The following is a 72089-nucleotide window of genomic DNA, read 5'->3' as shown; positions in this document are numbered from 1 at the left end:
ATTAAAGAAAAAACTCCCAGCTCGCTGAAATATGTTCATTTGCTGAAAACCAACAAAACCACGAAAAGTTCTTGTATTTGAAGATAAAATCTTTTTGCTTTGAAGAAGAAAGATCTAGCTGACTGAAATAAGTTCATCAGATGAAAACCAACAAAAATTGACAAGAACCACGAAAATTTCTGGTATTTTAAGATAAAATCTTACTCTATTAAGGAAAAAACTTCCAGCGCGCTGACATATGTTGATTTGCTGAAAACCATCAAAACCACGAAAAGTTCTTGTATTTGAAGATAAAATCCTTTTTCTTTGAAGAAGAAAGATCTGGCTGACTGAAATAAGTTCATTAGATGAAAACCAACAAAAATTGACAAGAACCACGAAAACTTCTTGTATTTTAAGATAAAATCTTACGCTATTAAAGAAAAAACTTCTGGCTCGCTGAAATATGTTCATTTGCTGAAAACCAACAAAACCACGAAAAGTTCTTGTATTTGAAGATAAAATCTTTTAGCTTATAAGAAGAAAGATCTAGCTGACTGAAATAAGTTCATGAGATGAAATCCAACAAAAATTGACAAGAACCACGAAAAGTTCTTGTATTTTAAGATAAAATCTTACTCTATTAAGGAAAAAACTTCCAGATCGCTGAAATATGTTCATTTGCTGAAAACCATCAAAACCACGAAAAGTTGTTGTATTTGAAGATAAAATCTTTTTGCTTCGAAGAAGAAAGATCCAGCTGACTGAAATAAGTTCATTTGATGAAAACCAACAAAAATTGACAAGAACCACGAAAAGTTCTTGTATTTTAAGATAAAATCTTACGCTATTAAAGAAAAAACTCCCAGCTCGCTGAAATATGTTCATTTGCTGAAAACCAACAAAACCACGAAAAGTTCTTGTATTTGAAGATAAAATCTTTTTGCTTTGAAGAAGAAAGATCCAGCTGACTGAAATAAGTTCATTAGATGAAAACCAACAAAAATTGACAAGAACCACGAAAAGTTCTTGTATTTTAAGATAAAATCTTACGCTATTAAAGAAAAAACTCCCAGCTCGCTGAAATATGTTCATTTGCTGAAAACCATCAAAATCACGAAAAGTTCTTGTATTTGAAGATAAAATCTTTTTGCTTTGAAGAAGAAAGATCTTGCTGACTGAAATAAGTTCATTAGATGAAAACGAACAAAAATTGACAAGAACCACGAAAAGTTCTTGTATTTTAAGATAAAATCTTGCACGATTAAGGAAAAAACTTCCAGCTCGCTGAAATATGTTCATTTGCTGAAAACCATCAAAACCACGTAAAGTTCTTGTATTTGAAGATAAAATCTTTTTGCTTTGAAGAAGAAAGATCTGGCTGACTGAAATAAGTTCATGAGATGAAAACCAACAAAAATTGACAAGAACCACGAAAAGTTCTTGTATTTTAAGATAAAATCTTACGCTATTAAAGAAAAAACTCCCAGCTCGCTGAAATATGTTCATTTGCTGAAAACCAACAAAACCACGAAAAGTTCTTGTATTTGAAGATAAAATCTTTTTGCTTTGAAGAAGAAAGATCTACCTGACTGAAATAAGTTCATTAGATGAAAACCAACAAAAATTGACAAGAACCACGAAAATTTCTGGTATTTTAAGATAAAATCTTACTCCATTAAGGAAAAAACTTCCAGCGCGCTGAAATATGTTCATTTGCTGAAAACCATCAAAACCACGAAAAGTTCTTGTATTTGAAGATAAAATCTTTTTGCTTTGAAGAAGAAAGATCTCGCTGACTGAAATAAGTTCATGAGATGAAAACCAACAAAAATTGACAAGAACCACGAAAAGTTCTTGTATTTTAAGATAAAATCTTACGCTATTAATGAAAAAACTCCCAGCTCGCTGAAATATGTTCATTTGCTGAAAACCAACAAAACTACGAAAAGTTCTTGCATTTGAAGATAAAATCTTTTTGCTTTGAAGAAGAAAGATCTTGCTGACTGAAATAAGTTCATTAGATGAAAACGAACAAAAATTGACAAGAACCACGAAAAGTTCTTGTATTTTAAGATAAAATCTTACACTATTAAGGAAAAAACTTCCAGCTCGCTGAAATATGTTCATTTGCTGAAAACCAACAAAACCACGAAAAGTTCTTGTATTTGAAGATAAAATCTTTTTGCTTTGAAGAAGAAAGATCTCGCTGACTGAAATAAGTTCATTAGATGAAAACCAACAAAAATTGACAAGAACCACGAAAATTTCTGGTATTTTAAGATAAAATCTTACTCTATTAAGGAAAAAACTTCCAGATCGCTGAAATATGTTCATTTGCTGAAAACCATCAAAATCACGAAAAGTTCTTGTATTTGAAGATAAAATCTTTTTGCTTTGAAGAAGAAAGATCTAGCTGACTGAAATAAGTTCATTAGATGAAAACCAACAAAAATTGACAAGAACCACGAAAATTTCTGGTATTTTAAGATAAAATCTTACTCTATTAAGGAAAAAACTTCCAGCTCGCTGAAATATGTTGATTTGCTGAAAACCATCAAAACCACGAAAAGTTCTTGTATTTGAAGATAAAATCCTTTTTCTTTGAAGAAGAAAGATCTGGCTGACTGAAATAAGTTCATGAGATGAAAACCAACAAAAATTGACAAGAACCACGAAAAGTTCTTGTATTTTAAGATAAAATCTTACGCTATTAAAGAAAAAACTTCTGGCTCGCTGAAATATGTTCATTTGCTGAAAACCAACAAAACCACGAAAAGTTCTTGTATTTGAAGATAAAATCTTTTAGCTTATAAGAAGAAAGATCTAGCTGACTGAAATAAGTTCATTAGATGAAATCCAACAAAAATTGACAAGAACCACGAAAAGTTCTTGTATTTTAAGATAAAATCTTACACTATTAAGGAAAAAACTTCCAGCTCGCTGAAATATGTTCATTTGCTGAAAACCATCAAAATCACGAAAAGTTCTTGTATTTGAAGATAAAATCTTTTTGCTTTGAAGAAGAAAGATCCAGCTGACTGAAATAAGTTCATTCGATGAAAACCAACAAAAATTGACAAGAACCACGAAAAGTCCTTGTATTTTAAGATAAAATCTTACGCTATTAAAGAAAAAACTCCCAGCTCGCTGAAATATGTTCATTTGCTGAAAACCAACAAAACCACGAAAAGTTCTTGTATTTGAAGATAAAATCTTTTAGCTTATAAGAAGAAAGATCTCGCTGACTGAAATAAGTTCATTAGATGAAAACCAACAAAAATTGACAAGAACCACGAAAATTTCTGGTATTTTAAGATAAAATCTTACTCTATTAAGGAAAAAACTTCCAGATCGCTGAAATATGTTCATTTGCTGAAAACCATCAAAATCACGAAAAGTTCTTGTATTTGAAGATAAAATCTTTTTGCTTTGAAGAAGAAAGATCTAGCTGACTGAAATAAGTTCATTAGATGAAAACGAACAAAAATTGACTAGAACCACGAAAAGTTCTTGTATTTTAAGATAAAATCTTACACTATTAAGGAAAAAACTTCCAGCTCGCTGAAATATGTTCATTTGCTGAAAACCATCAAAATCACGAAAAGTTCTTGTATTTGAAGATAAAATCTTTTTGCTTTGAAGAAGAAAGATCCAGCTGACTGAAATAAGTTCATTCGATGAAAACCAACAAAAATTGACAAGAACCACGAAAAGTCCTTGTATTTTAAGATAAAATCTTACGCTATTAAAGAAAAAACTCCCAGCTCGCTGAAATATGTTCATTTGCTGAAAACCAACAAAACCACGAAAAGTTCTTGTATTTGAAGATAAAATCCTTTTTCTTTGAAGAAGAAAGATCTAGCTGACTGAAATAAGTTCATTAGATGAAAACCAACAAAAATTGACAAGAACCACGAAAATTTCTGGTATTTTAAGATAAAATCTTACTCTATTAAGGAAAAAACTTCCAGCTCGCTGAAATATGTTGATTTGCTGAAAACCATCAAAACCACGAAAAGTTCTTGTATTTGAAGATAAAATCCTTTTTCTTTGAAGAAGAAAGATCTGGCTGACTGAAATAAGTTCATGAGATGAAAACCAACAAAAATTGACAAGAACCACGAAAACTTCTTGTATTTTAAGATAAAATCTTACGCTATTAAAGAAAAAACTTCTGGCTCGCTGAAATATGTTCATTTGCTGAAAACCAACAAAACCACGAAAAGTTCTTGTATTTGAAGATAAAATCTTTTAGCTTATAAGAAGAAAGATCTAGCTGACTGAAATAAGTTCATTAGATGAAATCCAACAAAAATTGACAAGAACCACGAAAAGTTCTTGTATTTTAAGATAAAATCTTACTCTATTAAGGAAAAAACTTCCAGATCGCTGAAATATGTTCATTTGCTGAAAACCATCAAAACCACGAAAAGTTGTTGTATTTGAAGATAAAATCTTTTTGCTTTGAAGAAGAAAGATCCAGCTGACTGAAATAAGTTCATTTGATGAAAACCAACAAAAATTGACAAGAACCACGAAAAGTTCTTGTATTTTAAGATAAAATCTTACGCTATTAAAGAAAAAACTCCCAGCTCGCTGAAATATGTTCATTTGCTGAAAACCAACAAAACCACGAAAAGTTCTTGTATTTGAAGATAAAATCTTTTTGCTTTGAAGAAGAAAGATCTAGCTGACTGAAATAAGTTCATTAGATGAAAACCAACAAAAATTGACAAGAACCACGAAAATTTCTGGTATTTTAAGATAAAATCTTACTCTATTAAGGAAAAAACTTCCAGTGCGCTGAAATATGTTCATTTGCTGAAAACCATCAAAACCACGAAAAGTTCTTGTATTTGAAGATAAAATCTTTTTTCTTTCAAGAAGAAAGATCCAGCTGACTGAAATAAGTTCATCAGATGAAAACCAACAAAAATTGAGAAGAACCACGAAAAGTTCTTGTATTTTAAGATAAAATCTTACGCTATTAAAGAAAAAACTCCCAGCTCGCTGAAATATGTTCATTTGCTGAAAACCAACAAAACTACGAAAAGTTCATGTATTTGAAGATAAAATCTTTTTGCTTTGAAGAAGAAAGATCTAGCTGACTGAAATAAGTTCATTAGATGAAAACCAACAAAAATTGACAAGAACCACGAACATTTCTGGTATTTTAAGATAAAATCTTACTCTATTAAGGAAAAAACTTCCAGCTCGCTGAAATATGTTGATTTGCTGAAAACCATGAAAACCACGAAAAGTTCTTGTATTTGAAGATAAAATCCTTTTTCTTTGAAGAAGAAAGATCTGGCTGACTGAAATAAGTTCATTAGATGAAAACCAACAAAAATTGACAAGAACCACGAAAACTTCTTGTATTTTAAGATAATATCTTACGCTATTAAAGAAAAAACTTCTGGCTCGCTGAAATATGTTCATTTGCTGAAAACCATCAAAACCACGAAAAGTTCTTGTATTTGAAGATAAAATCTTTTTGCTTTGAAGAAGAAAGATCTAGCTGACTGAAATAAGTTCATTCGATGAAAACCAACAAAAATTGACAAGAACCACGAAAAGTTCTTGTATTTTAAGATAAAATCTTACGCTATTAAAGAAAAAACTCCCAGCTCGCTGAAATATGTTCATTTGCTGAAAACCAACAAAACCACGAAAAGTTCTTGTATTTGAAGATAAAATCTTTTTGCTTTGAAGAAGAAAGATCTAGCTGACTGAAATAAGTTCATCAGATGAAAACCAACAAAAATTGACAAGAACCACGAAAATTTCTGGTATTTTAAGATAAAATCTTACTCTATTAAGGAAAAAACTTCCAGCGCGCTGAAATATGTTCATTTGCTGAAAACCATCAAAACCACGAAAAGTTGTTGTATTTGAAGATAAAATCTTTTTGCTTTGAAGAAGAAAGATCCAGCCGACTGAAATAAGTTCATTTGATGAAAACCAACAAAAATTGACAAGAACCACGAAAAGTTCTTGTATTTTAAGATAAAATCTTACGCTATTAAAGAAAAAACTCCCAGCTCGCTGAAATATGTTCATTTGCTGAAAACCAACAAAACCACGAAAAGTTCTTTTATTTGAAGATAAAATCTTTTTGCTTTGAAGAAGAAAGATCTAGCTGACTGAAATAAGTTCATTAGATGAAAACCAACAAAAATTGACAAGAACCACGAAAATTTCTGGTATTTTAAGATAAAATCTTACTCTATTAAGGAAAAAACTTCCAGCTCGCTGAAATATGTTGATTTGCTGAAAACCATCAAAACCACGAAAAGTTCTTGTATTTGAAGATAAAATCCTTTTTCTTTGAAGAAGAAAGATCTGGCTGACTGAAATAAGTTCATTAGATGAAAACCAACAAAAATTGACAAGAACCACGAAAACTTCTTGTATTTTAAGATAATATCTTACGCTATTAAAGAAAAAACTTCTGGCTCGCTGAAATCTGTTCATTTGCTGAAAACCATCAAAACCACGAAAAGTTCTTGTATTTGAAGATAAAATCTTTTTGCTTTGAAGAAGAAAGATCCAGCTGACTGAAATAAGTTCATTTGATGAAAACCAACAAAAATTGACAAGAACCACGAAAAGTTCTTGTATTTTAAGATAAAATCTTACGCTATTAAGGAAAAAACTTCTGGCTCGCTGAAATATGTTCATTTGCTGAAAACCAACAAAACCACGAAAAGTTCTTGTATTTGAAGATAAAATCTTTTTGCTTTGAAGAAGAAAGATCTCGCTGACTGAAATAAGTTCATTAGATGAAAACCAACAAAAATTGACAAGAACCACGAAAAGTTCTTGTATTTTAAGATAAAATCTTACGCCATTAAAGAAAAAACTCCCAGCTCGCTGAAATATGTTCATTTGCTGAAAACCAACAAAACCACGAAAAGTTCTTGTATTTGAAGATAAAATCTTTTTGCTTTGAAGAAGAAAGATGTAGCTGACTGAAATAAGTTCATTAGATAAAAACCAACAAAAATTGACAAGAACCACGAAAATTTCTGGTATTTTAAGATAAAATCTTACTCTATTCAGGAAAAAACTTCCAGCTCGCTGAAATATGTTCATTTGGTGAAAACCATCAAAACCACGAAAAGTTCTTGTATTTGAAGATAAAATCTTTTTGCTTTGAAGAAAGATCTTGCTGACTGAAATATGTTCATTAGATGAAAACCAACAAAAATTGACAAGAACGACGAAAAGTTCTTGTATTTTAAGATAAAATCTTACGCTATTAAGAAAAAACTTCCAGCTCGCTGAGATATGTTCATTTGCTGAAAACCATCAAAACCACGAAAAGTTCTTGTATTTGAAGATAACATCTTTTTGCTTTGAAGAAGAAAGATCTAGCTGACTGAAATAAGTTCATTGGATGAAAACCAACAAAAATTGACAAGAACCACGAAAAGTTCTTGTATTTTAAGATAAAATGTTACACTATTAAAGAAAAAACTCCCAGCTCGCTGAAATATGTTCATTTGCTGAAAACCATCAAAACCACGAAAAGTTCTTGTATTTCAAGATAAAATCTTTTTGCTTTGAAGAAGAAAGATCTCGCTGACTGAAATAAGTTTATCAGATGAAAACCAACAAAAATTGACAAGAACCACGAAAAGTTCTTGTATTTTAAGATAAAATCTTACTCTATTAAGGAAAAAACTTCCAGATCGCTGAAATATGTTCATTTGCTGAAAACCATCAAAACCACGAAAAGTTCTTGTATTTGAAGATAAAATCTTTTTGCTTTGAAGAAGAAAGATCTCGCTGACTGAAATAAGTTCATCAGATGAAAACCAACAAAAATTGAAAAGAACTTCGAAAAGTTCTTGTATTTTAAGATAAAATCTTATTCTATTTAGGAAAAATCTTCCAGCTCGCTGAAATATGTTCATTTGGTGAAAACCATCAAAACCTCGAAAAGTGTTTGTATTTGAAGATAAAATCTTTTTGCTTTGAAGAAGTAAGATCTAGTTGACTGAAATAAGTTCATGAGATGAAAACGAACAAAAATTGACAAGAACCACGAAAAGTTCTTGTATTTTAAGATAAAATCTTACACTATTAAGGAAAAAACTTCCAGCTCGCTGAAATATGTTCATTTGCTGAAAACCAGCAAAACCACGAAAAGTTCTTGTATTTGAAGATAAAATCTTTTTGCTTTGAAGAAGAAAGATCTCGCTGACTGAAATAAGTTCATTGGATGAAAACCAGCAAAAATTGACAAGAACCACGAAAAGTTCTGGTATTTTAAGATAAAATCTTACTCTATGAAGGAAAAAACTTCCAGCTCGCTGAAATATGTTCATTTGCTGAAAACCATCAAAACCACGAAAAGTTCTTGTATTTGAAGATAAAATCTTTTTGCTTTGAAGAAGAAAGATCTAGCTGACTGAAATAAGTTCTTTCGATGAAAACCAACAAAAATTGACAAGAACCACGAAAAGTTCTTGTATTTTAAGATAAAATCTTACGCTATTAAGAAAAAACTTCCAGCTCGCTGAAATATGTTCATTTGCTGAAAACCATCAAAACCACGAAAAGTTCTTGTATTTGAAGATAACATCTTTTTCCTTTGAAGAAGAAAGATCTAGCTGACTGAAATAAGTTCATTAGATGAAAAACAACAAAAATTGACAAGAACCACGAAAAGTTCTTGTATTTTAAGATAAAATCTTACACTATTAAAGAAAAAACTCCCAGCTCGCTGAAATATGTTCATTTGCTGAAAACCATCAAAACCACGAAAAGTTCTTGTATTTGAAGATAAAATCTTTTTGCTTTGAAGAAGAAAGATCCAGCTGACTGAAATAAGTTCATGAGATTAAAACCAACAAAAATTGACAAGAACCACGAAAACTTCTTGTATTTTAAGTTAAAATCTTACGCTATTAAAGAAAAAACTTCTGGCACGCTGAAATCTGTTCATTTGCTGAAAACCAACAAAACCACGAAAAGTTCTTGTATTTGAAGATAAAATCTTTTTGCTTTGAAGAAGAAAGATCTCGCTGACTGAAATAAGTTCATCAGATGAAAACCAACAAAAATTGACAAGAACCACGAAAACTTCTTGTATTTTAAGATAAAATCTTACGCTATTAAAGAATAAACTCCCAGCTCACTGAAATATGTTCATTTGCTGAAAACCAACAAAACCACGAAAAGTTCTTGTATTTGAAGATAGAATCTTTTTGCTTTGAAGAAGAAAGATCTGGCTGACTGAAATAAGTTCATCAGATGAAAACCAACAAAAATTGACAAGAACCACGAAAAGTTCTTGTATTTTAAGATAAAATCTTACGCTATTAAAGAAAAAACTTCCAGCTCGCTGAAATCTGTTCATTTGCTGAAAACCAACAAAACCACGAAAAGTTCTTGCATTTGAAGATAAAATCTTTTTGCTTTGAAGAAGAAAGATCTCGCTGACTGAAATAAGTTCATTAGATGAAAACCAACAAAAATTGACAAGAACCACCAAAACTTCTTGTATTTTAAGATTATATCTTACGCTATTAAAGAAAAAACTTCTGGATCGCTGTAATATGTTCATTTGCTGAAAACCAACAAAACCACGAAAAGTTCTTGTATTTGAAGATAAAATCTTTTTGCTTTGAAGAAGAAAGATCTCGCTGACTGAAATCAGTTTATCAGATGAAAACCAACAAAAATTGACAAGAACCACGAAAAGTTCTTGTATTTTAAGATAAAATCTTACTCTATTAAGGAAAAAACTTCCAGCTCGCTGAAATATGTTCATTTGGTGAAAACCATCAAAACCACGAAAAGTTCTTGTATTTGAAGATAAAATCTTTTTGCTTTGAAGAAGAAAGATCTTGCTGACTGAAATAAGTTCATGAGATGAAAACGAACAAAAATTGACAAGAACCACGAAAAGTTCTTGTATTTTAAGATAAAATCTTACACTATTAAGGAAAAAACTTCCAGCTCGCTGAAATATGTTCATTTGCTGAAAACCATCAAAACCACGAAAAGTTCTTGTATTTGAAGATAAAATCTTTTTGCTTTGAAGAAGAAAGATCTAGCTGACTGAAATAAGTTCATTAGATGAAAACCAGCAAAAATTGACAAGAACCACGAAAAGATCTGGTATTTTAAGATAAAATCTTACTCTATGAAGGAAAAAACTTCCAGCTCGCTGAAATATGTTCACTTGATGAAAACCATCAAAACCACGAAAAGTTCTTGTATTTGAAGATAAAATCTTTTTGCTTTGAAGAAGAAAGATCTCGCTGACTGAAATAAGTTCATTCGATGAAAACCAACAAAAATTGACAAGAACCACGAAAACTTCTTGTATTTTAAGATAATATCTTACGCTATTAAAGAAAAAACTTCTGGATCGCTGTAATATGTTCATTTGCTGAAAACCAACAAAACCACGAAAAGTTCTTGTATTTGAAGATAACATCTTTTTCCTTTGAAGAAGAAAGATCTAGCTGACTGAAATAAGTTCATTAGATGAAAAACAACAAAAATTGACAAGAACCACGAAAAGTTCTTGTATTTTAAGATAAAATCTTACACTATTAAAGAAAAAACTCCCAGCTCGCTGAAATATGTTCATTTGCTGAAAACCATCAAAACCACGAAAAGTTCTTGTATTTGAAGATAAAATCTTTTTGCTTTGAAGAAGAAAGATCCAGCTGACTGAAATAAGTTCATGAGATTAAAACCAACAAAAATTGACAAGAACCACGAAAACTTCTTGTATTTTAAGTTAAAATCTTACGCTATTAAAGAAAAAACTTCTGGCACGCTGAAATCTGTTCATTTGCTGAAAACCAACAAAACCACGAAAAGTTCTTGTATTTGAAGATAAAATCTTTTTGCTTTGAAGAAGAAAGATCTCGCTGACTGAAATAAGTTCATCAGATGAAAACCAACAAAAATTGACAAGAACCACGAAAACTTCTTGTATTTTAAGATAAAATCTTACGCTATTAAAGAATAAACTCCCAGCTCACTGAAATATGTTCATTTGCTGAAAACCAACAAAACCACGAAAAGTTCTTGTATTTGAAGATAGAATCTTTTTGCTTTGAAGAAGAAAGATCTGGCTGACTGAAATCAGTTCATCAGATGAAAACCAACAAAAATTGACAAGAACCACGAAAAGTTCTTGTATTTTAAGATAAAATCTTACGCTATTAAAGAAAAAACTTCCAGCTCGCTGAAATCTGTTCATTTGCTGAAAACCAACAAAACCACGAAAAGTTCTTGCATTTGAAGATAAAATCTTTTTGCTTTGAAGAAGAAAGATCTCGCTGACTGAAATAAGTTCATTAGATGAAAACCAACAAAAATTGACAAGAACCACCAAAACTTCTTGTATTTTAAGATTATATCTTACGCTATTAAAGAAAAAACTTCTGGATCGCTGTAATATGTTCATTTGCTGAAAACCAACAAAACCACGAAAAGTTCTTGTATTTGAAGATAAAATCTTTTTGCTTTGAAGAAGAAAGATCTCGCTGACTGAAATCAGTTTATCAGATGAAAACCAACAAAAATTGACAAGAACCACGAAAAGTTCTTGTATTTTAAGATAAAATCTTACTCTATTAAGGAAAAAACTTCCAGCTCGCTGAAATATGTTCATTTGGTGAAAACCATCAAAACCACGAAAAGTTCTTGTATTTGAAGATAAAATCTTTTTGCTTTGAAGAAGAAAGATCTAGCTGACTGAAATAAGTTCATTAGATGAAAACCAGCAAAAATTGACAAGAACCACGAAAAGATCTGGTATTTTAAGATAAAATCTTACTCTATGAAGGAAAAAACTTCCAGCTCGCTGAAATATGTTCACTTGCTGAAAACCATCAAAACCACGAAAAGTTCTTGTATTTGAAGATAAAATCTTTTTGCTTTGAAGAAGAAAGATCTCGCTGACTGAAATAAGTTCATTCGATGAAAACCAACAAAAATTGACAAGAACCACGAAAACTTCTTGTATTTTAAGATAATATCTTACGCTATTAAAGAAAAAACTTCTGGATCGCTGTAATATGTTCATTTGCTGAAAACCAACAAAACCACGAAAAGTTCTTGTATTTGAAGATAAAATCTTTTTGCTTTGAAGAAGAAAGATCTCGCTGACTGAAATAAGTTTATCAGATGAAAACCAACAAAAATTGACAAGAACCACGAAAAGTTCTTGTATTTTAAGATAAAATCTTACTCTATTAAGGAAAAAACTTCCAGCTCGCTGAAATATGTTCATTTGGTGAAAACCATCAAAACCACGAAAAGTTCTTGTATTTGAAGATAAAATCTTTTTGCTTTGAAGAAGAAAGATCTTGCTGACTGAAATAAGTTCATGAGATGAAAACGAACAAAAATTGACAAGAACCACGAAAAGTTCTTGTATTTTAAGATAAAATCTTACACTATTAAGGAAAAAACTTCCAGCTCGCTGAAATATGTTCATTTGCTGAAAACCATCAAAACCACGAAAAGTTCTTGTATTTGAAGATAAAATCTTTTTGCTTTGAAGAAGAAAGATCTAGCTGACTGAAATAAGTTCATTAGATGAAAACCAGCAAAAATTGACAAGAACCACGAAAAGATCTGGTATTTTAAGATAAAATCTTACTCTATGAAGGAAAAAACTTCCAGCTCGCTGAAATATGTTCACTTGCTGAAAACCATCAAAACCACGAAAAGTTCTTGTATTTGAAGATAAAATCTTTTTGCTTTGAAGAAGAAAGATCTAGCTGACTGAAATAAGTTCTTTCGATGAAAACCAACAAAAATTGACAAGAACCACGAAAAGTTCTTGTATTTTTAGATAAAATCTTACGCTATTAAGAAAAAACTTCCAGCTCGCTGAAATATGTTCATTTGCTGAAAACCATCAAAACCACGAAAAGTTCTTGTATTTGAAGATAAAATCTTTTTGCTTTGAAGAAGAAAGATCTCGCTGACTGAAATAAGTTCATTAGATGAAAACCAACAAAAATTGACAAGAACCACGAAAAGTTCTTGTATTTTAAGATAAAATCTTGCACTATTAAAGAAAAAACTCACAGCTCGCTGAAATATGTTCATTTGCTGAAAACCATCAAAACCACGAAAAGTTCTTGTATTTGAAGATAAAATCTTTTTGCTTTGAAGAAGAAAGATCCAGCTGACTGAAATAAGTTCATTTGATGAAAACCAACAAAAATTGACAAGAACCACGAAAACTTCTTGTATTTTAAGATAAAATCTTACGCTATCAAAGAAAAAACTTCTGGCTCGCTGAAATATGTTAATTTGCTGAAAACCAACAAAACCACGAAAAGTTCTTGTATTTGAAGATAAAATCTTTTTGCTTTGAAGAAGAAAGATCTAGCTGACTGAAATAAGTTCATTAGATGAAAACCAACAAAAATTGACAAGAACCACGAAAAGTTCTTGTATTTTAAGATAAAATCTTACACTATTAAAGAAAAAACTCCCAGCTCGCTGAAATATGTTCATTTGCTGAAAACCATCAAAACCACGAAAAGTTCTTGTATTTGAAGATAAAATCTTTTTGCTTTGAAGAAGAAAGATCCAGCTCACTGAAATAAGTTCATTAGATTAAAACCAACAAAAATTGACAAGAACGACGAAAACTTCTTGTATTTTAAGATAAAATCTTACGCTATTAAAGAATAAACTCCCAGCTCACTGAAATATGTTCATTTGCTGAAAACCAACAAGACCACGAAAAGTTCTTGTATTTGAAGATAGAATCTTTTTGCTTTGAAGAAGAAAGATCTGGCTGACTGAAATAAGTTCATTGGATGAAAACCAACAAAAATTGACAAGAACCACGAAAACTTCTTGTATTGAAAGATAATATCTTACGCTATTAAAGAAAAAACTTCCGGCTCGCTGAAATATGTTCATTTGCTGAAAACCAACAAAACCACGAAAAGTTCTTGTATTTGAAGATAAAATCTTTTTGCTTTGAAGAAGAAAGATCTAGCTGACTGAAATAAGTTCATTAGATGAAAACCAACAAAAATTGACAAGAACCACGAAAAGTTCTTGTATTTTAAGATAAAATCTTACACTATTAAAGAAAAAACTCCCAGCTCGCTGAAATATGTTCATTTGCTGAAAACCATCAAAACCACGAAAAGTTCTTGTATTTGAAGATAAAATCTTTTTGCTTTGAAGAAGAAAGATCCAGCTGACTGAAATAAGTTGATTAGATTAAAACCAACAAAAATTGACAAGAACCACGAAAACTTCTTGTATTTTAAGATAAAATCTTACGCTATCAAAGAAAAAACTTCTGGCTCGCTGAAATATGTTAATTTGCTGAAAACCAACAAAACCTCGAAAAGTTCTTGTATTTGAAGATAAAATCTTTTTGCTTTGAAGAAGAAAGATCCAGCTGACTGAAATAAGTTCATTAGATGAAAACCAACAAAAATTGACAAGAACCACGAAAAGTTCTTGTATTTTAAGATAAAATCTTACACTATTAAAGAAAAAACTCCCAGCTCGCTGAAATATGTTCATTTGCTGAAAACCATCAAAACCACGAAAAGTTCTTGTATTTGAAGATAAAATCTTTTTGCTTTGAAGAAGAAAGATCCAGCTGACTGAAATAAGTTCATTAGATGAAAACCAACAAAAATTGACAAGAACCACGAAAAGTTCTTGTATTTTAAGATAAAATCTTACGCTATTAAAGAAAAAACTTCCAGCTCGCTTTAATCTGTTCATTTGCTGAAAACCAACAAAACCACGAAAAGTTCTTGTATTTGAAGATAAAATCTTTTTGCTTTGAAGAAGAAAGATCTCGCTGACTGAAATAAGTTCATTAGATGAAAACCAACAAAAATTGACAAAAACCACGAAAAGTTCTTGTATTTTAAGATAAAATCTTACACTATTAAAGAAAAAAACTCCCAGCTCGCTGAAATATGTTCATTTGCTGAAAACCAACAAAACTACGAAAAGTTCTTGTATTTGAAGATAAAATCTTTTTGCTTTGAAGAAGAAAGATCTTGCTGACTGAAATAAGTTCATTAGATGAAAACCAACAAAAATTGACAAGAACCACGAAAACTTCTTGTATTTTAAGATAAAATCTTGCGCTATTAAAGAATAAACTCCCAGCTCACTGAAATATGTTCATTTGCTGAAAACCAACAAAACCTCGAAAAGTTCTTGTATTTGAAGATAAAATCTTTTAGCTTATAAGAAGAAAGATCTCGCTGACTGAAATAAGTTCATTAGATGAAATCCAACAAAAATTGACAAGAACCACGAAAAGTTCTTGTATTTGAAGATAAAATCTTACTCTATTAAGGAAAAAACTTCCAGATCGCTGAAATATGTTCATTTGCTGAAAACCATCAAAACCACGAAAAGTTCTTGTATTTGAAGATAAAATCTTTTTGCTTTGAAGAAGAAAGATCCAGCTGACTGAAATAAGTTCATTTGATGAAAACCAACAAAAATTGACAAGAACCACGAAAAGTTCTTGTATTTTAAGATAAAATCTTACGCTATTAAGGAAAAAACTTCTGGCTCGCTGAAATATGTTCATTTGCTGAAAACCAACAAAACCACGAAAAGTTCTTGTATTTGAAGATAAAATCTTTTTGCTTTGAAGAAGAAAGATCTAGCTGACTGAAATAAGTTCATTAGATGAAAACCAACAAAAATTGACAAGAACCACGAAAAGTTCTTGTATTTTAAGATAAAATCTTACACTATTAAAGAAAAAACTCCCAGCTCGCTGAAATATATTCATTTGGTGATAACCATCAAAACCACGAAAAGTTCTTGTATTTGAAGATAAAATCTTTTTGCTTTGAAGAAGAAAGATCTAGCTGACTGAAATAAGTTCATCAGATGAAAACCAACAAAAATTGACAAGAACCACGAAAAGTTCTTGTATTTTAAGATAAAATCTTACTCTATTTCGGAAAAATCTTCCAGCTCGCTGAAATATGTTAATTTGGTGAAAACCATCAAAACCACGAAAAGTTCTTGTATTTGAAGATAAAATCTTTTTGCTTTGAAGAAGAAAGATCTTGCTGACTGAAATAAGTTCATGAGATGAAAACGAACAAAAATTGACAAGAACCACGAAAAGTTCTGGTATTTTAAGATAAAATCTTACTCTATGAAGGAAAAAACTTCCAGCTCGCTGAAATATGTTCATTTGCTGAAAACCATCAAAACCACGAAAAGTTCTTGTATTTGAAGATAAAATCTTTTTGCTTTGAAGAAGAAAGATCTAGCTGACTGAAATAAGTTCTTTCGATGAAAACCAACAAAAATTGACAAGAACCACGAAAAGTTCTTGTATTTTAAGATAAAATCTTACGCTATTAAGAAAAAACTTCCAGCTCGCTGAAATATGTTCATTTGCTGAAAACCATCAAAACCACGAAAAGTTCTTGTATTTGAAGATAACATTTTTTTCCTTTGAAGAAGAAAGATCTAGCTGACTGAAATAAGTTCATGAGATGAAAAACAACAAAAATTGACAAGAACCACGAAAAGTTCTTGTATTTTAAGATAAAATCTTACACTATTAAAGAAAAAACTCCCAGCTCGCTGAAATATGTTCATTTGCTGAAAACCATCAAAACCACGAAAAGTTCTCGTATTTGAAGATAAAATCTTTTTGCTTTGAAGAAGAAAGATCCAGCTGACTGAAATAAGTTCATGAGATTAAAACCAACAAAAATTGACAAGAACCACGAAGACTTCTTGTATTTTAAGTTAAAATCTTACGCTATTAAAGAAAAAACTTCTGGCTCGCTGAAATATGTTCATTTGCTGAAAACCATCAAAACCACGAAAAGTTCTTGTATTTGAAGATAAAATCTTTTTGCTTTGAAGAAGAAAGATCCAGCTCACTGAAATAAGTTCATTAGATTAAAACCAACAAAAATTGACAAGAACCACGAAAACTTCTTGTATTTTAAGATAAAATCTTACGCTATTAAAGAATAAACTCCCAGCTCACTGAAATATGTTCATTTGCTGAAAACCAACAAAACCACGAAAAGTTCTTGTATTTGAAGATAGAATCTTTTTGCTTTGAAGAAGAAAGATCTGGCTGACTGAAATAAGTTCATTGGATGAAAACCAACAAAAATTGACAAGAACCACGAAAACTTCTTGTATTTAAAGATAATATCTTACGCTATTAAAGAAAAAACTTCTGGCTCGCTGAAATATGTTCATTTGCTGAAAACCAACAAAACCACGAAAAGTTCTTGTATTTGAAGATAAAATCTTTTTGCTTTGAAGAAGAAAGATCTAGCTGACTGAAATAAGTTCATTAGATGAAAACCAACAAAAATTGACAAGAACCACGAAAAGTTCTTGTATTTTAAGATAAAATCTTACACTATTAAAGAAAAAACTCCCAGCTCGCTGAAATATGTTCATTTGCTGAAAACCATCAAAACCACGAAAAGTTCTTGTATTTGAAGATAAAATCTTTTTGCTTTGAAGAAGAAAGATCCAGCTGACTGAAATAAGTTGATTAGATTAAAACCAACAAAAATTGACAAGAACCACGAAAACTTCTTGTATTTTAAGATAAAATCTTACGCTATCAAAGATAAAACTTCTGGCTCGCTGAAATATGTTAATTTGCTGAAAACCAACAAAACCACGAAAAGTTCTTGTATTTGAAGATAAAATCTTTTTGCTTTGAAGAAGAAAGATCTAGCTGACTGAAATAAGTTCATTAGATGAAAACCAACAAAAATTGACAAGAACCACGAAAAGTTCTTGTATTTTAAGATAAAATCTTACACTATTAAAGAAAAAACTCCCAGCTCGCTGAAATATGTTCATTTGCTGAAAACCATCAAAACCACGAAAAGTTCTTGTATTTGAAGATAAAATCTTTTTGCTTTGAAGAAGAAAGATCCAGCTGACTGAAATAAGTTGATTAGATTAAAACCAACAAAAATTGACAAGAACCACGAAAACTTCTTGTATTTTAAGATAAAATCTTACGCTATCAAAGATAAAACTTCTGGCTCGCTGAAATATGTTAATTTGCTGAAAACCAACAAAACCACGAAAAGTTCTTGTATTTGAAGATAAAATCTTTTTGCTTTGAAGAAGAAAGATCTAGCTGACTGAAATAAGTTCATTAGATGAAAACCAACAAAAATTGACAAGAACCACGAAAAGTTCTTGTATTTTAAGATAAAATCTTACACTATTAAAGAAAAAACTCCCAGCTCGCTGAAATATGTTCATTTGCTGAAAACCATCAAAACCACGAAATGTTCTTGTATTTGAAGATAAAATCTTTTTGCTTTGAAGAAGAAAGATCCAGCTCACTGAAATAAGTTCATTAGATTAAAACCAACAAAAATTGACAAGAACCACGAAAACTTCTTGTATTTTAAGATAAAATCTTACGCTATTAAAGAAAAAACTTCTGGCTCGCTGAAATATGTTCATTTGCTGAAAACCATCAAAACCACGAAAAGTTCTTGTATTTGAAGATAAAATCTTTTTGCTTTGAAGAAGAAAGATCTGGCTGACTGAAATAAGTTCATTAGATGAAAACCAACAAAAATTGACAAGAACCACGAAAAGTTCTTGTATTTTAAGATAAAATCTTACGCTTTAAGGAAAAAACTTCCAGCTCGCTGAAATATGTTCATTTGCTGAAAACCATCAAAACCACGAAAAGTTGTTGTATTTGAAGATAAAATCTTTTTGCTTTGAAGAAGAAAGATCCAGCTGACTGAAATAAGTTCATTAGATGAAAACCAACAAAAATTGACAAGAACCACGAAAAGTTCTTGTATTTTAAGATAAAATCTTACGCTATTAAAGAAAAAACTTCCAGCTCGCTTTAATCTGTTCATTTGCTGAAAACCAACAAAACCACGAAAAGTTCTTGTATTTGAAGATAAAATCTTTTTGCTTTGAAGAAGAAAGATCTCGCTGACTGAAATAAGTTCATTAGATGAAAACCAACAAAAATTGACAAAAACCACGAAAAGTTCTTGTATTTTAAGATAAAATCTTACACTATTAAAGAAAAAACTCCCAGCTCGCTGAAATATGTTCATTTGCTGAAAACCAACAAAACTACGAAAAGTTCTTGTTTTTGAAGATAACATCTTTTTGCTTTGAAGAAGAAAGATCTTGCTGACTGAAATAAGTTCATTAGATGAAAACCAACAAAAATTGACAAGAACCACGAAAACTTCTTGTATTTTAAGATAAAATCTTGCGCTATTAAAGAATAAACTCCCAGCTCACTGAAATATGTTCATTTGCTGAAAACCAACAAAACCTCGAAAAGTTCTTGTATTTGAAGATAAAATCTTTTAGCTTATAAGAAGAAAGATCTCGCTGACTGAAATAAGTTCATTAGATGAAATCCAACAAAAATTGACAAGAACCACGAAAAGTTCTTGTATTTGAAGATAAAATCTTACTCTATTAAGGAAAAAACTTCCAGATCGCTGAAATATGTTCATTTGCTGAAAACCATCAAAACCACGAAAAGTTCTTGTATTTGAAGATAAAATCTTTTTGCTTTGAAGAAGAAAGATCCAGCTGACTGAAATAAGTTCATTTGATGAAAACCAACAAAAATTGACAAGAACCACGAAAACTTCTTGTATTTTAAGATAAAATCTTGCGCTATTAAAGAATAAACTCCCAGCTCACTGAAATATGTTCATTTGCTGAAAACCAACAAAACCTCGAAAAGTTCTTGTATTTGAAGATAAAATCTTTTAGCTTATAAGAAGAAAGATCTCGCTGACTGAAATAAGTTCATTAGATGAAAACCAACAAAAATTGACAAGAACCACGAAAAGTTCTTGTATTTTAAGATAAAATCTTACACTATTAAAGAAAAAACTCCCAGCTCGCTGAAATATGTTCATTTGGTGATAACCATCAAAACCACGAAAAGTTCTTGTATTTGAAGATAAAATCTTTTTGCTTTGAAGAAGAAAGATCTAGCTGACTGAAATAAGTTCATCAGATGAAAACCAACAAACATTGACAAGAACCACGAAAAGTTCTTGTATTTTAAGATAAAATCTTACTCTATTTAGGGAAAATCTTCCAGCTCGCTGAAATATGTTCATTTGGTGAAAACCATCAAAACCACGAAAAGTTCTTGTATTTGAAGATAAAATCTTTTTGCTTTGAAGAAGAAAGATCTTGCTGACTGAAATAAGTTCATGAGATGAAAACGAACAAAAATTGACAAGAACCACGAAAAGTTCTGGTATTTTAAGATAAAATCTTACTCTATGAAGGAAAAAACTTCCAGCTCGCTGAAATATGTTCATTTGCTGAAAACCATCAAAACCACGAAAAGTTCTTGTATTTGAAGATAAAATCTTTTTGCTTTGAAGAAGAAAGATCTAGCTGACTGAAATAAGTTCTTTCGATGAAAACCAACAAAAATTGACAAGAACCACGAAAAGTTCTTGTATTTTAAGATAAAATCTTACGCTATTAAGAAAAAACTTCCAGCTCGCTGAAATATGTTCATTTGCTGAAAACCATCAAAACCACGAAAAGTTCTTGTATTTGAAGATAACATTTTTTTCCTTTGAAGAAGAAAGATCTAGCTGGCTGAAATAAGTTCATTAGATGAAAAACAACAAAAATTGACAAGAACCACGAAAAGTTCTTGTATTTTAAGATAAAATCTTACACTATTAAAGAAAAAACTCCCAGCTCGCTGAAATATGTTCATTTGCTGAAAACCATCAAAACCACGAAAAGTTCTCGTATTTGAAGATAAAATCTTTTTGCTTTGAAGAAGAAAGATCCAGCTGACTGAAATAAGTTCATGAGATTAAAACCAACAAAAATTGACAAGAACCACGAAAACTTCTTGTATTTTAAGTTAAAATCTTACGCTATTAAAGAAAAAACTTCTGGCTCGCTGAAATCTGTTCATTTGCTGAAAACCAACAAAACCACGAAAAGTTCTTGTATTTGAAGATAAAATCTTTTTGCTTTGAAGAAGAAAGATCTCGCTGACTGAAATAAGTTCATTAGATGAAAACCAACAAAAATTGACAAGAACCATGAAACTTCTTGTACTTTAAGATAAAATCTTACGCTATTAAAGAATAAACTCCCAGCTCACTGAAATATGTTCATTTGCTGAAAACCAACAAAACCACGAAAAGTTCTTGTATTTGAAGATAGAATCTTTTTGCTTTGAAGAAGAAAGATCTGGCTGACTGAAATAAGTTCATTTGATGAAAACCAACAAAAATTGACAAGAACCACGAAAAGTTCTTGTATTTTAAGATAAAATCTTACGCTATTGAAGAAAAAACTTCTGGATCGCTGTAATATGTTCATTTGCTGAAAACCAACAAAACCACGAAAAGTTCTTGTATTTGAAGATAAAATCTTTTTGCTTTGAATAAGAAAGATCTCGCTGACTGAAATAAGTTTATTAGATGAAAACCAACAAAAATTGACAAGAACCACGAAAAGTTCTTGTATTTTAAGATAAAATCTTACTCTATTAAGGAAAAAACTTCCAGCTCGCTGAAATATGTTCATTTGCTGAAAACCATCAAAACCACGAAAAGTTCTTGTATTTGAAGATAAAATCTTTTTGCTTTGAAGAAGAAAGATCTAGCTGACTGAAATAAGTTCATTAGATGAAAACCAGCAAAAATTGACAAGAACCACGAAAAGATCTGGTATTTTAAGATAAAATCTTACTCTATGAAGGAAAAAACTTCCAGCTCGCTGAAATATGTTCACTTGCTGAAAACCATCAAAACCACGAAAAGTTCTTGTATTTGAAGATAAAATCTTTTTGCTTTGAAGAAGAAAGATCTCGCTGACTGAAATAAGTTCATTAGATGAAAACCAACAAAAATTGACAAGAACCACGAAAACTTCTTGTATTTTAAGATAATATCTTACGCTATTAAAGAAAAAACTTCTGGATCGCTGTAATATGTTCATTTGCTGAAAACCAACAAAACCACGAAAAGTTCTTGTATTTGAAGATAAAATCTTTTTGCTTTGAAGAAGAAAGATCTCGCTGACTGAAATAAGTTCATCAGATGAAAACCAACAAAAATTGACAAGAACCACGAAAAGTTCTTGTATTTTAAGATAAAATCTTACTCTATTAAGGAAAAAACTTCCAGCTCGCTGAAATATGTTCATTTGCTGAAAACCATCAAAACCACGAAAAGTTCTTGTATTTGAAGATAAAATCTTTTTGCTTTGAAGAAGAAAGATCTTGCTGACTGAAATAAGTTCATGAGATGAAAACGAACAAAAATTGACAAGAACCACGAAAAGTTCTTGTATTTTAAGATAAAATCTTACACTATTGAGGAAAAAACTTCCAGCTCGCTGAAATATGTTCATTTGCTGAAAACCATCAAAACCACGAAAAGTTCTTGTATTTGAAGATAAAATCTTTTTGCTTTGAAGAAGAAAGATCTAGCTGACTGAAATAAGTTCTTTCGATGAAAACCAACAAAAATTGACAAGAACCACGAAAAGTTCTTGTATTTTTAGATAAAATCTTACGCTATTAAGAAAAAACTTCCAGCTCGCTGAAATATGTTCATTTGCTGAAAACCATCAAAACCACGAAAAGTTCTTGTATTTGAAGATAAAATCTTTTTGCTTTGAAGAAGAAAGATCTCGCTGACTGAAATAAGTTCATTAGATGAAAACCAACAAAAATTGACAAGAACCACGAAAAGTTCTTGTATTTTAAGATAAAATCTTGCACTATTAAAGAAAAAACTCACAGCTCGCTGAAATATGTTCATTTGCTGAAAACCAACAAAAGCACGAAAAGTTCTTGTATTTGAAGATAAAATCTTTTTGCTTTGAAGAAGAAAGATCTAGCTGACTGAAATAAGTTCATTAGATGAAAACCAACAAAAATTGACAAGAACCACGAAAAGTTCTTGTATTTTAAGATAAAATCTTACACTATTAAAGAAAAAACTCCCAGCTCGCTGAAATATGTTCATTTGCTGAAAACCATCAAAACCACGAAAAGTTCTTGTATTTGAAGATAAAATCTTTTTGCTTTGAAGAAGAAAGATCCAGCTGACTGAAATAAGTTCATTTGATGAAAACCAACAAAAATTGACAAGAACCACGAAAACTTCTTGTATTTTAAGATAAAATCTTACGCTATCAAAGAAAAAACTTCTGGCTCGCTGAAATATGTTAATTTGCTGAAAACCAACAAAACCACGAAAAGTTCTTGTATTTGAAGATAAAATCTTTTTGCTTTGAAGAAGAAAGATCCAGCTGACTGAAATAAGTTCATTAGATGAAAACCAACAAAAATTGACAAGAACCACGAAAAGTTCTTGTATTTTAAGATAAAATCTTACACTATTAAAGAAAAAACTCCCAGCTCGCTGAAATATGTTCATTTGCTGAAAACCATCAAAACCACGAAAAGTTCTTGTATTTGAAGATAAAATCTTTTTGCTTTGAAGAAGAAAGATCCAGCTCACTGAAATAAGTTCATTAGATTAAAACCAACAAAAATTGACAAGAACCACGAAAACTTCTTGTATTTTAAGATAAAATCTTACGCTATTAAAGAATAAACTCCCAGCTCACTGAAATATGTTCATTTGCTGAAAACCAACAAAACCACGAAAAGTTCTTGTATTTGAAGATAGAATCTTTTTGCTTTGAAGAAGAAAGATCTGGCTGACTGAAATAAGTTCATTGGATGAAAACCAACAAAAATTGACAAGAACCACGAAAACTTCTTGTATTTAAAGATAATATCTTACGCTATTAAAGAAAAAACTTCTGGCTCGCTGAAATATGTTCATTTGCTGAAAACCATCAAAACCACGAAAAGTTCTTGTATTTGAAGATAAAATCTTTTTGCTTTGAAGAAGAAAGATCTAGCTGACTGAAATAAGTTCATTAGATGAAAACCAACAAAAATTGACAAGAACCACGAAAAGTTCTTGTATTTTAAGATAAAATCTTACACTATTAAAGAAAAAACTCCCAGCTCGCTGAAATATGTTCATTTGCTGAAAACCATCAAAACCACGAAAAGTTCTTGTATTTGAAGATAAAATCTTTTTGCTTTGAAGAAGAAAGATCCAGCTGACTGAAATAAGTTGATTAGATTAAAACCAACAAAAATTGACAAGAACCACGAAAACTTCTTGTATTTTAAGATAAAATCTTACACTATTAAAGAAAAAACTCCCAGCTCGCTGAAATATGTTCATTTGCTGAAAACCATCAAAACCACGAAAAGTTCTTGTATTTGAAGATAAAATCTTTTTGCTTTGAAGAAGAAAGATCCAGCTGACTGAAATAAGTTCATTTGATGAAAACCAACAAAAATTGACAAGAACCACGAAAACTTCTTGTATTTTAAGATAAAATCTTACGCTATCAAAGAAAAAACTTCTGGCTCGCTGAAATATGTTAATTTGCTGAAAACCAACAAAACCACGAAAAGTTCTTGTATTTGAAGATAAAATCTTTTTGCTTTGAAGAAGAAAGATCCAGCTGACTGAAATAAGTTCATTAGATGAAAACCAACAAAAATTGACAAGAACCACGAAAAGTTCTTGTATTTTAAGATAAAATCTTACACTATTAAAGAAAAAACTCCCAGCTCGCTGAAATATGTTCATTTGCTGAAAACCATCAAAACCACGAAAAGTTCTTGTATTTGAAGATAAAATCTTTTTGCTTTGAAGAAGAAAGATCCAGCTCACTGAAATAAGTTCATTAGATTAAAACCAACAAAAATTGACAAGAACCACGAAAACTTCTTGTATTTTAAGATAAAATCTTACGCTATTAAAGAATAAACTCCCAGCTCACTGAAATATGTTCATTTGCTGAAAACCAACAAAACCACGAAAAGTTCTTGTATTTGAAGATAGAATCTTTTTGCTTTGAAGAAGAAAGATCTGGCTGACTGAAATAAGTTCATTGGATGAAAACCAACAAAAATTGACAAGAACCACGAAAACTTCTTGTATTTAAAGATAATATCTTACGCTATTAAAGAAAAAACTTCTGGCTCGCTGAAATATGTTCATTTGCTGAAAACCATCAAAACCACGAAAAGTTCTTGTATTTGAAGATAAAATCTTTTTGCTTTGAAGAAGAAAGATCTAGCTGACTGAAATAAGTTCATTAGATGAAAACCAACAAAAATTGACAAGAACCACGAAAAGTTCTTGTATTTTAAGATAAAATCTTACACTATTAAAGAAAAAACTCCCAGCTCGCTGAAATATGTTCATTTGCTGAAAACCATCAAAACCACGAAAAGTTCTTGTATTTGAAGATAAAATCTTTTTGCTTTGAAGAAGAAAGATCCAGCTGACTGAAATAAGTTGATTAGATTAAAACCAACAAAAATTGACAAGAACCACGAAAACTTCTTGTATTTTAAGATAAAATCTTACGCTATCAAAGAAAAAACTTCTGGCTCGCTGAAATATGTTAATTTGCTGAAAACCAACAAAACCACGAAAAGTTCTTGTATTTGAAGATAAAATCTTTTTGCTTTGAAGAAGAAAGATCTAGCTGACTGAAATAAGTTCATTAGATGAAAACCAACAAAAATTGACAAGAACCACGAAAAGTTCTTGTATTTTAAGATAAAATCTTACACTATTAAAGAAAAAACTCCCAGCTCGCTGAAATATGTTCATTTGCTGAAAACCATCAAAACCACGAAAAGTTCTTGTATTTGAAGATAAAATCTTTTTGCTTTGAAGAAGAAAGATCCAGCTCACTGAAATAAGTTCATTAGATTAAAACCAACAAAAATTGACAAGAACCACGAAAACTTCTTGTATTTTAAGATAAAATCTTACGCTATTAAAGAAAAAACTTCTGGCTCGCTGAAATATGTTCATTTGCTGAAAACCATCAAAACCACGAAAAGTTCTTGTATTTGAAGATAAAATCTTTTTGCTTTGAAGAAGAAAGATCTGGCTGACTGAAATAAGTTCATTAGATGAAAACCAACAAAAATTGACAAGAACCACGAAAAGTTCTTGTATTTTAAGATAAAATCTTACGCTATTAAGGAAAAAACTTCCAGCTCGCTGAAATATGTTCATTTGCTGAAAACCATCAAAACCACGAAAAGTTGTTGTATTTGAAGATAAAATCTTTTTGCTTTGAAGAAGAAAGATCCAGCTGACTGAAATAAGTTCATGAGATGAAAACCAACAAAAATTGACAAGAACCACGAAAAGTTCTTGTATTTTAAGATAAAATCTTACGCTATTAAAGAAAAAACTTCCAGCTCGCTGAAATCTGTTCATTTGCTGAAAACCAACAAAACCACGAAAAGTTCTTGTATTTGAAGATAAAATCTTTTTGATTTGAAGAAAGATCTCGCTGACTGAAATAAGTTCATTAGATGAAAACCAACAAAAATTGAGAAAAACCACGAAAAGTTCTTGTATTTTAAGATAAAATCTTACACTATTAAAGAAAAAACTCCCAGCTCGCTGAAATATGTTCATTTGCTGAAAACCAACAAAACTACGAAAAGTTCTTGTATTTGAAGATAAAATCTTTTTGCTTTGAAGAAGAAAGATCTTGCTGACTGAAATAAGTTCATTAGATGAAAACCAACAAAAATTGACAAGAACCACGAAAACTTCTTGTATTTTAAGATAAAATCTTGCGCTATTAAAGAATAAACTCCCAGCTCACTGAAATATGTTCATTTGCTGAAAACCAACAAAACCTCGAAAAGTTCTTGTATTTTAAGATAAAATCTTACGCTATTAAGGAAAAAACTTCTGGCTCGCTGAAATATGTTCATTTGCTGAAAACCAACAAAACCACGAAAAGTTCTTGTATTTGAAGATAAAATCTTTTTGCTTTGAAGAAGAAAGATCGAGCTGACTGAAATAAGTTCATTAGATGAAAACCAACAAAAATTGACAAGAACCACGAAAAGTTCTTGTATTTTAAGATAAAATCTTACACTATTAAAGAAAAAACTCCCAGCTCGCTGAAATATGTTCATTTGGTGATAACCATCAAAACCACGAAAAGTTCTTGTATTTGAAGATAAAATCTTTTTGCTTTGAAGAAGAAAGATCTAGCTGACTGAAATAAGTTCATCAGATGAAAACCAACAAAAATTGACAAGAACCACGAAAAGTTCTTGTATTTTAAGATAAAATCTTACTCTATTTAGGAAAAATCTTCCAGCTCGCTGAAATATGTTCATTTGGTGAAATCCATCAAAACCACGAAAAGTTCTTGTATTTGAAGATAAAATCTTTTTGCTTTGAAGAAGAAAGATCTTGCTGACTGAAATAAGTTCATGAGATGAAAACGAACAAAAATTGACAAGAACCACGAAAAGTTCTGGTATTTTAAGATAAAATCTTACTCTATGAAGGAAAAAACTTCCAGCTCGCTGAAATATGTTCATTTGCTGAAAACCATCAAAACCACGAAAAGTTCTTGTATTTGAAGATAAAATCTTTTTGCTTTGAAGAAGAAAGATCTAGCTGACTGAAATAAGTTCTTTCGATGAAAACCAACAAAAATTGACAAGAACCACGAAAAGTTCTTGTATTTTAAGATAAAATCTTACGCTATTAAGAAAAAACTTCCAGCTCGCTGAAATATGTTCATTTGCTGAAAACCATCAAAACCACGAAAAGTTCTTGTATTTGAAGATAACATTTTTTTCCTTTGAAGAAGAAAGATCGAGCTGACTGAAATAAGTTCATTCGATGAAAAACAACAAAAATTGACAAGAACCACGAAAAGTTCTTGTATTTTAAGATAAAATCTTACACTATTAAAGAAAAAACTCCCAGCTCGCTGAAATATGTTCATTTGCTGAAAACCATCAAAACCACGAAAAGTTCTCGTATTTGAAGATAAAATCTTTTTGCTTTGAAGAAGAAAGATCCAGCTGACTGAAATAAGTTCATGAGATTAAAACCAACAAAAATTGACAAGAACCACGAAAACTTCTTGTATTTTAAGTTAAAATCTTACGCTATTAAAGAAAAAACTTCTGGCTCGCTGAAATCTGTTCATTTGCTGAAAACCAACAAAACCACGAAAAGTTCTTGTATTTGAAGATAAAATCTTTTTGCTTTGAAGAAGAAAGATCTCGCTGACTGAAATAAGTTCATTAGATGAAAACCAACAAAAATTGACAAGAACCATGAAACTTCTTGTATTTTAAGATAAAATCTTACGCTATTAAAGAATAAACTCCCAGCTCACTGAAATATGTTCATTTGCTGAAAACCAACAAAACCACGAAAAGTTCTTGTATTTGAAGATAGAATCTTTTTGCTTTGAAGAAGAAAGATCTGGCTGACTGAAATAAGTTCATTAGATGAAAACCAACAAAAATTGACAAGAACCACGAAAAGTTCTTGTATTTTAAGATAAAATCTTACGCTATTAAGGAAAAAACTTCCAGCTCGCTGAAATATGTTCATTTGCTGAAAACCATCAAAACCACGAAAAGTTGTTGTATTTGAAGATAAAATATTTTTGCTTTGACGAAGAAAGATCTAGCTGACTGAAATAAGTTCATTAGATGAAAACCAACAAAAATTGACAAGAACCACGAAAAGTTCTTGTGTTTTAAGATAAAATCTTACGATATTAAAGAAAAAACTTCCAGCTCGCTGAAATCTGTTCATTTGCTGAAAACCAACAAAACCACGAAAAGTTCTTGTATTTGAAGATAAAATCTTTTTGCTTTGAAGAAGAAAGATCTCGCTGACTGAAATAAGTTCATTAGATGAAAACCAACAAAAATTGACAAGAACCACGAAAAGTTCTGGTATTTTAAGATAAAATCTGACTCTATTAAGGAAAAAACTTCCAGCTCGCTGAAATATGTTCATTTGCTGAAAACCATCAAAACCACGAAAAGTTCTTGTATTTGAAGATAAAATCCTTTTGCTTTGAAGAAGAAAGATCTGGCTGACTGAAATAAGTTCATTCGATGAAAACCAACAAAAATTGACAAGAACCACGAAAACTTCTTGTATTTTAAGATAATATCTTACGCTATTAAAGAAAAAACATCTGGATCGCTGTAATATGTTCATTTGCTGAAAACCAACAAAACCACGAAAAGTTCTTGTATTTGAAGATAAAATCTTTTTGCTTTGAATAAGAAAGATCTCGCTGACTGAAATAAGTTTATTAGATGAAAACCAACAAAAATTGACAAGAACCACGAAAAGTTCTTGTATTTTAAGATAAAATCTTACTCTATTAAGGAAAAAACTTCCAGCTCGCTGAAATATGTTCATTTGGTGAAAACCATCAAAACCACGAAAAGTTCTTGTATTTGAAGATAAAATCTTTTTGCTTTGAAGAAGAAAGATCTTGCTGACTGAAATAAGTTCATGAGATGAAAACGAACAAAAATTGACAAGAACCACGAAAAGTTCTTGTATTTTAAGATAAAATCTTACACTATTAAGGAAAAAACTTCCAGCTCGCTGAAATATGTTCATTTGCTGAAAACCATCAAAACCACGAAAAGTTCTTGTATTTGAAGATAAAATCTTTTTGCTTTGAAGAAGAAAGATCTCGCTGACTGAAATAAGTTCATTCGATGAAAACCAGCAAAAATTGACAAGAACCACGAAAAGTTCTGGTATTTTAAGATAAAATCTTACTCTATGAAGGAAAAAACTTCCAGCTAGCTGAAATATGTTCATTTGCTGAAAACCATTAAAACCACGAAAAGTTCTTGTATTTGAAGATAAGATCCTTTTGCTTTGAAGAAGAAAGATCTGGCTGACTGAAATAAGTTCATTAGATGAAAACCAACAAAAATTGACAAGAACCACGAAAACTTCTTGTATTTTAAGATAATATCTTACGCTATTAAAGAAAAATCTTCCAGCTCGCTGAAATATGTTCATTTGGTGAAAACCATCAAAACCACGAAAAGTTCTTGTATTTGAAGATAAAATCTTTTTGCTTTGAAGAAGAAAGATCTTGCTGACTGAAATAAGTTCATGAGATGAAAACGAACAAAAATTGACAAGAACCACGAAAAGTTCTTCTATTTTAAGATAAAATCTTACACTATTAAGGAAAAAACTTCCAGCTCGCTGAAATATGTTCATTTGCTGAAAACCATCAAAACCACGAAAAGTTCTTGTATTTGAAGATAAAATCTTTTTGCTTTGAAGAAGAAAGATCTAGCTGACTGAAATAAGTTCATTTGATGAAAACCAACAAAAATTGACAAGAACCACGAAAAGTTCTTGTATTTTAAGATAAAATCTTACTCTATTAAGGAAAAAACTTCCAGCTCGCTGAAATATGTTCATTTGGTGAAAACCATCAAAACCACGAAAAGTTCTTGTATTTGAAGATAAAATCTTTTTGCTTTGAAGAAGAAAGATCTTGCTGACTGAAATAAGTTCATGAGATGAAAACGAACAAAAATTGACAAGAACCACGAAAAGTTCTTGTATTTTAAGATAAAATCTTACACTATTAAGGAAAAAACTTCCAGCTCGCTGAAATATGTTCATTTGCTGAAAACCATCAAAACCACGAAAAGTTCTTGTATTTGAAGATAAAATCTTTTTGCTTTGAAGAAGAAAGATCTCGCTGACTGAAATAAGTTCATTCGATGAAAACCAGCAAAAATTGACAAGAACCACGAAAAGTTCTGGTATTTTAAGATAAAATCTTACTCTATGAAGGAAAAAACTTCCAGCTAGCTGAAATATGTTCATTTGCTGAAAACCATTAAAACCACGAAAAGTTCTTGTATTTGAAGATAAGATCCTTTTGCTTTGAAGAAGAAAGATCTGGCTGACTGAAATAAGTTGATTAGATGAAAACCAACAAAAATTGACAAGAACCACGAAAACTTCTTGTATTTTAAGATAATATCTTACGCTATTAAAGAAAAATCTTCCAGCTCGCTGAAATATGTTCATTTGGTGAAAACCATCAAAACCACGAAAAGTTCTTGTATTTGAAGATAAAATCTTTTTGCTTTGAAGAAGAAAGATCTTGCTGACTGAAATAAGTTCATGAGATGAAAACGAACAAAAATTGACAAGAACCACGAAAAGTTCTTCTATTTTAAGATAAAATCTTACACTATTAAGGAAAAAACTTCCAGCTCGCTGAAATATGTTCATTTGCTGAAAACCATCAAAACCACGAAAAGTTCTTGTATTTGAAGATAAAATCTTTTTGCTTTGAAGAAGAAAGATCTAGCTGACTGAAATAAGTTCATTTGATGAAAACCAACAAAAATTGACAAGAACCACGAAAAGTTCTGGTATTTTAAGATAAAATCTTACTCTATGAAGGAAAAAACTTCCAGCTCGCTGAAATATGTTCATTTGCTGAAAACCATCAAAACCACGAAAAGTTCTTGTATTTGAAGATAAAATCTTTTTGCTTTGAAGAAGAAAGATCTAGCTGACTGAAATAAGTTCTTTCGATGAAAACCAACAAAAATTGACAAGAACCACGAAAAGTTCTTGTATTTTAAGATAAAATCTTACGCTATTAAGAAAAAATTTCCAGCTCGTTGAAATATGTTCATTTGCTGAAAACCATCAAAACCACGAAAAGTTCTTGTATTTGAAGATAAAATCTTTTTGCTTTGAAGAAGAAAGATCTCGCTGACTGAAATAAGTTCATTAGATGAAAACCAACAACAATTGACAAGAACCACGAAAAGTTCTTGTATTTTAAGATAAAATCTTACACTATTAAAGAAAAAACTCACAGCTCGCTGAAATATGTTCATTTGCTGAAAACCAACAAAAGCACGAAAAGTTCTTCTATTTGAAGATAAAATCTTTTTGCTTTGAAGAAGAAAGATCTTGCTGACTGAAATAAGTTCATTAGATGAAAACCAACAAAAATTGACAAGAACCACGAAAACTTCTTGTATTTTAAGATAAAATCTTACGCTATTAAAGAATAAACTCCCAGCTCACTGAAATATGTTCATTTGCTGAAAACCAACAAAACCACGAAAAGTTCTTGTATTTGAAGATAGAATCTTTTTGCTTTGAAGAAGAAAGATCTGGCTGACTGAAATAAGTTCATCAGATGAAAACCAACAAAAATTGACAAGAACCACGAAAACTTCTTTTATTTTCAGATAATATCTTACGCTATTAAAGAAAAAACTTCTGGCTCGCTGAAATATGTTCATTTGCTGAAAACCAACAAAACCACGAAAAGTTCTTGTATTTGAAGATAAAATCTTTTTGCTTTGAAGAAGAAAGATCGAGCTGACTGAAATAAGTTCATTAGATGAAAACCAACAAAAATTGACAACAACCACGAAAAGTTCTTGTATTTTAAGATAAAATCTTACACTATTAAAGAAAAAACTCCCAGCTCGTTGAAATATGTTCATTTGCTGAAAACCATCAAAACCACGAAAAGTTCTTGTATTTGAAGATAAAATCTTTTTGCTTTGAAGAAGAAAGATCTCGCTGACTGAAATAAGTTCATTAGATGAAAACCAACAACAATTGACAAGAACCACGAAAAGTTCTTGTATTTTAAGATAAAATCTGACACTATTAAAGAAAAAACTCACAGCTCGCTGAAATATGTTCATTTGCTGAAAACCAACAAAACCACGAAAAGTTCTTGTATTTGAAGATAAAATCTTTTTGCTTTGAAGAAGAAAGATCCAGCTGACTGAAATAAGTTCATGAGATTAAAACCAACAAAAATTGACAAGAACCACGAAAACTTCTTGTATTTTAAGTTAAAATCTTACGCTATTAAAGAAAAAACTTCTGGCTCGCTGAAATCTGTTCATTTGCTGAAAACCAACAAAACCACGAAAAGTTCTTGTATTTGAAGATAAAATCTTTTTGCTTTGAAGAAGAAAGATCTCGCTGACTGAAATAAGTTCATTAGATGAAAACCAACAAAAATTGACAAGAACCATGAAACTTCTTGTATTTTAAGATAAAATCTTACGCTATTAAAGAATAAACTCCCAGCTCACTGAAATATGTTCATTTGCTGAAAACCAACAAAACCACGAAAAGTTCTTGTATTTGAAGATAGAATCTTTTTGCTTTGAAGAAGAAAGATCTGGCTGACTGAAATAAGTTCATTAGATGAAAACCAACAAAAATTGACAAGAACCACGAAAAGTTCTTGTATTTTAAGATAAAATCTTACGCTATTAAGGAAAAAACTTCCAGCTCGCTGAAATATGTTCATTTGCTGAAAACCATCAAAACCACGAAAAGTTGTTGTATTTGAAGATAAAATATTTTTGCTTTGACGAAGAAAGATCTAGCTGACTGAAATAAGTTCATTAGATGAAAACCAACAAAAATTGACAAGAACCACGAAAAGTTCTTGTGTTTTAAGATAAAATCTTACGATATTAAAGAAAAAACTTCCAGCTCGCTGAAATCTGTTCATTTGCTGAAAACCAACAAAACCACGAAAAGTTCTTGTATTTGAAGATAAAATCTTTTTGCTTTGAAGAAGAAAGATCTCGCTGACTGAAATAAGTTCATTAGATGAAAACCAACAAAAATTGACAAGAACCACGAAAAGTTCTGGTATTTTAAGATAAAATCTGACTCTATTAAGGAAAAAACTTCCAGCTCGCTGAAATATGTTCATTTGCTGAAAACCATCAAAACCACGAAAAGTTCTTGTATTTGAAGATAAAATCCTTTTGCTTTGAAGAAGAAAGATCTGGCTGACTGAAATAAGTTCATTCGATGAAAACCAACAAAAATTGACAAGAACCACGAAAACTTCTTGTATTTTAAGATAATATCTTACGCTATTAAAGAAAAAACATCTGGATCGCTGTAATATGTTCATTTGCTGAAAACCAACAAAACCACGAAAAGTTCTTGTATTTGAAGATAAAATCTTTTTGCTTTGAATAAGAAAGATCTCGCTGACTGAAATAAGTTTATTAGATGAAAACCAACAAAAATTGACAAGAACCACGAAAAGTTCTTGTATTTTAAGATAAAATCTTACTCTATTAAGGAAAAAACTTCCAGCTCGCTGAAATATGTTCATTTGGTGAAAACCATCAAAACCACGAAAAGTTCTTGTATTTGAAGATAAAATCTTTTTGCTTTGAAGAAGAAAGATCTTGCTGACTGAAATAAGTTCATGAGATGAAAACGAACAAAAATTGACAAGAACCACGAAAAGTTCTTGTATTTTAAGATAAAATCTTACACTATTAAGGAAAAAACTTCCAGCTCGCTGAAATATGTTCATTTGCTGAAAACCATCAAAACCACGAAAAGTTCTTGTATTTGAAGATAAAATCTTTTTGCTTTGAAGAAGAAAGATCTCGCTGACTGAAATAAGTTCATTCGATGAAAACCAGCAAAAATTGACAAGAACCACGAAAAGTTCTGGTATTTTAAGATAAAATCTTACTCTATGAAGGAAAAAACTTCCAGCTAGCTGAAATATGTTCATTTGCTGAAAACCATTAAAACCACGAAAAGTTCTTGTATTTGAAGATAAGATCCTTTTGCTTTGAAGAAGAAAGATCTGGCTGACTGAAATAAGTTCATTAGATGAAAACCAACAAAAATTGACAAGAACCACGAAAACTTCTTGTATTTTAAGATAATATCTTACGCTATTAAAGAAAAATCTTCCAGCTCGCTGAAATATGTTCATTTGGTGAAAACCATCAAAACCACGAAAAGTTCTTGTATTTGAAGATAAAATCTTTTTGCTTTGAAGAAGAAAGATCTTGCTGACTGAAATAAGTTCATGAGATGAAAACGAACAAAAATTGACAAGAACCACGAAAAGTTCTTCTATTTTAAGATAAAATCTTACACTATTAAGGAAAAAACTTCCAGCTCGCTGAAATATGTTCATTTGCTGAAAACCATCAAAACCACGAAAAGTTCTTGTATTTGAAGATAAAATCTTTTTGCTTTGAAGAAGAAAGATCTAGCTGACTGAAATAAGTTCATTTGATGAAAACCAACAAAAATTGACAAGAACCACGAAAAGTTCTTGTATTTTAAGATAAAATCTTACTCTATTAAGGAAAAAACTTCCAGCTCGCTGAAATATGTTCATTTGGTGAAAACCATCAAAACCACGAAAAGTTCTTGTATTTGAAGATAAAATCTTTTTGCTTTGAAGAAGAAAGATCTTGCTGACTGAAATAAGTTCATGAGATGAAAACGAACAAAAATTGACAAGAACCACGAAAAGTTCTTGTATTTTAAGATAAAATCTTACACTATTAAGGAAAAAACTTCCAGCTCGCTGAAATATGTTCATTTGCTGAAAACCATCAAAACCACGAAAAGTTCTTGTATTTGAAGATAAAATCTTTTTGCTTTGAAGAAGAAAGATCTCGCTGACTGAAATAAGTTCATTCGATGAAAACCAGCAAAAATTGACAAGAACCACGAAAAGTTCTGGTATTTTAAGATAAAATCTTACTCTATGAAGGAAAAAACTTCCAGCTAGCTGAAATATGTTCATTTGCTGAAAACCATTAAAACCACGAAAAGTTCTTGTATTTGAAGATAAGATCCTTTTGCTTTGAAGAAGAAAGATCTGGCTGACTGAAATAAGTTGATTAGATGAAAACCAACAAAAATTGACAAGAACCACGAAAACTTCTTGTATTTTAAGATAATATCTTACGCTATTAAAGAAAAATCTTCCAGCTCGCTGAAATATGTTCATTTGGTGAAAACCATCAAAACCACGAAAAGTTCTTGTATTTGAAGATAAAATCTTTTTGCTTTGAAGAAGAAAGATCTTGCTGACTGAAATAAGTTCATGAGATGAAAACGAACAAAAATTGACAAGAACCACGAAAAGTTCTTCTATTTTAAGATAAAATCTTACACTATTAAGGAAAAAACTTCCAGCTCGCTGAAATATGTTCATTTGCTGAAAACCATCAAAACCACGAAAAGTTCTTGTATTTGAAGATAAAATCTTTTTGCTTTGAAGAAGAAAGATCTAGCTGACTGAAATAAGTTCATTTGATGAAAACCAACAAAAATTGACAAGAACCACGAAAAGTTCTGGTATTTTAAGATAAAATCTTACTCTATGAAGGAAAAAACTTCCAGCTCGCTGAAATATGTTCATTTGCTGAAAACCATCAAAACCACGAAAAGTTCTTGTATTTGAAGATAAAATCTTTTTGCTTTGAAGAAGAAAGATCTAGCTGACTGAAATAAGTTCTTTCGATGAAAACCAACAAAAATTGACAAGAACCACGAAAAGTTCTTGTATTTTAAGATAAAATCTTACGCTATTAAGAAAAAATTTCCAGCTCGTTGAAATATGTTCATTTGCTGAAAACCATCAAAACCACGAAAAGTTCTTGTATTTGAAGATAAAATCTTTTTGCTTTGAAGAAGAAAGATCTCGCTGACTGAAATAAGTTCATTAGATGAAAACCAACAACAATTGACAAGAACCACGAAAAGTTCTTGTATTTTAAGATAAAATCTTACACTATTAAAGAAAAAACTCACAGCTCGCTGAAATATGTTCATTTGCTGAAAACCAACAAAAGCACGAAAAGTTCTTCTATTTGAAGATAAAATCTTTTTGCTTTGAAGAAGAAAGATCTTGCTGACTGAAATAAGTTCATTAGATGAAAACCAACAAAAATTGACAAGAACCACGAAAACTTCTTGTATTTTAAGATAAAATCTTACGCTATTAAAGAATAAACTCCCAGCTCACTGAAATATGTTCATTTGCTGAAAACCAACAAAACCACGAAAAGTTCTTGTATTTGAAGATAGAATCTTTTTGCTTTGAAGAAGAAAGATCTGGCTGACTGAAATAAGTTCATCAGATGAAAACCAACAAAAATTGACAAGAACCACGAAAACTTCTTTTATTTTCAGATAATATCTTACGCTATTAAAGAAAAAACTTCTGGCTCGCTGAAATATGTTCATTTGCTGAAAACCAACAAAACCACGAAAAGTTCTTGTATTTGAAGATAAAATCTTTTTGCTTTGAAGAAGAAAGATCGAGCTGACTGAAATAAGTTCATTAGATGAAAACCAACAAAAATTGACAACAACCACGAAAAGTTCTTGTATTTTAAGATAAAATCTTACACTATTAAAGAAAAAACTCCCAGCTCGTTGAAATATGTTCATTTGCTGAAAACCATCAAAACCACGAAAAGTTCTTGTATTTGAAGATAAAATCTTTTTGCTTTGAAGAAGAAAGATCTCGCTGACTGAAATAAGTTCATTAGATGAAAACCAACAACAATTGACAAGAACCACGAAAAGTTCTTGTATTTTAAGATAAAATCTGACACTATTAAAGAAAAAACTCACAGCTCGCTGAAATATGTTCATTTGCTGAAAACCAACAAAAGCACGAAAAGTTCTTCTATTTGAAGATAAAATCTTTTTGCTTTGAAGAAGAAAGATCTTGCTGACTGAAATAAGTTCATTCGATGAAAACCAACAAAAATTGACAAGAACCACGAAAACTTCTTGTATTTTAAGATAAAATCTTACGCTATTAAAGAATAAACTCCCAGCTCACTGAAATATGTTCATTTGCTGAAAACCAACAAAACCACGAAAAGTTCTTGTATTTGAAGATAGAATCTTTTTGCTTTGAAGAAGAAAGATCTGGCTGACTGAAATAAGTTCATCAGATGAAAACCAACAAAAATTGACAAGAACCACGAAAACTTCTTTTATTTTCAGATAATATCTTACGCTATTAAAGAAAAAACTTCTGGCTCGCTGAAATATGTTCATTTGCTGAAAACCAACAAAACCACGAAAAGTTCTTGTATTTGAAGATAAAATCTTTTTGCTTTGAAGAAGAAAGATCGAGCTGACTGAAATAAGTTCATTAGATGAAAACCAACAAAAATTGACAACAACCACGAAAAGTTCTTGTATTTTAAGATAAAATCTTACACTATTAAAGAAAAAACTCCCAGCTCGCTGAAATATGTTCATTTGCTGAAAACAATCAAAACCACGAAAAGTTCTTGTATTTGAAGATAAAATCTTTTTGCTTTGAAGAAGAAAGATCCAGCTGACTGAAATAAGTTCATTAGATTAAAACCAACAAAAATTGACAAGAACCACGAAAACTTCTTGTATTTTAAGATAAAATCTTACGCTATTAAAGAAAAAACTTCTGGCTCGCTGAAATATGTTCATTTGCTGAAAACCATCAAAACCACGAAAAGTTGTTGTATTTGAAGATAAAATCTTTTTGCTTTGAAGAAGAAAGATCTAGCTGACTGAAATAAGTTCATTAGATGAAAACCAACAAAAATTGACAAGAACCACGAAAAGTTCTTGTATTTTAAGATAAAATCTTACGCTATTAAAGAATAAACTTCCAGCTCGCTGAAATCTGTTCATTTGCTGAAAACCAACAAAACCACGAAAAGTTCTTGTATTTGAAGATAAAATCTTACACTATTAAAGAAAAAACTCACAGCTCGCTGAAATATGTTCATTTGCTGAAAACCAACAAAAGCACGAAAAGTTCTTGTATTTGAAGATAAAATCTTTTTGCTTTGAAGAAGAAAGATCTTGCTGACTGAAATAAGTTCATTCGATGAAAACTAACAAAAATTGACAAGAACCACGAAAACTTCTTGTATTTTAAGATAAAATCTTACGCTATTAAAGAATAAACTCCCAGCTCACTGAAATATGTTCATTTGCTGAAAACCAACAAAACCACGAAAAGTTCTTGTATTTGAAGATAAAATCTTACTCTATTAAGGAAAAAACTTCCAGATCGCTGAAATATGTTCATTTGCTGAAAACCATCAAAACCACGAAAAGTTCTTGTATTTGAAGATAAAATCTTTTTGCTTTGAAGAAGAAAGATCCAGCTGACTGAAATAAGTTCATCTGATGAAAACCAACAAAAATTGACAAGAACCACGAAAAGTTCTTGTATTTTAAGATAAAATCTTACGCTATTAAGGAAAAAACTTCTGGCTCACTGAAATATGTTCATTTGGTGAAAACCATCAAAACCACGAAAAGTTCTTGTATTTGAAGATAAAATCTTTTTGCTTTGAAGAAGAAAGATCTTGCTGACTGAAATAAGTTCATGAGATGAAAACGAACAAAAATTGACAAGAACCACGAAAAGTTCTTCTATTTTAAGATAAAATCTTACACTATTAAGGAAAAAACTTCCAGCTCGCTGAAATATGTTCATTTGCTGAAAACCATCAAAACCACGAAAAGTTCTTGTATTTGAAGATAAAATCTTTTTGCTTTGAAGAAGAAAGATCTAGCTGACTGAAATAAGTTCATTTGATGAAAACCAACAAAAATTGACAAGAACCACGAAAAGTTCTTGTATTTTAAGATAAAATCTTACTCTATTAAGGAAAAAACTTCCAGCTCGCTGTAATATGTTCATTTGGTGAAAACCATCAAAACCACGAAAAGTTCTTGTATTTGAAGATAAAATCTTTTTGCTTTGAAGAAGAAAGATCTTGCTGACTGAAATAAGTTCATGAGATGAAAACGAACAAAAATTGACAAGAACCACGAAAAGTTCTTGTATTTTAAGATAAAATCTTACACTATTAAGGAAAAAACTTCCAGCTCGCTGAAATATGTTCATTTGCTGAAAACCATCAAAACCACGAAAAGTTCTTGTATTTGAAGATAAAATCTTTTTGCTTTGAAGAAGAAAGATCTCGCTGACTGAAATAAGTTCATTCGATGAAAACCAGCAAAAATTGACAAGAACCACGAAAAGTTCTGGTATTTTAAGATAAAATCTTACTCTATGAAGGAAAAAACTTCCAGCTAGCTGAAATATGTTCATTTGCTGAAAACCATTAAAACCACGAAAAGTTCTTGTATTTGAAGATAAGATCCTTTTGCTTTGAAGAAGAAAGATCTGGCTGACTGAAATAAGTTGATTAGATGAAAACCAACAAAAATTGACAAGAACCACGAAAACTTCTTGTATTTTAAGATAATATCTTACGCTATTAAAGAAAAATCTTCCAGCTCGCTGAAATATGTTCATTTGGTGAAAACCATCAAAACCACGAAAAGTTCTTGTATTTGAAGATAAAATCTTTTTGCTTTGAAGAAGAAAGATCTTGCTGACTGAAATAAGTTCATGAGATGAAAACGAACAAAAATTGACAAGAACCACGAAAAGTTCTTCTATTTTAAGATAAAATCTTACACTATTAAGGAAAAAACTTCCAGCTCGCTGAAATATGTTCATTTGCTGAAAACCATCAAAACCACGAAAAGTTCTTGTATTTGAAGATAAAATCTTTTTGCTTTGAAGAAGAAAGATCTAGCTGACTGAAATAAGTTCATTTGATGAAAACCAACAAAAATTGACAAGAACCACGAAAAGTTCTGGTATTTTAAGATAAAATCTTACTCTATGAAGGAAAAAACTTCCAGCTCGCTGAAATATGTTCATTTGCTGAAAACCATCAAAACCACGAAAAGTTCTTGTATTTGAAGATAAAATCTTTTTGCTTTGAAGAAGAAAGATCTAGCTGACTGAAATAAGTTCTTTCGATGAAAACCAACAAAAATTGACAAGAACCACGAAAAGTTCTTGTATTTTAAGATAAAATCTTACGCTATTAAGAAAAAACTTCCAGCTCGTTGAAATATGTTCATTTGCTGAAAACCATCAAAACCACGAAAAGTTCTTGTATTTGAAGATAAAATCTTTTTGCTTTGAAGAAGAAAGATCTCGCTGACTGAAATAAGTTCATTAGATGAAAACCAACAACAATTGACAAGAACCACGAAAAGTTCTTGTATTTTAAGATAAAATCTTACACTATTAAAGAAAAAACTCACAGCTCGCTGAAATATGTTCATTTGCTGAAAACCAACAAAAGCACGAAAAGTTCTTCTATTTGAAGATAAAATCTTTTTGCTTTGAAGAAGAAAGATCTTGCTGACTGAAATAAGTTCATTAGATGAAAACCAACAAAAATTGACAAGAACCACGAAAACTTCTTGTATTTTAAGATAAAATCTTACGCTATTAAAGAATAAACTCCCAGCTCACTGAAATATGTTCATTTGCTGAAAACCAACAAAACCACGAAAAGTTCTTGTATTTGAAGATAGAATCTTTTTGCTTTGAAGAAGAAAGATCTGGCTGACTGAAATAAGTTCATCAGATGAAAACCAACAAAAATTGACAAGAACCACGAAAACTTCTTTTATTTTCAGATAATATCTTACGCTATTAAAGAAAAAACTTCTGGCTCGCTGAAATATGTTCATTTGCTGAAAACCAACAAAACCACGAAAAGTTCTTGTATTTGAAGATAAAATCTTTTTGCTTTGAAGAAGAAAGATCGAGCTGACTGAAATAAGTTCATTAGATGAAAACCAACAAAAATTGACAACAACCACGAAAAGTTCTTGTATTTTAAGATAAAATCTTACACTATTAAAGAAAAAACTCCCAGCTCGTTGAAATATGTTCATTTGCTGAAAACCATCAAAACCACGAAAAGTTCTTGTATTTGAAGATAAAATCTTTTTGCTTTGAAGAAGAAAGATCTCGCTGACTGAAATAAGTTCATTAGATGAAAACCAACAACAATTGACAAGAACCACGAAAAGTTCTTGTATTTTAAGATAAAATCTGACACTATTAAAGAAAAAACTCACAGCTCGCTGAAATATGTTCATTTGCTGAAAACCAACAAAAGCACGAAAAGTTCTTCTATTTGAAGATAAAATCTTTTTGCTTTGAAGAAGAAAGATCTTGCTGACTGAAATAAGTTCATTCGATGAAAACCAACAAAAATTGACAAGAACCACGAAAACTTCTTGTATTTTAAGATAAAATCTTACGCTATTAAAGAATAAACTCCCAGCTCACTGAAATATGTTCATTTGCTGAAAACCAACAAAACCACGAAAAGTTCTTGTATTTGAAGATAGAATCTTTTTGCTTTGAAGAAGAAAGATCTGGCTGACTGAAATAAGTTCATCAGATGAAAACCAACAAAAATTGACAAGAACCACGAAAACTTCTTTTATTTTCAGATAATATCTTACGCTGTTAAAGAAAAAACTTCTGGCTCGCTGAAATATGTTCATTTGCTGAAAACCAACAAAACCACGAAAAGTTCTTGTATTTGAAGATAAAATCTTTTTGCTTTGAAGAAGAAAGATCGAGCTGACTGAAATAAGTTCATTAGATGAAAACCAACAAAAATTGACAACAACCACGAAAAGTTCTTGTATTTTAAGATAAAATCTTACACTATTAAAGAAAAAACTCCCAGCTCGCTGAAATATGTTCATTTGCTGAAAACAATCAAAACCACGAAAAGTTCTTGTATTTGAAGATAAAATCTTTTTGCTTTGAAGAAGAAAGATCCAGCTGACTGAAATAAGTTCATTAGATTAAAACCAACAAAAATTGACAAGAACCACGAAAACTTCTTGTATTTTAAGATAAAATCTTACGCTATTAAAGAAAAAACTTCTGGCTCGCTGAAATATGTTCATTTGCTGAAAACCATCAAAACCACGAAAAGTTGTTGTATTTGAAGATAAAATCTTTTTGCTTTGAAGAAGAAAGATCTAGCTGACTGAAATAAGTTCATTAGATGAAAACCAACAAAAATTGACAAGAACCACGAAAAGTTCTTGTATTTTAAGATAAAATCTTACGCTATTAAGGAAAAAACTTCTGGCTCACTGAAATATGTTCATTTGCTGAAAACCAACAAAACCACGAAAAGTTCTTCAATTTGAAGATAAAATCTTTTTGCTTTGAAGAAGAAAGATCTATTTAACTGAAATAAGTTGATTAGATGAAAACCAACAAAAATTGACAAGAACCACGAAAAGTTCTTGTATTTTAAGATAAAATCTTACACTATTAAAGAAAAAACTCACAGCTCGCTGAAATATGTTCATTTGCTGAAAACCAACAAAAGCACGAAAAGTTCTTGTATTTGAAGATAAAATCTTTTTGCTTTGAAGAAGAAAGATCTTGCTGACTGAAATAAGTTCATTAGATGAAAACTAACAAAAATTGACAAGAACCACGAAAACTTCTTGTATTTTAAGATAAAATCTTACGCTATTAAAGAATAAACTCCCAGCTCACTGAAATATGTTCATTTGCTGAAAACCAACAAAACCACGAAAAGTTCTTGTATTTGAAGATAAAATCTTACTCTATTAAGGAAAAAACTTCCAGATCGCTGAAATATGTTCATTTGCTGAAAACCATCAAAACCACGAAAAGTTCTTGTATTTGAAGATAAAATCTTTTTGCTTTGAAGAAGAAAGATCCAGCTGACTGAAATAAGTTCATCTGATGAAAACCAACAAAAATTGACAAGAACCACGAAAAGTTCTTGTATTTTAAGATAAAATCTTACGCTATTAAGGAAAAAACTTCTGGCTCACTGAAATATGTTCATTTGCTGAAAACCAACAAAACCACGAAAAGTTCTTCAATTTGAAGATAAAATCTTTTTGCTTTGAAGAAGAAAGATCTATTTAACTGAAATAAGTTGATTAGATGAAAACCAACAAAAATTGACAAGAACCACGAAAAGTTCTTGTATTTTAAGATAAAATCTTACACTATTAAAGAAAAAACTCCCAGCTCACTGAAATATGTTCATTTGCTGAAAACCAACAAAACCACGAAACGTTCTTGCATTTGAAGATAAAATCTTTTTGCTTTGAAGAAGAAAGATCTTACTGACTGAAATAAGTTCATTAGATGAAAACCAACAAAAATTGACAAGAACCACGAAAACTTCTTGTATTTTAAGATAAAATCTTACGCTATTAAAAAATAAACTCCCAGCTCACTGAAATATGTTCATTTGCTGAAAACCAACAAAACCACGAAAAGTTCTTGTATTTGAAGATCGAATCTTTTTGCTTTGAAGAAGAAAGATCTGGCTGACTGAAATAAGTTCATTAGATGAAAACCAACAAAAATTGACAAGAACCACGAAAAGTTCTTGTATTTTAAGATAAAATCTTACTCCATTAAGGAAAAAACTTCCAGCTCGCTGAAATATGTTCATTTGCTGAAAACAATCAAAACCACGAAAAGTTCTTGTATTTGAAGATAAAATCTTTTTGCTTTGAAGGAGAAAGATCTGGCTGACTGAAATAAGTTCATTAGATGAAAACCAACAAAAATTGACAAGAACCACGAAAAGTTCTTGTATTTTAAGATAAAATCTGACGCTATTAAGGAAAAAACTTCCAGCGCGCTGAAATATGTTGATTTGCTGAAAACCATCAAAACCACGAAAAGTTCTTGTATTTGAAGATAAAATCCTTTTTCTTTGAAGAAGAAAGATCTCGCTGACTGAAATAAGTTCATTAGATGAAAACCAACAAAAATTGACAAGAACCACGAAAAGTTCTTGTATTTTAAGATAAAATCTTACGCTATTAAAGAAAAAACTTCTGGCTCGCTGAAATATGTTCATTTGCTGAAAACCAACAAAACCACGAAAAGTTCTTGTATTTGAAGATAAAATCTTTTTGCTTTGAAGAAGAAAGATCTCGCTGACTGAAATAAGTTCATTAGATGAAAACCAACAAAAATTGACAAGAACCACGAAAAGTTCTTGTATTTTAAGATAAAATCTTACACTATTAAAGAAAAAACTCCCAGCTCGCTGAAATATGTTCATTTGCTGAAAACCAACAAAACCACGAAAAGTTCTTGTATTTGAAGATAAAATCTTACACTATTAAAGAAAAAACTCACAGCTCGCTGAAATATGTTCATTTGCTGAAAACCAACAAAAGCACGAAAAGTTCTTGTATTTGAAGATAAAATCTTTTTGCTTTGAAGAAGAAAGATCTTGCTGACTGAAATAAGTTCATTAGATGAAAACTAACAAAAATTGACAAGAACCACGAAAACTTCTTGTATTTTAAGATAAAATCTTACGCTATTAAAGAATAAACTCCCAGCTCACTGAAATATGTTCATTTGCTGAAAACCAACAAAACCACGAAAAGTTCTTGTATTTGAAGATAAAATCTTACTCTATTAAGGAAAAAACTTCCAGATCGCTGAAATATGTTCATTTGCTGAAAACCATCAAAACCACGAAAAGTTCTTGTATTTGAAGATAAAATCTTTTTGCTTTGAAGAAGAAAGATCCAGCTGACTGAAATAAGTTCATCTGATGAAAACCAACAAAAATTGACAAGAACCACGAAAAGTTCTTGTATTTTAAGATAAAATCTTACGCTATTAAGGAAAAAACTTCTGGCTCACTGAAATATGTTCATTTGCTGAAAACCAACAAAACCACGAAAAGTTCTTCAATTTGAAGATAAAATCTTTTTGCTTTGAAGAAGAAAGATCTATTTAACTGAAATAAGTTGATTAGATGAAAACCAACAAAAATTGACAAGAACCACGAAAAGTTCTTGTATTTTAAGATAAAATCTTACACTATTAAAGAAAAAACTCCCAGCTCACTGAAATATGTTCATTTGCTGAAAACCAACAAAACCACGAAACGTTCTTGCATTTGAAGATAAAATCTTTTTGCTTTGAAGAAGAAAGATCTTACTGACTGAAATAAGTTCATTAGATGAAAACCAACAAAAATTGACAAGAACCACGAAAACTTCTTGTATTTTAAGATAAAATCTTACGCTATTAAAAAATAAACTCCCAGCTCACTGAAATATGTTCATTTGCTGAAAACCAACAAAACCACGAAAAGTTCTTGTATTTGAAGATCGAATCTTTTTGCTTTGAAGAAGAAAGATCTGGCTGACTGAAATAAGTTCATTAGATGAAAACCAACAAAAATTGACAAGAACCACGAAAAGTTCTTGTATTTTAAGATAAAATCTTACTCCATTAAGGAAAAAACTTCCAGCTCGCTGAAATATGTTCATTTGCTGAAAACAATCAAAACCACGAAAAGTTCTTGTATTTGAAGATAAAATCTTTTTGCTTTGAAGGAGAAAGATCTGGCTGACTGAAATAAGTTCATTAGATGAAAACCAACAAAAATTGACAAGAACCACGAAAAGTTCTTGTATTTTAAGATAAAATCTGACGCTATTAAGGAAAAAACTTCCAGCGCGCTGAAATATGTTGATTTGCTGAAAACCATCAAAACCACGAAAAGTTCTTGTATTTGAAGATAAAATCCTTTTTCTTTGAAGAAGAAAGATCTCGCTGACTGAAATAAGTTCATTAGATGAAAACCAACAAAAATTGACAAGAACCACGAAAAGTTCTTGTATTTTAAGATAAAATCTTACGCTATTAAAGAAAAAACTTCTGGCTCGCTGAAATATGTTCATTTGCTGAAAACCAACAAAACCACGAAAAGTTCTTGTATTTGAAGATAAAATCTTTTTGCTTTGAAGAAGAAAGATCTCGCTGACTGAAATAAGTTCATTAGATGAAAACCAACAAAAATTGACAAGAACCACGAAAAGTTCTTGTATTTTAAGATAAAATCTTACACTATTAAAGAAAAAACTCCCAGCTCGCTGAAATATGTTCATTTGCTGAAAACCAACAAAACCACGAAAAGTTCTTGTATTTGAAGATAAAATCTTTTTGCTTTGAAGAAGAAAGATCTTACTGACTGAAATAAGTTCATTAGATGAAAACCAACAAAAATTGACAAGAACCACGAAAACTTGTTGTATTTTAAGATAAAATCTTACGCTATTAAAGAAAAAACTCCCAGCTCACTGAAATATGTTCATTTGCTGAAAACCAACAAAACCACGAAAAGTTCTTGTATTTGAAGATAGAATCTTTTTGCTTTGAAGAAGAAAGATCTAGCTGACTGAAATAAGTTCATTAGATGAAATCCAACAAAAATTGACAAGAACCACGAAAAGTTCTTGTATTTTAAGATAAAATCTTACTCTATTAAGTAAAAAACTTCCAGCTCGCTGAAATATGTTCATTTGCTGAAAACAATCAAAACCACGAAAAGTTCTTGTATTTGAAGATAAAATCTTTTTGCTTTGAAGAAGAAAGATCAAGCTGACTGAAATAAGTTCATTAGATGAAATCCAACAAAAATTGACAAGAACCACGTAAAGTTCTTGTATTTGAAGATAAAATCTTACTCTATTAAGGAAAAAACTTCCAGATCGCTGAAATATGTACATTTGCTGAAAACCATCAAAACCACGAAAAGTTCTTGTATTTGAAGATAAAATCTTTTTGCTTTGAAGAAGAAAGATCCAGCTGACTGAAATAAGTTCATCAGATGAAAACCAACAAAAATTGACAAGAACCACGAAAAGTTCTTGTATTTTAAGATAAAATCTTACACTATTAAAGAAAAAACTCCCAGCTCGCTGAAATATGTTCATTTGCTGAAAACCAACAAAACCACGAAAAGTTCTTGTATTTGAAGATAAAATCTTTTTGCTTTGAAGAAGAAAGATCAAGCTGACTGAAATAAGTTCATTGGATGAAATCCAACAAAAATTGACAAGAACCACGTAAAGTTCTTGTATTTGAAGATAAAATCTTACTCTATTAAGGAAAAAACTTCCAGATCGCTGAAATATGTACATTTGCTGAAAACCATCAAAACCACGAAAAGTTCTTGTATTTGAAGATAAAATCTTTTTGCTTTGAAGAAGAAAGATCCAGCTGACTGAAATAAGTTCATCAGATGAAAACCAACAAAAATTGACAAGAACCACGAAAAGTTCTTGTATTTTAAGATAAAATCTTACGCTATTAAAGAAAAAACTTCTGGCTTGCTGAAATATGTTCATTTGCTGAAAACCAACAAAACCACGAAAAGTTCTTGTATTTGAAGATAAAATCTTTTTGCTTTGAAGAAGAAAGATCTCGCTGACTGAAATAAGTTCATTAGATGAAAACCAACAAAAATTGACAAGAACCACGAAAAGTTCTTGTATTTTCAGATAAAATCTTACTCTATTAAGGAAAAAACTTCCAGCTCGCTGAAATATGTTCATTTGCTGAAAACCATCAAAACCACGAAAAGTTCTTGTATTTGAAGATAAAATCATTTTGCTTTGAAGAAGAAAGATCTAGCTGACAGAAATAAGTTCATTAGAAGAAAACCAACAAAAATTGACAAGAACCACGAAAGGTTCTTGTATTTTAAGATAAAATCTTACGCTATTAAGGAAAAAACTTCCAGCTCGCTGAAATTTGTTCATTTGCTGAAAACCATCAAAACCACGAAAAATTCTTGTATTTTAAGATAAAATCTTTTTGCTTTGAAGAAGAAAGATCTTACTGACTGAAATAAGTTCATTAGATGAAAACCAACAAAAATTGACAAGAACCACGAAAACTTGTTGTATTTTAAGATAAAATCTTACGCTATTAAAGAAAAAACTCCCAGCTCACTGAAATATGTTCATTTGCTGAAAACCAACAAAACCACGAAAAGTTCTTGTATTTGAAGATAGAATCTTTTTGCTTTGAAGAAGAAAGATCTAGCTGACTGAAATAAGTTCATTAGATGAAATCCAACAAAAATTGACAAGAACCACGAAAAGTTCTTGTATTTTAAGATAAAATCTTACTCTATTAAGTAAAAAACTTCCAGCTCGCTGAAATATGTTCATTTGCTGAAAACAATCAAAACCACGAAAAGTTCTTGTATTTGAAGATAAAATCTTTTTGCTTTGAAGAAGAAAGATCAAGCTGACTGAAATAAGTTCATTAGATGAAATCCAACAAAAATTGACAAGAACCACGTAAAGTTCTTGTATTTGAAGATAAAATCTTACTCTATTAAGGAAAAAACTTCCAGATCGCTGAAATATGTACATTTGCTGAAAACCATCAAAACCACGAAAAGTTCTTGTATTTGAAGATAAAATCTTTTTGCTTTGAAGAAGAAAGATCCAGCTGACTGAAATAAGTTCATCAGATGAAAACCAACAAAAATTGACAAGAACCACGAAAAGTTCTTGTATTTTAAGATAAAATCTTACACTATTAAAGAAAAAACTCCCAGCTCGCTGAAATATGTTCATTTGCTGAAAACCAACAAAACCACGAAAAGTTCTTGTATTTGAAGATAAAATCTTTTTGCTTTGAAGAAGAAAGATCAAGCTGACTGAAATAAGTTCATTGGATGAAATCCAACAAAAATTGACAAGAACCACGTAAAGTTCTTGTATTTGAAGATAAAATCTTACTCTATTAAGGAAAAAACTTCCAGATCGCTGAAATATGTACATTTGCTGAAAACCATCAAAACCACGAAAAGTTCTTGTATTTGAAGATAAAATCTTTTTGCTTTGAAGAAGAAAGATCCAGCTGACTGAAATAAGTTCATCAGATGAAAACCAACAAAAATTGACAAGAACCACGAAAAGTTCTTGTATTTTAAGATAAAATCTTACGCTATTAAAGAATAAACTCCCAGCTCACTGAAATATGTTCATTTGCTGAAAACCAACAAAACCACGAAAAGTTCTTGTATTTGAAGATAGAATCTTTTTGCTTTGAAGAAGAAAGATCTGGCTGACTGAAATAAGTTCATCAGATGAAAACCAACAAAAATTGACAAGAACCACGAAAACTTCTTTTATTTTCAGATAATATCTTACGCTATTAAAGAAAAAACTTCTGGCTCGCTGAAATATGTTCATTTGCTGAAAACCAACAAAACCACGAAAAGTTCTTGTATTTGAAGATAAAATCTTTTTGCTTTGAAGAAGAAAGATCGAGCTGACTGAAATAAGTTCATTAGATGAAAACCAACAAAAATTGACAACAACCACGAAAAGTTCTTGTATTTTAAGATAAAATCTTACACTATTAAAGAAAAAACTCCCAGCTCGTTGAAATATGTTCATTTGCTGAAAACCATCAAAACCACGAAAAGTTCTTGTATTTGAAGATAAAATCTTTTTGCTTTGAAGAAGAAAGATCTCGCTGACTGAAATAAGTTCATTAGATGAAAACCAACAACAATTGACAAGAACCACGAAAAGTTCTTGTATTTTAAGATAAAATCTGACACTATTAAAGAAAAAACTCACAGCTCGCTGAAATATGTTCATTTGCTGAAAACCAACAAAAGCACGAAAAGTTCTTCTATTTGAAGATAAAATCTTTTTGCTTTGAAGAAGAAAGATCTTGCTGACTGAAATAAGTTCATTCGATGAAAACCAACAAAAATTGACAAGAACCACGAAAACTTCTTGTATTTTAAGATAAAATCTTACGCTATTAAAGAATAAACTCCCAGCTCACTGAAATATGTTCATTTGCTGAAAACCAACAAAACCACGAAAAGTTCTTGTATTTGAAGATAGAATCTTTTTGCTTTGAAGAAGAAAGATCTGGCTGACTGAAATAAGTTCATCAGATGAAAACCAACAAAAATTGACAAGAACCACGAAAACTTCTTTTATTTTCAGATAATATCTTACGCTGTTAAAGAAAAAACTTCTGGCTCGCTGAAATATGTTCATTTGCTGAAAACCAACAAAACCACGAAAAGTTCTTGTATTTGAAGATAAAATCTTTTTGCTTTGAAGAAGAAAGATCGAGCTGACTGAAATAAGTTCATTAGATGAAAACCAACAAAAATTGACAACAACCACGAAAAGTTCTTGTATTTTAAGATAAAATCTTACACTATTAAAGAAAAAACTCCCAGCTCGCTGAAATATGTTCATTTGCTGAAAACAATCAAAACCACGAAAAGTTCTTGTATTTGAAGATAAAATCTTTTTGCTTTGAAGAAGAAAGATCCAGCTGACTGAAATAAGTTCATTAGATTAAAACCAACAAAAATTGACAAGAACCACGAAAACTTCTTGTATTTTAAGATAAAATCTTACGCTATTAAAGAAAAAACTTCTGGCTCGCTGAAATATGTTCATTTGCTGAAAACCATCAAAACCACGAAAAGTTGTTGTATTTGAAGATAAAATCTTTTTGCTTTGAAGAAGAAAGATCTAGCTGACTGAAATAAGTTCATTAGATGAAAACCAACAAAAATTGACAAGAACCACGAAAAGTTCTTGTATTTTAAGATAAAATCTTACGCTATTAAAGAATAAACTTCCAGCTCGCTGAAATCTGTTCATTTGCTGAAAACCAACAAAACCACGAAAAGTTCTTGTATTTGAAGATAAAATCTTACACTATTAAAGAAAAAACTCACAGCTCGCTGAAATATGTTCATTTGCTGAAAACCAACAAAAGCACGAAAAGTTCTTGTATTTGAAGATAAAATCTTTTTGCTTTGAAGAAGAAAGATCTTGCTGACTGAAATAAGTTCATTAGATGAAAACTAACAAAAATTGACAAGAACCACGAAAACTTCTTGTATTTTAAGATAAAATCTTACGCTATTAAAGAATAAACTCCCAGCTCACTGAAATATGTTCATTTGCTGAAAACCAACAAAACCACGAAAAGTTCTTGTATTTGAAGATAAAATCTTACTCTATTAAGGAAAAAACTTCCAGATCGCTGAAATATGTTCATTTGCTGAAAACCATCAAAACCACGAAAAGTTCTTGTATTTGAAGATAAAATCTTTTTGCTTTGAAGAAGAAAGATCCAGCTGACTGAAATAAGTTCATCTGATGAAAACCAACAAAAATTGACAAGAACCACGAAAAGTTCTTGTATTTTAAGATAAAATCTTACGCTATTAAGGAAAAAACTTCTGGCTCACTGAAATATGTTCATTTGCTGAAAACCAACAAAACCACGAAAAGTTCTTCAATTTGAAGATAAAATCTTTTTGCTTTGAAGAAGAAAGATCTATTTAACTGAAATAAGTTGATTAGATGAAAACCAACAAAAATTGACAAGAACCACGAAAAGTTCTTGTATTTTAAGATAAAATCTTACACTATTAAAGAAAAAATTCCCAGCTCACTGAAATATGTTCATTTGCTGAAAACCAACAAAACCACGAAACGTTCTTGCATTTGAAGATAAAATCTTTTTGCTTTGAAGAAGAAAGATCTTACTGACTGAAATAAGTTCATTAGATGAAAACCAACAAAAATTGACAAGAACCACGAAAACTTCTTGTATTTTAAGATAAAATCTTACGCTATTAAAAAATAAACTCCCAGCTCACTGAAATATGTTCATTTGCTGAAAACCAACAAAACCACGAAAAGTTCTTGTATTTGAAGATCGAATCTTTTTGCTTTGAAGAAGAAAGATCTGGCTGACTGAAATAAGTTCATTAGATGAAAACCAACAAAAATTGACAAGAACCACGAAAAGTTCTTGTATTTTAAGATAAAATCTTACTCCATTAAGGAAAAAACTTCCAGCTCGCTGAAATATGTTCATTTGCTGAAAACAATCAAAACCACGAAAAGTTCTTGTATTTGAAGATAAAATCTTTTTGCTTTGAAGGAGAAAGATCTGGCTGACTGAAATAAGTTCATTAGATGAAAACCAACAAAAATTGACAAGAACCACGAAAAGTTCTTGTATTTTAAGATAAAATCTGACGCTATTAAGGAAAAAACTTCCAGCGCGCTGAAATATGTTGATTTGCTGAAAACCATCAAAACCACGAAAAGTTCTTGTATTTGAAGATAAAATCCTTTTTCTTTGAAGAAGAAAGATCTCGCTGACTGAAATAAGTTCATTAGATGAAAACCAACAAAAATTGACAAGAACCACGAAAAGTTCTTGTATTTTAAGATAAAATCTTACGCTATTAAAGAAAAAACTTCTGGCTCGCTGAAATATGTTCGTTTGCTGAAAACCAACAAAACCACGAAAAGTTCTTGTATTTGAAGATAAAATCTTTTTGCTTTGAAGAAGAAAGATCTCGCTGACTGAAATAAGTTCATTAGATGAAAACCAACAAAAATTGACAAGAACCACGAAAAGTTCTTGTATTTTAAGATAAAATCTTACACTATTAAAGAAAAAACTCCCAGCTCGCTGAAATATGTTCATTTGCTGAAAACCAACAAAACCACGAAAAGTTCTTGTATTTGAAGATAAAATCTTTTTGCTTTGAAGAAGAAAGATCTTACTGACTGAAATAAGTTCATTAGATGAAAACCAACAAAAATTGACAAGAACCACGAAAACTTGTTGTATTTTAAGATAAAATCTTACGCTATTAAAGAAAAAACTCCCAGCTCACTGAAATATGTTCATTTGCTGAAAACCAACAAAACCACGAAAAGTTCTTGTATTTGAAGATAGAATCTTTTTGCTTTGAAGAAGAAAGATCTAGCTGACTGAAATAAGTTCATTAGATGAAATCCAACAAAAATTGACAAGAACCACGAAAAGTTCTTGTATTTTAAGATAAAATCTTACTCTATTAAGTAAAAAACTTCCAGCTCGCTGAAATATGTTCATTTGCTGAAAACAATCAAAACCACGAAAAGTTCTTGTATTTGAAGATAAAATCTTTTTGCTTTGAAGAAGAAAGATCAAGCTGACTGAAATAAGTTCATTAGATGAAATCCAACAAAAATTGACAAGAACCACGTAAAGTTCTTGTATTTGAAGATAAAATCTTACTCTATTAAGGAAAAAACTTCCAGATCGCTGAAATATGTACATTTGCTGAAAACCATCAAAACCACGAAAAGTTCTTGTATTTGAAGATAAAATCTTTTTGCTTTGAAGAAGAAAGATCCAGCTGACTGAAATAAGTTCATCAGATGAAAACCAACAAAAATTGACAAGAACCACGAAAAGTTCTTGTATTTTAAGATAAAATCTTACACTATTAAAGAAAAAACTCCCAGCTCGCTGAAATATGTTCATTTGCTGAAAACCAACAAAACCACGAAAAGTTCTTGTATTTGAAGATAAAATCTTTTTGCTTTGAAGAAGAAAGATCAAGCTGACTGAAATAAGTTCATTGGATGAAATCCAACAAAAATTGACAAGAACCACGTAAAGTTCTTGTATTTGAAGATAAAATCTTACTCTATTAAGGAAAAAACTTCCAGATCGCTGAAATATGAACATTTGCTGAAAACCATCAAAACCACGAAAAGTTCTTGTATTTGAAGATAAAATCTTTTTGCTTTGAAGAAGAAAGATCCAGCTGACTGAAATAAGTTCATCAGATGAAAACCAACAAAAATTGACAAGAACCACGAAAAGTTCTTGTATTTTAAGATAAAATCTTACGCTATTAAAGAAAAAACTTCTGGCTTGCTGAAATATGTTCATTTGCTGAAAACCAACAAAACCACGAAAAGTTCTTGTATTTGAAGATAAAATCTTTTTGCTTTGAAGAAGAAAGATCTCGCTGACTGAAATAAGTTCATTAGATGAAAACCAACAAAAATTGACAAGAACCACGAAAAGTTCTTGTATTTTCAGATAAAATCTTACTCTATTAAGGAAAAAACTTCCAGCTCGCTGAAATATGTTCATTTGCTGAAAACCATCAAAACCACGAAAAGTTCTTGTATTTGAAGATAAAATCATTTTGCTTTGAAGAAGAAAGATCTAGCTGACAGAAATAAGTTCATTAGAAGAAAACCAACAAAAATTGACAAGAACCACGAAAGGTTCTTGTATTTTAAGATAAAATCTTACGCTATTAAGGAAAAAACTTCCAGCTCGCTGAAATTTGTTCATTTGCTGAAAACCATCAAAACCACGAAAAATTCTTGTATTTTAAGATAAAATCTTTTTGCTTTGAAGAAGAAAGATCTTACTGACTGAAATAAGTTCATTAGATGAAAACCAACAAAAATTGACAAGAACCACGAAAACTTGTTGTATTTTAAGATAAAATCTTACGCTATTAAAGAAAAAACTCCCAGCTCACTGAAATATGTTCATTTGCTGAAAACCAACAAAACCACGAAAAGTTCTTGTATTTGAAGATAGAATCTTTTTGCTTTGAAGAAGAAAGATCTAGCTGACTGAAATAAGTTCATTAGATGAAATCCAACAAAAATTGACAAGAACCACGAAAAGTTCTTGTATTTTAAGATAAAATCTTACTCTATTAAGTAAAAAACTTCCAGCTCGCTGAAATATGTTCATTTGCTGAAAACAATCAAAACCACGAAAAGTTCTTGTATTTGAAGATAAAATCTTTTTGCTTTGAAGAAGAAAGATCAAGCTGACTGAAATAAGTTCATTAGATGAAATCCAACAAAAATTGACAAGAACCACGTAAAGTTCTTGTATTTGAAGATAAAATCTTACTCTATTAAGGAAAAAACTTCCAGATCGCTGAAATATGTACATTTGCTGAAAACCATCAAAACCACGAAAAGTTCTTGTATTTGAAGATAAAATCTTTTTGCTTTGAAGAAGAAAGATCCAGCTGACTGAAATAAGTTCATCAGATGAAAACCAACAAAAATTGACAAGAACCACGAAAAGTTCTTGTATTTTAAGATAAAATCTTACACTATTAAAGAAAAAACTCCCAGCTCGCTGAAATATGTTCATTTGCTGAAAACCAACAAAACCACGAAAAGTTCTTGTATTTGAAGATAAAATCTTTTTGCTTTGAAGAAGAAAGATCAAGCTGACTGAAATAAGTTCATTGGATGAAATCCAACAAAAATTGACAAGAACCACGTAAAGTTCTTGTATTTGAAGATAAAATCTTACTCTATTAAGGAAAAAACTTCCAGATCGCTGAAATATGTACATTTGCTGAAAACCATCAAAACCACGAAAAGTTCTTGTATTTGAAGATAAAATCTTTTTGCTTTGAAGAAGAAAGATCCAGCTGACTGAAATAAGTTCATCAGATGAAAACCAACAAAAATTGACAAGAACCACGAAAAGTTCTTGTATTTTAAGATAAAATCTTACGCTATTAAAGAAAAAACTTCTGGCTTGCTGAAATATGTTCATTTGCTGAAAACCAACAAAACCACGAAAAGTTCTTGTATTTGAAGATAAAATCTTTTTGCTTTGAAGAAGAAAGATCTCGCTGACTGAAATAAGTTCATTAGATGAAAACCAACAAAAATTGACAAGAACCACGAAAAGTTCTTGTATTTTCAGATAAAATCTTACTCTATTAAGGAAAAAACTTCCAGCTCGCTGAAATATGTTCATTTGCTGAAAACCATCAAAACCACGAAAAGTTCTTGTATTTGAAGATAAAATCATTTTGCTTTGAAGAAGAAAGATCTAGCTGACAGAAATAAGTTCATTAGAAGAAAACCAACAAAAATTGACAAGAACCACGAAAAGTTCTTGTATTTTAAGATAAAATCTTACGCTATTAAGGAAAAAACTTCCAGCTCGCTGAAATATGTTCATTTGCTGAAAACCATCAAAACCACGAAAAGTTGTTGTATTTGAAGATAAAATCTTTTTGCTTTGAAGAAGAAAGATCGAGCTGACTGAAATAAGTTCATTAGATGAAAACCAAAAAAATTGACAAGAACCACGAAAGGTTCTTGTATTTTAAGATAAAATCTTACGCTATTAAGGAAAAAACTTCCAGCTCGCTGAAATTTGTTCATTTGCTGAAAACCATCAAAACCACGAAAAATTCTTGTATTTTAAGATAAAATCTTTTTGCTTTGAAGAAGAAAGATCTTACTGACTGAAATAAGTTCATTAGATGAAAACCAACAAAAATTGACAAGAACCACGAAAACTTGTTGTATTTTAAGATAAAATCTTACGCTATTAAAGAAAAAACTCCCAGCTCACTGAAATATGTTCATTTGCTGAAAACCAACAAAACCACGAAAAGTTCTTGTATTTGAAGATAGAATCTTTTTGCTTTGAAGAAGAAAGATCTAGCTGACTGAAATAAGTTCATTAGATGAAATCCAACAAAAATTGACAAGAACCACGAAAAGTTCTTGTATTTTAAGATAAAATCTTACTCTATTAAGTAAAAAACTTCCAGCTCGCTGAAATATGTTCATTTGCTGAAAACAATCAAAACCACGAAAAGTTCTTGTATTTGAAGATAAAATCTTTTTGCTTTGAAGAAGAAAGATCTAGCTGACTGAAATAAGTTCATTAGATGAAAACCAACAAAAATTGACAAGAACCACGAAAACTTCTTGTATTTTAAGATAAAATCTTACGCTATTGAGGAAAAAACTTCCAGCTCGCTGAAATATGTTCATTTGCTGAAAACCATCAAAACCACGAAAAGTTCTTGTATTTGAAGATAAAATCTTTTTGCTTTGAAGAAGAAAGATCTCGCTGACTGAAATAAGTTCATTAGATGAAAACCAACAAAAATTGACAAGAACCACGAAAAGTTCTTGTATTTTAAGATAAAATCTTACTCTATTAAGGAAAAAACTTCCAGCTCGCTGAAATATGTTCATTTGCTGAAAACCATCAAAACCACGAAAAGTTCTTGTATTGGAAGATAAAATCTTTTTGCTTTGAAGAAGAAAGATCTAGCTGACTGAAATAAGTTCATCAGATGAAAACCAACAAAAATTGACAAGAACCACGAAAAGTTCTTATTTTTTAAGAGAAAATCTTACTCCAGTTAGGAAAAATCTTCCAGCTCGCTGAAATATGTTCATTTGGTGAAAACCATCAAAACCACGAAAAGTTCTTGTATTTGAAGATAAAATCTTTTTGCTTTGAAGAAGAAAGATCTTGCTGACTGAAATAAGTTCATTGGATGAAAACCAACAAAAATTGACAAGAACCACGAAAAGTTCTTGTATTTTAAGATAAAATCTTCCGCTATTAAAGAAAAAACTTCTGGCTCGCTGAAATATGTTCATTTGCTGAAAACCAACAAAACCAAGAAAAGTTCTTGTATTTGAAGATAAAATCTTTTTGCTTTGAAGAAAGATCTCGCTGACTGAAATAAGTTCATTAGATGAAAACCAACAAAAATTGACAAGAACCACGAAAAGTTCTTGTATTTTAAGATAAAATCTTACGCTATTGAAGAAAAAACTCCCAGCTCGCTGAAATATGTTCATTTGCTGAAAACCAACAAAACCACGAAAAGTTCTTGTATTTGAAGATAAAATCTTTTTGCTTTGAAGAAGAAAGATCCAGCTGACTGAAATAAGTTCATTTGATGAAAACCAACAAAAATTGACAAGAACCACGAAAAGTTCTTGTATTTTAAGATAAAATCTTACGCTATTGAAGAAAAAACTTCTGGCTCGCTGAAATATGTTCATTTGCTGAAAACCAACAAAACCACGAAAAGTTCTTGTATTTGAAGATAAAATCTTTTTGCTTTGAAGAAGAAAGATCTCGCTGACTGAAATAAGTTCATTAGATGAAAACCAACAAAAATTGACAAGAACCACGAAAAGTTCTTGTATTTTAAGATAAAATCTTACTCTATTAAGGAAAAAACTTCCAGCTCGCTGAAATATGTTCATTTGCTGAAAACCATCAAAACCACGAAAAGTTCTTGTATTGGAAGATAAAATCTTTTTGCTTTGAAGAAGAAAGATCTAGCTGACTGAAATAAGTTCATTAGATGAAAACCAACAAAAATTGACAAGAACCACGAAAAGTTCTTATTTTTTAAGAGAAAATCTTACTCCAGTTAGGAAAAATCTTCCAGCTCGCTGAAATATGTTCATTTGGTGAAAACCATCAAAACCACGAAAAGTTCTTGTATTTGAAGATAAAATCTTTTTGCTTTGAAGAAGAAAGATCTTGCTGACTGAAATAAGTTCATTAGATGAAAACCAACAAAAATTGACAAGAACCACGAAAAGTTCTTGTATTTTAAGATAAAATCTTCCGCTACTAAAGAAAAAACTTCTGGCTCGCTGAAATATGTTCATTTGCTGAAAACCAACAAAACCAAGAAAAGTTCTTGTATTTGAAGATAAAATCTTTTTGCTTTGAAGAAGAAAGATCTCGCTGACTGAAATAAGTTCATTAGATGAAAACCAACAAAAATTGACAAGAACCACGAAAAGTTCTTGTATTTTAAGATAAAATCTTACGCTATTGAAGAAAAAACTCCCAGCTCGCTGAAATATGTTCATTTGCTGAAAACCAACAAAACCACGAAAAGTTCTTGTATTTGAAGATAAAATCTTTTTGCTATGAAGAAGAAAGATCCAGCTGACTGAAATAAGTTCATTTGATGAAAACCAACAAAAATTGACAAGAACCACGAAAAGTTCTTGTATTTTAAGATAAAATCTTCCGCTGTTAAAGAAAAAACTTCTGGCTCGCTGAAATATGTTCATTTGCTGAAAACCAACAAAACCAAGAAAAGTTCTTGTATTTGAAGATAAAATCTTTTTGCTTTGAAGAAGAAAGATCTCGCTGACTGAAATAAGTTCATTAGATGAAAACCAACAAAAATTGACAAGAACCACGAAAAGTTCTTGTATTTTAAGATAAAATCTTACGCTATTGAAGAAAAAACTCCCAGCTCGCTGAAATATGTTCATTTGCTGAAAACCAACAAAACCACGAAAAGTTCTTGTATTTGAAGATAAAATCTTTTTGCTTTGAAGAAGAAAGATCTCGCTGACTGAAATAAGTTCATTAGATGAAAACCAACAAAAATTGACAAGAACCACGAAAAGTTCTTGTATTTTAAGATAAAATCTTACGCTATTAAAGAAAAAACTCCCAGCTCGCTGAAATATGTTCATTTGCTGAAAACCAACAAAACCACGAAAAGTTCTTGTATTTGAAGATAAAATATTTTTGCTTTGAAGAAGAAAGGTCTAGCTGACTGAAATAAGTTCATTAGATGAAAACCAACAAAAATTGACAAGAACCACGAAAAGTTCTTGTATTTTAAGATAAAATCTTACGCTATTGAAGAAAAAACTCCCAGCTCGCTGAAATATGTTCATTTGCTGAAAACCAACAAAACCACGAAAAGTTCTTGTATTTGAAGATAAAATCTTTTTGCTTTGAAGAAGAAAGATCTCGCTGACTGAAATAAGTTCATTAGATGAAAACCAACAAAAATTGACAAGAACCACGAAAAGTTCTTGTATTTTAAGATAAAATCTTACGCTATTAAAGAAAAAACTCCCAGCTCGCTGAAATATGTTCATTTGCTGAAAACCAACAAAACCACGAAAAGTTCTTGTATTTGAAGATAAAATATTTTTGCTTTGAAGAAGAAAGGTCTAGCTGACTGAAATAAGTTCATTAGATGAAAACCAACAAAAATTGACAAGAACCACGAAAATTTCTGGTATTTTAAGATAAAATCTTACTCTATTAAGGAAAAAACTTCCAGCTCGCTGAAATATGTTGATTTGCTGAAAACCATCAAAACCACGAAAAGTTCTTGTATTTGAAGATAAAATCCTTTTTCTTTGAAGAAGAAAGATCTGGCTGACTGAAATAAGTTCATGAGATCAAAACCAACAAAAATTGACAAGAACCACGAAAACTTCTTGTATTTTAAGATAATATCTTACGCTATTAAATAAAAAACTTCTGGCTCGCTGAAATATGTTCATCAGATGAAAACCAACAAAACCACGAAAAGTTCTTGTCTTTGAAGATAAAATCTTTTAGCTGAAAAGAAGAAAGATCTAGCTGACTGAAATAAGTTCATTAGATGAAATCCAACAAAAATTGACAAGAACCACGAAAAGTTCTTGTATTTTAAGATAAAATCTTACTCTATTAAGGAAAAAACTTCCAGCTCGCTGAAATATGTTCATTTGCTGAAAACCATCAAAACCACGAAAAGTTCTTGTATTTGAAGATAAAATCTTTTTGCTTTGAAGAAGAAAGATCTCGCTGACTGAAATAAGTTCATTAGATGAAAACCAACAAAAATTGACAAGAACCACGAAAAGTTCTTGTATTTTAAGATAAAATCTTACTCTATTAAGGAAAAAACTTCCAGCTCGCTGAAATATGTTCATTTGCTGAAAACCATCAAAACCACGAAAAGTTCTTGTATTTGAAGATAAAATCTTTTTGCTTTGAAGAAGAAAGAACTAGCTGACTGAAATAAGTTCATTAGATGAAAACCAACAAAAATTGACAAGAACCACGAAAAGTTCTTGTATTTTAAGAGAAAATCTTACTCCAGTTAGGAAAAATCTTCCAGCTCGCTGAAATATGTTCATTTGGTGAAAACCATCAAAACCACGAAAAGTTCTTGTATTTGAAGATAAAATCTTTTTGCTTTGAAGAAGAAAGATCTCGCTGACTGAAATAAGTTCATGAGATGAAAACCAACAAAAATTGACAAGAACCACGAAAAGTTCTTGTATTTTAAGATAAAATCTTACGCTATTAAAGAAAAAACTCCCAGCTCGCTGAAATATGTTCATTTGCTGAAAACCAACAAAACCACGAAAAGTTCTTGTATTTGAAGATAAAATCTTTTTGCTTTGAAGAAGAAAGATCCAGCTGACTGAAATAAGTTCATTAGATGAAAACCAACAAAAATTGACAAGAACCACGAAAAGTTCTTGTATTTTAAGACAAAATCTTACTCTATTAAGGAAAAAACTTCCAGCTCGCTGAAATATGTTGATTTGCTGAAAACCATCAAAACCACGAAAAGTTCTTGTATTTGAAGATAAAATCTTTTTGCTTTGAAGAAGAAAGATCTTGCTGACTGAAATAAGTTCATTAGATGAAAACCAACAAAAATTGACAAGAACCACGAAAATTTCTGGTATTTTAAGATAAAATCTTACTCTATTAAGGAAAAAACTTCCAGCTCGCTGAAATATGTTGATTTGCTGAAAACCATCAAAACCACGAAAAGTTCTTGTATTTTAAGATAAAATCTTACTCTATTAAGGAAAAAACCTGCAGATCGCTGAAATATGTTCATTTGCTGAAAACCATCAAAACCACGAAAAGTTCTTGTATTTGAAGATAAAATCTTTTTGCTTTGAAGAAGAAAGATCTCGCTGACTGAAATAAGTTCATTAGATGAAAACCAACAAAAATTGACAAGAACCACGAAAAGTTCTTGTATTTTAAGATAAAATCTTACTCTATTAAGGAAAAAACTTCCAGCTCGCTGAAATATGTTCATTTGCTGAAAACCATCAAAACCACGAAAAGTTCTTGTATTTGAAGATAAAATCTTTTTGCTTTGAAGAAGAAAGAACTAGCTGACTGAAATAAGTTCATTAGATGAAAACCAACAAAAATTGACAAGAACCACGAAAAGTTCTTGTATTTTAAGAGAAAATCTTACTCCAGTTAGGAAAAATCTTCCAGCTCGCTGAAATATGTTCATTTGGTGAAAACCATCAAAACCACGAAAAGTTCTTGTATTTGAAGATAAAATCTTTTTGCTTTGAAGAAGAAAGATCTCGCTGACTGAAATAAGTTCATGAGATGAAAACCAACAAAAATTGACAAGAACCACGAAAAGTTCTTGTATTTTAAGATAAAATCTTACGCTATTAAAGAAAAAACTCCCAGCTCGCTGAAATATGTTCATTTGCTGAAAACCAACAAAACCACGAAAAGTTCTTGTATTTGAAGATAAAATCTTTTTGCTTTGAAGAAGAAAGATCCAGCTGACTGAAATAAGTTCATTAGATGAAAACCAACAAAAATTGACAAGAACCACGAAAAGTTCTTGTATTTTAAGACAAAATCTTACTCTATTAAGGAAAAAACTTCCAGCTCGCTGAAATATGTTGATTTGCTGAAAACCATCAAAACCACGAAAAGTTCTTGTATTTGAAGATAAAATCTTTTTGCTTTGAAGAAGAAAGATCTTGCTGACTGAAATAAGTTCATTAGATGAAAACCAACAAAAATTGACAAGAACCACGAAAATTTCTGGTATTTTAAGATAAAATCTTACTCTATTAAGGAAAAAACTTCCAGCTCGCTGAAATATGTTGATTTGCTGAAAACCATCAAAACCACGAAAAGTTCTTGTATTTTAAGATAAAATCTTACTCTATTAAGGAAAAAACCTGCAGATCGCTGAAATATGTTCATTTGCTGAAAACCATCAAAACCACGAAAAGTTCTTGTATTTGAAGATAAAATCTTTTTGCTTTGAAGAAGAAAGATCTTGCTGACTGAAATAAGTTCATTAGATGAAAACCAACAAAAATTGACAAGAACCACGAAAATTTCTGGTATTTTAAGATAAAATCTTACTCTATTAAGGAAAAAACTTCCAGCTCGCTGAAATATGTTGATTTGCTGAAAACCATCAAAACCACGAAAAGTTCTTGTATTTGAAGATAAAATCCTTTTTCTTTGAAGAAGAAATATCTGGCTGACTGAAATAAGTTCATTAGATGAAAACCAACAAAAATTGACAAGAACCACGAAAAGTTCTTGTATTTTAAGATAAAATCGTACGCTATTAAAGAAAAAACTTCTGGCTTGCTGAAATATGTTCATTTGCTGAACACCAACAAAACCACGAAAAGTTCTTGTATTTGAAGATAAAATCTTTTTGCTTTGAAGAAGAAAGATCTCGCTGACTGAAATAAGTTCATTAGATGAAAACCAACAAAAATTGACAAGAACCACGAAAAGTTCTTGTATTTTAAGAGAAAATCTTACTCCAGTTAGGAAAAATCTTCCAGCTCGCTGAAATATGTTCATTTGGTGAAAACCATCAAAACCACGAAAAGTTCTTGTATTTGAAGATAAAATCTTTTTGCTTTGAAGAAGAAAGATCTCGCTGACTGAAATAAGTTCATGAGATGAAAACCAACAAAAATTGACAAGAACCACGAAAAGTTCTTGTATTTTAAGATAAAATCTTACGCTATTAAAGAAAAAACTCCCAGCTCGCTGAAATATGTTCATTTGCTGAAAACCAACAAAACCACGAAAAGTTCTTGTATTTGAAGATAAAATCTTTTTGCTTTGAAGAAGAAAGATCCAGCTGACTGAAATAAGTTCATTAGATGAAAACCAACAAAAATTGACAAGAACCACGAAAAGTTCTTGTATTTTAAGACAAAATCTTACTCTATTAAGGAAAAAACTTCCAGCTCGCTGAAATATGTTGATTTGCTGAAAACCATCAAAACCACGAAAAGTTCTTGTATTTGAAGATAAAATCTTTTTGCTTTGAAGAAGAAAGATCTTGCTGACTGAAATAAGTTCATTAGATGAAAACCAACAAAAATTGACAAGAACCACGAAAATTTCTGGTATTTTAAGATAAAATCTTACTCTATTAAGGAAAAAACTTCCAGCTCGCTGAAATATGTTGATTTGCTGAAAACCATCAAAACCACGAAAAGTTCTTGTATTTGAAGATAAAATCCTTTTTCTTTGAAGAAGAAATATCTGGCTGACTGAAATAAGTTCATTAGATGAAAACCAACAAAAATTGACAAGAACCACGAAAAGTTCTTGTATTTTAAGATAAAATCTTACGCTATTAAAGAAAAAACTTCTGGCTCGCTGAAATATGTTCATTTGCTGAAAACCAACAAAACCACGAAAAGTTCTTGTATTTGAAGATAAAATCTTTTTGCTTTGAAGAAGAAAGATCTCGCTGACTGAAATAAGTTCATTAGATGAAAACCAACAAAAATTGACAAGAACCACGAAAAGTTCTTGTATTTTAAGATAAAATCTTACTCTATTAAGGAAAAAACTTCCAGCTCGCTGAAATATGTTCATTTGCTGAAAACCATCAAAACCACGAAAAGTTCTTGTATTTGAAGATAAAATCTTTTTGCTTTGAAGAAGAAAGAACTAGCTGACTGAAATAAGTTCATTAGATGAAAACCAACAAAAATTGACAAGAACCACGAAAAGTTCTTGTATTTTAAGAGAAAATCTTACTCCAGTTAGGAAAAATCTTCCAGCTCGCTGAAATATGTTCATTTGGTGAAAACCATCAAAACCACGAAAAGTTCTTGTATTTGAAGATAAAATCTTTTTGCTTTGAAGAAGAAAGATCTCGCTGACTGAAATAAGTTCATGAGATGAAAACCAACAAAAATTGACAAGAACCACGAAAAGTTCTTGTATTTTAAGATAAAATCTTACGCTATTAAAGAAAAAACTCCCAGCTCGCTGAAATATGTTCATTTGCTGAAAACCAACAAAACCACGAAAAGTTCTTGTATTTGAAGATAAAATCTTTTTGCTTTGAAGAAGAAAGATCCAGCTGACTGAAATAAGTTCATTAGATGAAAACCAACAAAAATTGACAAGAACCACGAAAAGTTCTTGTATTTTAAGACAAAATCTTACTCTATTAAGGAAAAAACTTCCAGCTCGCTGAAATATGTTGATTTGCTGAAAACGATCAAAACCACGAAAAGTTCTTGTATTTGAAGATAAAATCCTTTTTCGTTGAAGAAGAAAGATCTGGCTGACTGAAATAAGTTCATTAGATGAAAACCAACAAAAATTGACAAGAACCACGAAAAGTTCTTGTATTTTAAGACAAAATCTTACTCTATTAAGGAAAAAACTTCCAGCTCGCTGAAATATGTTGATTTGCTGAAAACCAACAAAACCACGAAAAGTTCTTGTGTTTGAAGATAAAATCTTTTAGCTTATAAGAAGAAAGATCTAGCTGACTGAAATAAGTTCATAAGATGAAATCCAACAAAAATTGACAAGAACCACGAAAAGTTCTTGTATTTTAAGATAAAATCTTACTCTATTAAGGAAAAAACTTGCAGATCGCTGAAATATGTTCATTTGCTGAAAACCAACAAAACCACGAAAAGTTCTTGTATTTGAAGATAAAATCTTTTTGCTTTGAAGAAGAAAGATCCAGCTGACTGAAATAAGTTCATTTGATGAAAACCAACAAAAATTGACAAGAACCACGAAAAGTTCTTGTATTTTAAGATAAAATCTTACGCTATTAAAGAAAAAACTTCTGGCTCGCTGAAATATGTTCATTTGCTGAAAACCAACAAAACCACGAAAAGTTCTTGTATTTGAAGATAAAATCTTTTTGCTTTGAAGAAGAAAGATCTCGCTGACTGAAATAAGTTCATTAGATGAAAACCAACAAAAATTGACAAGAACCACGAAAAGTTCTTGTATTTTAAGATAAAATCTTACTCTATTAAGGAAAAAACTTCCAGCTCGCTGAAATATGTTCATTTGCTGAAAACCAACAAAACCAAGAAAAGTTCTTGTATTTGAAGATAAAATCTTTTTGCTTTGAAGAAGAAAGATCTCGCTGACTGAAATAAGTTCATTAGATGAAAACGAACAAAAATTGACAAGAACCACGAAAAGTTCTTGTATTTTAAGATAAAATCTTACGCTATTGAAGAAAAAACTCCCAGCTCGCTGAAATATGTTCATTTGCTGAAAACCAACAAAACCACGAAAAGTTCTTGTATTTGAAGATAAAATCTTTTTGCTTTGAAGAAGAAAGATCTCGCTGACTGAAATAAGTTCATTAGATGAAAACCAACAAAAATTGACAAGAACCACGAAAAGTTCTTGTATTTTAAGATAAAATCTTACGCTATTAAAGAAAAAACTCCCAGCTCGCTGAAATATGTTCATTTGCTGAAAACCAACAAAACCACGAAAAGTTCTTGTATTTGAAGATAAAATATTTTTGCTTTGAAGAAGAAAGGTCTAGCTGACTGAAATAAGTTCATTAGATGAAAACCAACAAAAATTGACAAGAACCACGAAAAGTTCTTGTATTTTAAGATAAAATCTTACGATATTGAAGAAAAAACTCCCAGCTCGCTGAAATATGTTCATTTGCTGAAAACCAACAAAACCACGAAAAGTTCTTGTATTTGAAGATAAAATCTTTTTGCTTTGAAGAAGAAAGATCTCGCTGACTGAAATAAGTTCATTCGATGAAAACCAACAAAAATTGACAAGAACCACGAAAAGTTCTTGTATTTTAAGATAAAATCTTACGCTATTAAAGAAAAAACTCCCAGCTCGCTGAAATATGTTCATTTGCTGAAAACCAACAAAACCACGAAAAGTTCTTGTATTTGAAGATAAAATCTTTTTGCTTTGAAGAAGAAAGGTCTAGCTGACTGAAATAAGTTCATTAGATGAAAACCAACAAAAATTGACAAGAACCACGAAAATTTCTGGTATTTTAAGATAAAATCTTACTCTATTAAGGAAAAAACTTCCAGCTCGCTGAAATATGTTGATTTGCTGAAAACCATCAAAACCACGAAAAGTTCTTGTATTTGAAGATAAAATCCTTTTTCTTTGAAGAAGAAAGATCTGGCTGACTGAAATAAGTTCATGAGATCAAAACCAACAAAAATTGACAAGAACCACGAAAACTTCTTGTATTTTAAGATAATATCTTACGCTATTAAATAAAAAACTTCTGGCTCGCTGAAATATGTTCATCAGATGAAAACCAACAAAACCACGAAAAGTTCTTGTCTTTGAAGATAAAATCTTTTAGCTGAAAAGAAGAAAGATCTAGCTGACTGAAATAAGTTCATTAGATGAAATCCAACAAAAATTGACAAGAACCACGAAAAGTTCTTGTATTTTAAGATAAAATCTTACTCTATTAAGGAAAAAACTTGCAGATCGCTGAAATATGTTCATTTGCTGAAAACCATCAAAACCACGAAAAGTTCTTGTATTTGAAGATAAAATCTTTTTGCTTTGAAGAAGAAAGATCTTGCTGACTGAAATAAGTTCATGAGATGAAAACCAACAAAAATTGACAAGAACCACGAAAATTTCTGGTATTTTAAGATAAAATCTTACTCTATTAAGGAAAAAACTTCCAGCTCGCTGAAATATGTTGATTTGCTGAAAACCATCAAAATCACGAAAAGTTCTTGTATTTGAAGATAAAATCTTTTTTCTTTGAAGAAGAAATATCTGGCTGACTGAAATAAGTTCATTAGATGAAAACCAACAAAAATTGACAAGAACCACGAAAAGTTCTTGTATTTTAAGATAAAATCTTACGCTATTAAAGAAAAAACTTCTGGCTTGCTGAAATATGTTCATTTGCTGAAAACCAACAAAACCACGAAAAGTTCTTGTATTTGAAGATAAAATCTTTTTGCTTTGAAGAAGAAAGATCTCGCTGACTGAAATAAGTTCATTAGATGAAAACCAACAAAAATTGACAAGAACCACGAAAAGTTCTTGTATTTTAAGATAAAATCTTACTCTATTAAGGAAAAAACTTCCAGCTCGCTGAAATATGTTCATTTGCTGAAAACCATCAAAACCACGAAAAGTTCTTGTATTTGAAGATAAAATCTTTTTGCTTTGAAGAAGAAAGAACTAGCTGACTGAAATAAGTTCATTAGATGAAAACCAACAAAAATTGACAAGAACCACGAAAAGTTCTTGTATTTTAAGAGAAAATCTTACTCCAGTTAGGAAAAATCTTCCAGCTCGCTGAAATATGTTCATTTGGTGAAAACCATCAAAACCACGAAAAGTTCTTGTATTTGAAGATAAAATCTTTTTGCTTTGAAGAAGAAAGATCTCGCTGACTGAAATAAGTTCATGAGATGAAAACCAACAAAAATTGACAAGAACCACGAAAAGTTCTTGTATTTTAAGATAAAATCTTACGCTATTAAAGAAAAAACTCCCAGCTCGCTGAAATATGTTCATTTGCTGAAAACCAACAAAACCACGAAAAGTTCTTGTATTTGAAGATAAAATCTTTTTGCTTTGAAGAAGAAAGATCCAGCTGACTGAAATAAGTTCATTAGATGAAAACCAACAAAAATTGACAAGAACCACGAAAAGTTCTTGTATTTTAAGACAAAATCTTACTCTATTAAGGAAAAAACTTCCAGCTCGCTGAAATATGTTGATTTGCTGAAAACCATCAAAACCACGAAAAGTTCTTGTATTTGAAGATAAAATCTTTTTGCTTTGAAGAAGAAAGATCTTGCTGACTGAAATAAGTTCATTAGATGAAAACCAACAAAAATTGACAAGAACCACGAAAATTTCTGGTATTTTAAGATAAAATCTTACTCTATTAAGGAAAAAACTTCCAGCTCGCTGAAATATGTTGATTTGCTGAAAACCATCAAAACCACGAAAAGTTCTTGTATTTTAAGATAAAATCTTACTCTATTAAGGAAAAAACTTGCAGATCGCTGAAATATGTTCATTTGCTGAAAACCATCAAAACCACGAAAAGTTCTTGTATTTGAAGATAAAATCTTTTTGCTTTGAAGAAGAAAGATCTCGCTGACTGAAATAAGTTCATTAGATGAAAACCAACAAAAATTGACAAGAACCACGAAAAGTTCTTGTATTTTAAGATAAAATCTTACGCTATTAAAGAAAAAACTTCTGGCTTGCTGAAATATGTTCATTTGCTGAAAACCAACAAAACCACGAAAAGTTCTTGTATTTGAAGATAAAATCTTTTTGCTTTGAAGAAGAAAGATCTCGCTGACTGAAATAAGTTCATTAGATGAAAACCAACAAAAATTGACAAGAACCACGAAAAGTTCTTGTATTTTAAGATAAAATCTTACTCTATTAAGGAAAAAACTTCCAGCTCGCTGAAATATGTTCATTTGCTGAAAACCATCAAAACCACGAAAAGTTCTTGTATTTGAAGATAAAATCTTTTTGCTTTGAAGAAGAAAGAACTAGCTGACTGAAATAAGTTCATTAGATGAAAACCAACAAAAATTGACAAGAACCACGAAAAGTTCTTGTATTTTAAGAGAAAATCTTACTCCAGTTAGGAAAAATCTTCCAGCTCTCTGAAATATGTTCATTTGGTGAAAACCATCAAAACCACGAAAAGTTCTTGTATTTGAAGATAAAATCTTTTTGCTTTGAAGAAGAAAGATCTCGCTGACTGAAATAAGTTCATGAGATGAAAACCAACAAAAATTGACAAGAACCACGAAAAGTTCTTGTATTTTAAGATAAAATCTTACGCTATTAAAGAAAAAACTCCCAGCTCGCTGAAATATGTTCATTTGCTGAAAACCAACAAAACCACGAAAAGTTCTTGTATTTGAAGATAAAATCTTTTTGCTTTGAAGAAGAAAGATCCAGCTGACTGAAATAAGTTCATTAGATGAAAACCAACAAAAATTGACAAGAACCACGAAAAGTTCTTGTATTTTAAGACAAAATCTTACTCTATTAAGGAAAAAACTTCCAGCTCGCTGAAATATGTTGATTTGCTGAAAACCATCAAAACCACGAAAAGTTCTTGTATTTGAAGATAAAATCTTTTTGCTTTGAAGAAGAAAGATCTTGCTGACTGAAATAAGTTCATTAGATGAAAACCAACAAAAATTGACAAGAACCACGAAAATTTCTGGTATTTTAAGATAAAATCTTACTCTATTAAGGAAAAAACTTCCAGCTCGCTGAAATATGTTGATTTGCTGAAAACCATCAAAACCACGAAAAGTTCTTGTATTTGAAGATAAAATCCTTTTTCTTTGAAGAAGAAATATCTGGCTGACTGAAATAAGTTCATTAGATGAAAACCAACAAAAATTGACAAGAACCACGAAAAGTTCTTGTATTTTAAGATAAAATCTTACGCTATTAAAGAAAAAACTTCTGGCTCGCTGAAATATGTTCATTTGCTGAAAACCAACAAAACCACGAAAAGTTCTTGTATTTGAAGATAAAATCTTTTTGCTTTGAAGAAGAAAGATCTCGCTGACTGAAATAAGTTCATTAGATGAAAACCAACAAAAATTGACAAGAACCACGAAAAGTTCTTGTATTTTAAGATAAAATCTTACTCTATTAAGGAAAAAACTTCCAGCTCGCTGAAATATGTTCATTTGCTGAAAACCATCAAAACCACGAAAAGTTCTTGTATTTGAAGATAAAATCTTTTTGCTTTGAAGAAGAAAGAACTAGCTGACTGAAATAAGTTCATTAGATGAAAACCAACAAAAATTGACAAGAACCACGAAAAGTTCTTGTATTTTAAGAGAAAATCTTACTCCAGTTAGGAAAAATCTTCCAGCTCGCTGAAATATGTTCATTTGGTGAAAACCATCAAAACCACGAAAAGTTCTTGTATTTGAAGATAAAATCTTTTTGCTTTGAAGAAGAAAGATCTCGCTGACTGAAATAAGTTCATGAGATGAAAACCAACAAAAATTGACAAGAACCACGAAAAGTTCTTGTATTTTAAGATAAAATCTTACGCTATTAAAGAAAAAACTCCCAGCTCGCTGAAATATGTTCATTTGCTGAAAACCAACAAAACCACGAAAAGTTCTTGTATTTGAAGATAAAATCTTTTTGCTTTGAAGAAGAAAGATCCAGCTGACTGAAATAAGTTCATCAGATGAAAACCAACAAAAATTGACAACAACCACGAAAAGTTCTTGTATTTTAAGATAAAATCTTACACTATTAAAGAAAAAACTCCCAGCTCGCTGAAATATGTTCATTTGCTGAAAACAATCAAAACCACGAAAAGTTCTTGTATTTGAAGATAAAATCTTTTTGCTTTGAAGAAGAAAGATCCAGCTGACTGAAATAAGTTCATTAGATTAAAACCAACAAAAATTGACAAGAACCACGAAAACTTCTTGTATTTTAAGATAAAATCTTACGCTATTAAAGAAAAAACTTCTGGCTCGCTGAAATATGTTCATTTGCTGAAAACCATCAAAACCACGAAAAGTTGTTGTATTTGAAGATAAAATCTTTTTGCTTTGAAGAAGAAAGATCTAGCTGACTGAAATAAGTTCATTAGATGAAAACCAACAAAAATTGACAAGAACCACGAAAAGTTCTTGTATTTTAAGATAAAATCTTACGCTATTAAAGAATAAACTTCCAGCTCGCTGAAATCTGTTCATTTGCTGAAAACCAACAAAACCACGAAAAGTTCTTGTATTTGAAGATAAAATCTTACACTATTAAAGAAAAAACTCACAGCTCGCTGAAATATGTTCATTTGCTGAAAACCAACAAAAGCACGAAAAGTTCTTGTATTTGAAGATAAAATCTTTTTGCTTTGAAGAAGAAAGATCTTGCTGACTGAAATAAGTTCATTAGATGAAAACTAACAAAAATTGACAAGAACCACGAAAACTTCTTGTATTTTAAGATAAAATCTTACGCTATTAAAGAATAAACTCCCAGCTCACTGAAATATGTTCATTTGCTGAAAACCAACAAAACCACGAAAAGTTCTTGTATTTGAAGATAAAATCTTACTCTATTAAGGAAAAAACTTCCAGATCGCTGAAATATGTTCATTTGCT

This window comes from Heptranchias perlo, unplaced genomic scaffold (genome assembly GCF_035084215.1).
Source record: "Heptranchias perlo isolate sHepPer1 unplaced genomic scaffold, sHepPer1.hap1 HAP1_SCAFFOLD_82, whole genome shotgun sequence".
Lineage (NCBI taxonomy): Eukaryota > Metazoa > Chordata > Chondrichthyes > Hexanchiformes > Hexanchidae > Heptranchias > Heptranchias perlo.
This window is presented reverse-complemented; position numbering follows the sequence as displayed.